This window comes from Helianthus annuus, chromosome 15, assembly GCF_002127325.2.
Source record: "Helianthus annuus cultivar XRQ/B chromosome 15, HanXRQr2.0-SUNRISE, whole genome shotgun sequence".
Lineage (NCBI taxonomy): Eukaryota > Viridiplantae > Streptophyta > Magnoliopsida > Asterales > Asteraceae > Helianthus > Helianthus annuus.
The window spans coordinates 45,470,764-45,542,852 of record NC_035447.2 but is presented as its reverse complement, the minus strand read 5'-3'; the positions used below and the strand labels follow the sequence as shown (position 1 = coordinate 45,542,852).

Here is a 72,089-nt window from a genome sequence, read left to right as displayed (position 1 = left end):
ATTTTGGTAAAACTCTCTGGAATTTTTGTTGTTTGAGTCTATACTTAGCCGATTCATTTGCATGTTTCCGATTATACTTAAAAGTTGACTATTTTGCCCTCTTTGATATAAAACGTGATTTTTGGAAAAGTGAAAGAGTAGAAATCTTTATTGCTAATATATAAACTTGCACCGAAAATTTCGGATCAGTTGGTGGTCCAGATTTTGAGTTATGGCCATTAGCGTAAAACTATGTTCTTAAGTTACATAAACGGCCCTTTTCGCATATAACCCATTTCTGGCCACGTTTTGATACAAAACTTTTTACCCACTGATGTTATATATTATTTTGGGATTTTTGATGATTTTTATTTAATTTTTGGCTGGTCGTATCTTAGATCGCTTAGTTATTTCGGTTTATGTCGGTTTTGACCGTTTAGGCCATAAAATGAGTTTTATGCATTCTTTTGACCCGAAACCTTTTCCTACTGATTTTATATGTTAAATAAATTATTTTAAGTATTCTAGAAATATAAAAATCCTAGATTTATTTTGAAAACCCGGAAACGGCGTTAAATCGCATTTTAAGCATTTTTAGCGCATAGTAAGCGTTATACTCATTTTTAACCTATAAGACTTATACCTACTGATGTAATTAGTATATTTTCATATAATAACAGTAAGTATAAGTATATGAACTCAGGTTTCCAGTTTTGGCAGTTTTAGCCCTTGTGAAATTACTAAAATACCCCTACGGTGCATAGTTTGATTTTAAATGTTAAGTTTGGTATATGGGTCATACCCTACTGTTATAATATGTTAAATGAAGTATATTTACTGTACAAACCAGACCCGAAATTCAGATTTCTAATTTGACTCTTTTATACTCTTTTAAATGACCAAAATGCCCTTATAAGGCATAAATTGAGTTTAAAACCATTCCGGGCAATATAGGACATAACTTACTGATATTATATCATATTTAAAGCATATTATCTCAGGGAACTTGCATTTGACTCTTTTGGCTACCCGTAACGCCCTTTTTGCGTTCGGTTCGGTTTACGTAACTAGTTTGCGTAAATTGACCGAAACGGGTCAAACGTTATCATTTTTATCTCAAAATCCAGAATGTATTTAGTATACCCATATTATACAAGTATTTAAACTTGTCGGGTCTAAATCACATTCTATCCGGTCTTTCGCTTAATCGTGCGCTTGTACCGTATCGTCCTTAAAACTAACTGGTCAAAGCTTAGGCTTAAATAAAAGACCCGTTAGAAATCTAATAGGTTATTATAAACCTTTGTTCCAGATTAGGAGGCCCAGTAAAAGCTACCAACACTTATCATTTGTGACTTATACTTGCTCAGGTAAATACATTTTGACTTATTTTCCCTATACGGGCTTGGGTACGGTATTTAAAATACCGCTTGATCGGGCGCACAAGTCCTGCACCTTATGGGTGTACAGTCTTGAATAGCTTGTGCGACTCGTTTAAACAGTCTTGTCTTACTTTAGGCTTTGGGGGGTTATTGACCGTGTCCCGGATATCCTTGGCATTATCTTACGAGATGGCCACGACCAGAGCACGGGGTGTAGGCGTACACTCGGCGTGTATAACTCTTTAATGTGGTGTGTCATTTAATCTTTAGCCCGGACAGTAGATCCCGGGCCACCAAAGATACGAGTGCATGTAATTTGTTCACAAGTTTATATTGCATAATTATCCCAAGTTAATAAAAATATTTATGCCTTGTGCATTTAAATCAATTTTCAATCATTTTCAAAATGAGTCAGTCGATTTGTATTTACCAGTGTAAACTGACGTATTTTTCCCAAAAGGTTAAGTGCAGGTACTATACGAACTAGGCTGGCTGTTTCCTAAGAGCGTCCACTATAGTCTCGCAAGCTCGGACGACAAATAAACTGTTGAACAAATTTTATCTTATTTTTATTTGATCCGCCTGTGGATCCGTTTCAACTACTGTGATATTTATTATTGCACTTTATTTAAAAGTTGAAATGTATCTATTCTGCTTCCGCTGTGCATTATTATATTGTGTTGATTGTCTATGACGTTGCCAACTACGTCACTGTACCCCACACCGGGCCCACCGGTGACACGTGGAAATAGGGGTGTGACACATTTCCGCTGCAAAATTAATAAACACCGATACCACCCGCTCTACGTAATCTCCGCGGCCGCCCGCTCACGTGGCAGGGTTCGGGTGCTACGACAAAGGAGAAGCCATAGTAAATAGCATCAATGATTACATATGAAACATTCTTATGAGTATGTAAGCCGCTTAGACTAAAGAGCTTGTAGTTTAGTGATATTAAATAATGCAGTAAGGTGTTGCCCCCAAGTAGTGTAAATTCTAGTCTCATAGTGGTTTGTCGTATGTAGATGTAATAGTTAGGACTAGATTTAGTGGATGTGCAATTTAAGAGTAGATTTAGTGAGCGTATGTAAGTTTGTTGTTCTAAAAATATATGTAAGCCCCTCGGGTTTGGAGACTCGATACTCTCTCAACTACCTTCGCTATCTCGAGTCTCGTACTCTCTTTGACCTTTCCCAAGGAAAAAATATTTTCTCATTCTAGCGTCAGAGTTTGGTAAAAAAAATTTACGGCTCTCACTATAATGAGTTATTTCTTTAGCATGTCTGGTCAAGCCATCATAGATGGAGAAGTTTTCATATTCAGGTCCTAGATAGAGAACTTTTCGATCCTGGTCCTGGACTGCTCTTTTGAAATAAGATAGTGTTAACTTTTGGTAATTAACTGATTTTAGTTTTGGTTTTTTATAGAAATCACTTGTGATGCATTTAATATATGCTTTCAACCATGGATCCATTATTAATCTTTCTTTAGGGATCAATGCCTGATGAAATAGTGGTTAACTGAGAGGTTAGTCTACGTGTCTCGTCGAGTAGGATTAATCCCTTCTTTCCTCGATTGATGGTCGAGTCGTCCTCTAATTCGTCTCCTGCACAATGAAAACACACTGTGACTCGTAACAAGGAGGATGGGGTGGCGGTTTCTCCTTGTTACCACTCTCCAGCGTGAGAATAAGTATTTGCCTGGGAGCAAGATAAGTATTTAAGTAGTATTTGTGAGAGAGCAGAATAGCGTTACCTCAAACCTGGTTCGGGATGGGTATTTATAGCCGAAGAGTGAAGGAGATGGGCATAGGCCTTACTGATAACGCGTAACCTTTTGTAGGTGTGTCAGGAGCGCAGGTCATGGGAGTGTGCGGTAATCTTAGCATAAACTAAACATTCCTATTGCCAGTATGCGCGTGTCTGCACATGACCGCAACCTGAAAATGTGTTTGACAGAAAATGAATGGTAGTAGCCACTATCATTCTTGGTAGAGGTTACCGCAGCCCTAGTATGTTGACGAAAACGTCCATTTTCATACACAAGGTGGTCTTCTCATCTTTCCATGCAGTGGGAAAGCAAACCGGGTTCGCGCGTGCCCGCACAAACGCAGGTGAGTCCTTGTCGATAGGGGTAACGAGCTGGGTGATGGTCACTCGCGCCCCTTCAATGTCGATATCGTTCAGTTTATTCATTTGCATGGCCTAATTGCGCAATTTATTGACTTTTGGATTTTGTGACCAAATATTACATAATTTATTTTATATTTACTAGGTTTAACTAGATGAACAAACTAAATCATTTTAGTCACTAAGGTTTGATCAAAATTGTTACTTTAGTACAAATAGTTTTTTTTTTTGCCATTTTAGTCCAAATAGTTTTGTTTTCTGCCGTTTTAGTCCCTGACTTTTGTCATTTTTGCCATTTTCATCGACCACCACCACCACCTCCCACCCCATCACAACCTTCTATCATCGCCACCACTTGCCTGTACCGTCACCACCCACCCACCCCACCCCACCACCCACCATTTCCACCACCAGTGGCCACTTTTCCGCCACCCACGTCATCAACCAACACCACCGCCATCAATCGTAAAAACCAACAACCACCATCTTCACTGTAAACCGGCACAACGCCATCCCTATACCATCACACCTGCAAAAAAAAGAAAGAAAAATGTGGTTTGACCAAAATTCACCTAAGTTAACTAAATTTTTTGAATGGACTTAGTGGGTTGGATGAAAATGGCAAAAATGACAAAAGTTAAGGACTAAAATGACAGAAAAAAATGACAAAACTATTTGGACTAAAATGAAAAGAAAAAAAATTATTTGGATTAAAGTGACAATTTTAGTAAAACCTCAGGGACTAAAATAGCAATTTACTCTAAAAGAAATAAAGTACAAAAAGAATATTTATGTGAGTTTCTAACGGTTAAGAAAGACGTATTCTAGCTTGTAAATTTTAAAAGAACTTAAACCATAAAATTAACGTTGTGAACTTAAATTATTGGTCAAAAGTATCTCTTAACCACTTGTTAATAAACTAAGGTTTATAACTTTTGGCCATATTTAATTCGTCTGAATCGTAACCCAATGACAAACATCCAAACCAATTAGGTGTGGTTCAGTTGCCATGTTCGGTTTTGGAGCGAGTTATAACCGAACTGTAATTTTTGAATAAAAAACAAAATCGAGCTGATGGTTATCAGTTTGGGTTGAGTATTTCGCTAATGTTATGATGGCTTCGATTTGGCTAATCGGTTTTTTACTCACCCCTATTATCTTATGGATGTCACTTTTCTGTTCAAGAAAAAACACTTTATTTTAAACATCTTGCGTTAATGTCATTTCTAAAATATCGTTTTAACTAGTTTCTTTTCCTTGATTCATTTACCTTTCTGGTACTTCCCGAACCGATCACATGATTTACATGATTATTGATACACTATTGTGTAGGGCTTATTATTTTCTTTGCTTCAATAATAATAAAAGGTTAAGACATGTTTTGTAGTATTATTACATAGCTTTTTGAATATACACACACGTGGGTATTTATTTACTTATTTAGGGTGGAAGGAGACAAGGAGTGCTCCCCAAATGGGGAGTGGTAAAAAATTTTTTAACTAATAATATCATGTCATGTCAACTTCCCCAATCATTTTCAAATTTGCACTCCAGTCGTAGGGGTGCTCAAACACATGAAGATTGGTAAACATTTAAAAAAATTGTGATTGTTTGAAAAAGGGTAGGGCCCACCATTAATCATCTATCTCTCCTCTATCTCTTCTCTTCTCTTTTCGATGAGTATTCACCGTTTTGGGTAATCACCAAACACCGAATGGGGGCTGGCGGCCCATTGCCGCACGGTAAGGTGGGGTTACCGAAGGGGTCACCGAAGTTGCCAATTCCACCCTTTATGTATTCATGTTTTTATATGTATGTATTTTATATATGTGAATCTGTGAGTATGTACAATTGTACATGATGCCATAGGCCATAGCCCCATATAATCCCAAAAGGTTAAAAGGAGAATGAAGACACATGTCCGAGGCCGGACATGATCCCAGAGACGAACCGGACTACACTCGGGCGGGCATCCAAAGCATGTCCACCCCACGCCAGAAAACTCCGAGGATGAGCCCCCGTTCAAGTGCGTCCAAACGGATGACGTCATCTCAGATGACTACTATAAATACCCCCTCAAGTACAAATCCAAGTACGATTTCTCTGAACCTTCGTCCCTATTTTCTCTCTCTATTTTCTCTCTCTACCAATACTTATCCTCACGCCGGAGGGTGGTCGCAGAGTGGCCCTCCCATCTCTGCGGCGAGCCTAACGGTTTTCTGTTTTGCAGGAAACTCTTCCAACCTTTAACAAGATCCAGATCTTCATTTACAGGCTTCGGCCTGAACTTGACTTCCTGGTTCTTCAATTGGCGCCATCCGATCTTAAAGCTCTTAGTCCTTCACTTTAGTGAACTTCTTGAGCAAAGAACTGACAAATGGCGGCCCCAGGTTCTTTGAATTTGGGATCCACGGCTGTTAGCACGCAAGTTACTACACCAGCAAGTATTGTCTCTTCGACCTCAGCCACTTTAAGCTCAGGTCCGGGGACAACCTTGCCTTTCATCTTACTCCCTACTTCGCAAACATCAGAGTTCGATGCAGAATTTCTCGCCAAAAACGCAAGTCTTCTACGAAGATTAAAAGCACAACAGGCCAGAGATGAACAGATCCTCGGTTTGCGAACCAGGCTCTTTCATGACGAAGCACCAACGGGGACTATGGGCCCGACAATGATCACTCCTACATTTTCCACAATCGTCACTTCGGAAACATATACTGGATATGTACAAGGTTCCTCCGGACCTTCACCAGTAATGACCACGCGAAATGAAACACAGATGGATGTAATTAGCGATCCGGAACTCACCAAGCCATACCATCCAGTTTCTATGACAGCCAAGTCGAAGTTTAGTGCTCGTATAACACATGCCAAACTTCCTCCAAAGCTCAAAATGCCAACTACGGTGAAAAAGTACGACGGCACAACTGATCCGGATGATCATATGTTCGATTTTGACGGAGCTGCACGAGTTGAACAATGGCCGATGCCAGCATGGTGCTTTATGTTCGCACAAACTCTAACTGGAGCCGCACGAGTATGGTTCGATGCGTTGAATGAAGGTGAGATCAACGACTTTGAGGAGTTCCGAAGGTTATTCCTCCAAAATTTCAGCCAACAAAGGCATTACTCTAAGGAAATTACCGAAGTCCACAACATCCGAAGAAAGGACGGAGAGTCTTTAGACAGTTTCATTGACCGGTTTAACCGGGAAAACATGCAGATCAGTGGGGTAGTTGATCAACTGCGGATCTCCGGATTTTGTCACGGCGTTCGAAATAATCAGTTAGTTGAAAAATTGCACGAAAATCTCCCGAAGACGATGGAGGTACTAATGGAACGGGCTAGAGCTTTCGCTCGAGGCAAGAATGCATGTAATCCTACTCCAGAATCAGATCACAAGATGTCTTCATGGAAGAAAAATGGTGGATCGGTGTTTGACAAGACTCCACCGGGGAGCAGGGGACGATCACACCCTTACAGTAGAAACGACAGACCTCCGCGAGGGAAAAGCTCCGGATCACGATTTTACAATTTATCGGATCTCTCCAAAACTCCCAGTGAAATTCTCAGTGCGGAGGGGATGAATTTCCCCGCCCCACCAAAACTTCGAAACCCAGGAGACAAAAATTCTAAGAAATATTGTGACTACCATCATGCTCGGGGTCACAACACAGATGACTGTTGGTCTTTGAAGCAAGAAATAGAAAAGGCAGTACGGTCCGGGAAGCTATCGCACCTAGTCAAAGAAGTAAAGGAAGGAAAATCTTCTGGAAATTCGGGAGACAATCCGAATAATCAGCCGGCAATTTGCATGATCCGCAGGGCAAACAACCAAGGCATCAAGCGGACCAGTCAGCATTTGGCCGCCTGGATGCAGCAACCCATTGGTTTCCCACCTGTCAGCTTGGAAGATATCAAGGACGGACCGGTCATAGTGTCCGCAATCATTGCAGGACACAAGGTTCGGAGAGTATACGTCGACAGTGGAAGCGCCACCGAGATTATGTACAAGCAGTGCTTTCAACAGTTAGCCCCACAGACAAAGGCGAAATTGCTCCAACTGTCAATGCCTCTGGTCAGTTTCTCCGGAGAAGTGGTTCAGCCTTTGGGCCAAATCACTCTCCCAACAACGATGGGGGAAGGGAGTTTGGTTCGAACTGTCAACTTGACGTATCTAGTGGTTGAAGCACGATCCGTCCACAATGTCATACTCGGAAGACCTGGTATGTGCGCCTTCGGAATGATCAGTTCAACTATACATGGAGCGTTAAAATTCCCCACTGAAGCCGGAATAGCAACACTATACTCCGAATCAACAATCGGTGTCGCTGAAATACGACAAAGCGAGGGTAATGCCGAACCTCCTAATACTCTCACAGAAGAATGGGCTATACACCCACATTTTCCAGAACAAAAAATTGCAATCGGGGCTCAACTTCCCAAGCAAACTAAGAAGAAGCTGTGGAAACTACTGTCCAATTCACTTGATGTGTTCGCCTGGCAAACCTCCGATATGGTTGGAATTCCCCGGTGTTTGGCCGAACATAAGTTAAAAGTGTCACACTCAATAAAACCAGTAGCCCAGAGAAAAAGAAACATGGCTCCGGCTCGTAACAAGGCCATCTCCGAAGACGTACGAAAGTTGTTGAGCGCCGGTATTATAAGAGAGGTGCGTTACCAAACCTGGGTCTCCAATCCAGTAATGGTAACCAAGAAGGATAAAACCTGGAGGATGTGCGTTGATTTTTCAGATCTAAACAATGCGTGCCCAAAGGATTGCTATCCTTTGCCGGAGATTGATTTAAAGATAGACTCCCTCTCAAGTTTCCGTCTCAAGTGCTTCTTGGATGCGTATAAGGGTTATCATCAAATCCAAATGGCTTCGGAAGACGAAGATAAGACCGCGTTCGTAACAAACGAGGGACTGTTCTGTTATACTAAAATGCCATTCGGTTTAAAAAACGCCAGAGCCACATACCAGAGATTGATGGATAAAGCGTTCAAAGATCAGATCGGAAGAAACTTGGAGATCTATGTCGATGACTTGGTCATAAAAAGCCGGGCGGAAGACGACATGATAGATGACATACTCGAAACCTTTACAAGGCTTCGGAGTATCAACCTCAAACTCAATCCCAAAAAATGCTCTTTTGGCTTGGAAGAGGGAAAATTCCTCGGGGTATGGGTTACACGATCCGGAATCCAGGCGCACCCGGATAAAATCAAGGCAGTGGTCTCCATGCAGCCTCCTAAAACCATCAAAGAGATCCAATCCCTAAATGGAAAACTCATCGCTCTTCATCGTTTTGTTTCAAAAGCGGCAGACCGCTCCATCCCTTTCATGAATGTATTAAAAAAGCGAACAGCAAAAGGCCAAATAGAGTGGACGCCAGAAGCAGACTCGGCATTTCAGGAGTTAAAGGTATGCCTCGGGTCCCTGCCCACTTTGACCGCACCCTCTACCGGAGAAACTGTCACGGTATATTTATCTGCGTCCCACTTTGCGATAAGTACAGTACTCGTAGTACACCGGAACCAGGCGCAAATCCCGGTCTATTATGTAAGCCGTATCCTGAAAGACTATGAAACTCGGTACCCAATGATCGAAAAATTGGCACTCGCCTTGGTGCATGCTTCCAGACGCCTCCGAAGGTACTTCCAAGCTTTTAATATTGAAGTACAGACTGATCTCCAGATCCAGCAAATCCTCAGGAAGCCAGAGGTCTCCGGACGTCTCACCAAATGGGCAATAGAGCTCAGTGCCTTTGATATCACCTATCGTACCAGAGGTCCAGTAAAAGGGCAGGCAGTAGCTGATTTCCTCACAGAAGTCCCGACCGGAGAAAGCGTCAAAGGAAAACCCATCTTACCGAAGGTATGGAACCTGTATACGGACGGGGCTTCCAGTAAAGAAGGGTCGGGAGCAGGGTTAATTCTAATAGATCCGGAGGGAATAGAGTACACTTACGCATTGCGTTTCGAATTCAAGACGTCAAATAATGAAGCAGAGTATGAGGCTCTCCTTGCAGGCTTGCAAACCGCAGCCAAAGCAGGTGCAACCTCCGTGTTAGCTCATGTCGATTCACTGTTGGTAGCCAATCAAGTCAGTGGCGAATACGAGGCACGAGAGGATAATATGGTTCGGTATCTACAGCAGGTCAACAGTTTAATCTCCTCTTTCGATTCCTGCAAAATAGTGCACATACCGAGGAGCAAAAACAAAAAAGCCGATGCTTTGAGCAAACTGGCATCCGTAGCATTCTGCCATTTATCAAAAGAGGTTCTAGTCGAGACCCTGCAGATTCCGGCCATCCAACAGACAAGGCCAGTCATGTCAGTTTCCGTGTCCGAAAAGTCTTGGATGACTCCGATCGTAGATTACTTGAAAAATGGGACGCTTCCAGAAGACAAGGCTCAGGCACGGAAGTTAAAAGTGAAAGCGCTGCAATATCAGATGCACGATGGTCAGCTCTACAGGAAAACCTTTTTAGGTCCGCTCCTAAAATGCCTAACCCCAGAGGAAGCAAGTTACGTTATAAGGGAGATACATTGGGGAATATGCGGCATCCACGCGGGGCCAAGGATGGTTATTGCAAAAGTCATGAACGCCGGGTATTTCTGGCCAGGAATGCATCAAAGCGCAGTAAACGAGCTCCAGTCATGCGAAGATTGCCAACGCCACGCTCCTGTAAGTCATCGTGCCAAAAACAATCTCGTACCTGTAACCTCGGCTTAGCCATTCCAGAAATGGGGAATTGACATCGTAGGTCCTTTCCCCGTCTCCACCGGAGGAGTAAGATTCCTGCTGGTTGCCATCGACTACTTCACTAAATGGGTTGAAGCTAAACCCCTCCGGACGATCACAGGAGACCAAGTGCTGAGGTTCGCATGGGAAAACATAGTGTGCAGGTTCGGAATGCCTCTTTGCATAGTGAGCGACAATGGTAAACAGTTTGCGGAGAAGCCGTTTAAAACATGGTGCCAAAGAATGAACATCGAACAGAGCTTCGCTTCGGTGGCCCATCCCCAGGCCAACGGGCAGGTGGAAAGAACCAACCGGAGTATCGTGGAAGGAATTAAAAAACGGTTGGGGAAGGAAGGCGTTTCATGGGCAGACGAGCTTCCGCATGTCCTATGGGCACACCGAACCATGCCTAAAACAAGCAACAAAGAAACTCCTTTCAGCTTGACATACGGCACCGAAGCTGTCATACCCGCAGAGGTAGGGATCCCCACGCCCCGCATACAATTAAGCCAGCAAGAGAATGAAAGAGAACTCCGTTTAAACCTCGATTTAATCGAAGAGAGGAGAGAACTTGCGGCAATCCGGGAAGCCAAGTATAAAAAAGAGTTGGAAAAACACTACAACTCCAAAGTTAAAGAAACCCGGTTCAAAATCGGAGAATATGTTATGCGGAACAATGAAGCAAGCTTAGCTGAAGGAACGGGGAAGTTAGCCCCCAAGTGGGAAGGACCCTATCAGATCAAAACAGCAGGAAAAGACGGCGCGTATACTTTAAGCAAGATGGATGGAACCTCCGTTCCGCGTACCTGGAACGGAGTGCACCTAAAAAAGTGTTATCTTTAGAAGGTTTTTAAACAAATAATTGTTAAACGGAAGCTATGAGCTCCGTCATATTTTAATTTTCCTGTAAAGCGGATGTTTTTTCCCGCACCAGTTAAATTACAAGAACCGCGGAGGGTAGTACCCGCGGATTGATTAAAAATGTTTTTTACTTTGCATCTATCGGAGAAATTCAAACTCCGAACCTGATAAATAAAATGTTAAAAAGTTGCAACTCACAAATACTCATCGGCCGAATCCAGGGATCCAACCCTAAAAGGAAAAGACGAACTGGCATTGTTCGTATGTCCTTCAAGTTATCCTTAATAAGACAAAATCGGATCCGCATTTAACAAAAGAACGTTCTAGAAAAATTCAAAATGTACACCATTAACATGGACGCATGTGAAAAGTAGTTACATCAGATATAAACCGGACATAAACAACCGGAATAAGTTTTAATACCATTCACAAAAGGATAACAAACAAACAAAAGTAAAAACATCATTACAAGTCCAAAAAAGCAGGACATCTGTCAAAGTACCGAACGAGCTTTACATTCACCTGGACTAACTAAAAAATACCTAAGGTGCATACCCCAAAAAGCCGGGCATGTCCACCTCATTCATCCGACGAATCATCGCTAGCAAAGCGAAGGGCCTTCTTAATTTCAGGAAGGGGCGCGTCGCTGAGCTTCGGAAGATCTTCTATTACTGGGAACTTGAGAGTATCAAAACAAGCGACCGCCACCTTCAGCTCCTCCGTAGCATTACGATTCAACAGTGGAATCTCCTTGAAAGGAGTCTTTTTCTGCAAAGCATGAACGTAGCCGGAGTGCAGGCCCGAGTTAATGCCAACCGCGCTCATCGCATTATTGACCCCAGCCACGGCAGCAGTCATCTCCTTGCCCTTGTGAATATTCTTCGCTAGAAGCTGGGCACCTTCCGTAAGCATCCAAACTTTCGTCTCGCGGAGATCAGTCACTTCCGTTTTCAGAGAAGCATTCTCCCCCTCCATCTCCTCCAGACGACCCTTCAAATCAGCTTCCCCTGTTTTAAGCGCATCACGCTCTGGGAAAAAAGTTAGAGAAAATAGAAGAAGTAAGAATTTAATAAAACGGAAATATGAGCGTACCAGCCATCATACTCTCATACGCAAGACGGGCACCGCTGAGGGATTCCTCCATTTTCGCCAAAACCGCCTTGTGCTCTTCGTCCTTCTGTTTCATAGACTCAGAAAATACCTTGAATTCCGAAGAGATCTTATCCCTGTCCTCAGCAGCGGCCGCGGCAGCCGCCTGCGATGATTGATTCAGAGCCATCAAAGATGTGACCTTTTCTTGCTGAGTCCGAAGGTCTTGAGTCAGCTGGGCTACCTTCTTTTCCACCTCCGGGCTCTTAAGAATTTTACGTTTCAAGGAACGAACTTCCTTCTCCAAACTCTCCCGTACAGACTCCGCTTCCACCCACCTACGATAAAGTTCCGTCACGAATATGTTAGATTGAGCTTGATTAGTCAAAACCGCAGCCCCTAGATCCGGGTTTTTCATCTTCCGACTCCGAACATGGTCCATCGGAGTATTTATATTGAAAAGCATCATCTTAGCGGTCAAAACATCCAGGACCGTATCTTTGTTCCGAATGTCCCAGTCGGGAATAAACTTCTCCTCAGCGGTGGATGGGTCAATCTCCATATCTTCCGAGAACAGATCTGCATATCGAAAAAAGGACATCAACTCAGGTCCGAACCAAGACGAGGGAAGCGAAGACACTTGATCTTCCTCATCATCCATAAAATAGTCCGGACCCAGAGAAGAGCCCAAGTGCGTACCTGAAAAAGTGACCACCTTCGGCTCACTATGGGCCTTACCCTTATCCACGCCCACCGGATTCTCCATCTCCATGCTCTCCACCTCGCTATCAGGGACAAAACCACCCGAATAAGCTGGAGTCGGTTTACTGCGGGCTAAGGCCGCTTCTTCCCTTGAACTCTTACCCCCAGAAAGATGTTCGTCAAGCTCCTCCATCACAGTGCCTTCAGAATAAGAACTCCCCTTCGTCTTCTTCAATCTTGGCATGGGGAGAGAGTCGAAAGAGCGTATCTGAGCCGATTCACCCTTCCTCTTGCGGGAACGAATTACCAGATCAGTGTCCGCTCCAACGCTTTTACTCTTCAAAGATGAAGGCTGATTCAGAAGTGCCTCGTCCACACTGCGTATCTCCGGATCATCATCCACGTCGTCAAGAATGGACTTTTGCCCAGCATGAGATCCGGACGAACCTCCCGCCTCCTTAGAAGATGCCGGCACATGGGAAACCGCTTCAGCAGTGGCTTGTTCAGAAGAGTCCTTCGGAACGGAAGAGGTCGTTTCAGCAGCAGACGATACGGGTATGTTCGTATCCGCCTGACCACGAACGGGATGAGCAGAGGGTGCTACCTGCTTCATGAACGGAACGTCCTCTTGCTGCTCGAAATCAAAGTCAAAGGAGTCCATGCTCGGAACCTTTAAGGCATCAAGAAGCGACATCGCAGCACCTACATTTCCAAAATAAATAAAGAGTTAGCAAAACTATCAAATAAAAGAGCCGAAGGGGGTATAAAAAACCGGAACTTACGATCACTCTTCCGGCGTATAATCGGCCAATCCTTATCCCCCCGGGCCCACGAAAAACTGACTCGACCTAACCAAAGGAAATGCTCGGGAAGAGGACGAATAGGGGACTGATGCTCAATCAAAGCACGGACTAAGCTTTCGCTAAAAACAAAGTTTTCGTCAAGATCGAACGACATAGACTGGTCCTTAAAACGCCACCTCATGTCCTCCGGAAGGCAACGGTCGTCTAACCAAAAGAAGTTATCTTTCCAGTTTTTTAAACTAGACCGTTCGTTGGAAGACGGAGAAGGGACATTCTTCCGGTGTGCAAAAGTGTACCAGTCTCCGGCCGAGATAAACTCATAAAAATACCGGAAAACGTTCAAATCCGGTTTCTTATCGAGGGCTCGACAAGAAATCTCAAAATGGTTAACACGGCTAAGGCCGAATGGGTTAACCTGACAAACGTGAACTCTAAAAAACTGCAAAACCCTAATCAGAAAACGCGAAAAAGGAACCCTATAATTGGCGAAGTTACAGACGCGAGTGTAAAAGGGGAATTTCCCTTGACGAAAGGGGTATATGGCTTCCGTACTGGAAGAGAGGACCGGATGTAGATCTAAGGGAATCCTATATTCTCTAATAAACTTATCCAACTGACGTTGGGTAAGCACGCTCACACTCTCCGAAAGGTTCTCCTTACCCGGAGCCATAACTGTAAAAAGTAAAAAGGAACAAAGACGCACCTTTTTTCTTTGGAGAAGAAGAAGATACTAGAGAGGGTAACAGCAGAGGAGAATGAAAAAGAGAGAAAAAACGGTAAAAATGAAGTGGTGAAAAATTGAATTTATAGAAAAATATAAGTCGGTTGGGGCCAGTCACATCAACCGTCGCTTCCCACGATTCCCAACAAGGGTTCCGTTACCGTCACATGTAGGTGACCGACGGTCCAAATAGTGAAGGTCACCCACACCATACAAAACACGCCACGTAATTAATTTAAAACTACTCCTACAGTGACACGTCATCTGAACGGGATAAAAAAGCTTGGAATAATAGTTTGTCAAAGTCTTCATAAAAAGACTTCCCAAACTAGGGGACTTGAAGACACATGTCCGAGGCCGGACATGATCCCAGAGACGAACCGGACTACACTCGGGCGGGCATCCAAAGCATGTCCACCCCACGCCAGAAAACTCCGAGGACGAGCCCCCGTTCAAGTGCGTCCAAACGGATGACGTCATCTCAGTTGACTACTATAAATACCCCCTCAAGTACAAATCCAAGTACGATTTCTCTGAACCTTCGTCCCTATTTTCTCTCTCTATTTTCTCTCTCTACCAATACTTATCCTCACGCCGGAGGGTGGTCGCAGAGTGGCCCTCCCATCTCTGCGGCGAGCCTAACGGTTTTCTGTTTTGCAGGAAACTCTTCCAACCTTTAACAAGATCCAGATCTTCATTTACAGGCTTCGGCCTGAACTTGACTTCCTGGTTCTTCAGAGAATATTCCAGTTGGCAACTTGCACAGTTCCACCCTTATCCAGTTGATTAAATATACACATTTAACATTTAACAAGAATATAAATAGACGTTTTATATTTTATTTTTCTGTTTCATATGCTATCAAGAATCAACCATTTAAAAAAATAATTATTAGCCATCATTCTAAAATATTGTTCAAGTTGACTCACGAATAGCAGTCGTTGTAATGTATGCGAAAGAAGACATGAAGTAGCTCCCCACAACAATGCAACTTGCACGCCAAATTGCGTCTCTCTAACCTATCCACCCGTACCTTCACTAACATACGCCGTACGCCACGTCATCCATCCTATTTATATATACATGTAAACCTAACCCAATGATATTCACACTCACACACACCTCCATTTTCATAGTATCCAATCCACCAAAATGGGAATTCTTCAACATCACCACCGGTGGTCAACCGATCAAGAAATCTTACCGGAATTTCCACCAGAATCCGACTCATCATCTTCCGAAAACAGTTTAGCTTCGGTTACATCGTTAACGACATCCAAACAACCATCAACCACCCAAAAACACCACTACCTCACCACCTTTAAAGCCCATACATCATCCATAACCTCTCTTACTCTCGCCGGAAAACACCTCCTCTCCGGATCCTCCGACAACCAAGTTCGGGTCTGGCCTCGGGACGCTTTACCAACGGTCCAGAATTTGATGGCGTATGGCGAGAGTACGGTGAAGTCGATGGTGGTTTGCGGTGATAAGTTGTTTACCGGTCACCAGGATCATAAAATTCGTGTTTGGAAAATTGAACACGACGATGACGAGGTTAATAAGAGGAAAACGGTAACGTCGACATACCTGGCGACGTTACCTACGATCAATGATCGTGTTACAAAGATGTTTTTAGCGAAGAATTATATAAAGATACCACGGAATAAGAAGTGTACATGGGTAAATTTATTTATTGTATTTGTTATTATTTGATTTCATTTATTTTTAACTTTTTTTATTAATGAGTTATTATTTTATTTTTGTTTGAATATTAGGCCACACGGGGCGGTCCCGTGATGGCATTGTACAACGCGTGAAATGGTCACGCTACACCGCCGCCGGTGGTTTCATCACGCGTGGAAGAGTTAACGCGTTGTGGTGGTCATGCGTTGAAGTTTGGAACTTTGTGTATGGTGGGTTGTACTCTAGTGCTGAGGAGTTGTACACTGATGGAATAAATAAAAAAGGTTGTGATACCATCACTAGTGATACCACCCCCCTACATTTCTATCACTAGTGATAGAATATTGATTGTACACATGGCATAACTTGATTGGATAATGAGAGTGATAGTTTCTATCACTAGTGAACCACCCCTCCTCCCCTTAGTATAGTTGTTAGAGATATTTTATTATTAGTAGTAGTAGTGTTTTTTAATCATACTTGTTGACATATGTTATTATTTTTTTTATCTTAAAGAACAAATAATATATTAAACTTGATAAGAAATTATATTGAAACAGAAGATAAACGTACAATAAGTTGCGTTACTGCTTTTTTTTAAATAACAAAACCAAGTCTTTTAAAAACGAGCAGTGGGTTAGGATTTTAGTGATTCAATACACAGAAAATATCATTATGTTTGTTTAAATCGCTCTTTAAATTCTTTCAGGTAAATCACATAGACGCGGTTGCTGCTTTGGCCTTGTCACACGACGGCTCTCTTCTCTACTCGGCATCATGGGACAGGACGTTTAAGGTGTGGCGGACATCGGATTTCAAGTGTTTGGAATCCGTTTCTGACGCACACGATGATGCAATCAACGCCATAGTGGTGTCACATGACGGATACATCTACACCGGGTCCGCTGACCGAAAAATCAAGGTATGGAGAAAATACCCCGGAGAGAAAAAACATACACTGGTAGACACATTAGAAAAACACAAATCCGCGGTGAACGCATTGGCTTTAAGCCCGGATGGGTCCGTTTTATATTCCGGTGCTTGCGATCGGTCGATACTCGTGTGGGAAAAGGGGAACGGCGGAGAGAGTGGCGGCGATTGGCGGCATATGGTGGTGGCTGGTGCTCTTAGGGGGCATGGTATGGCAGTATTGTGTATTGTGGTGGTGGGGGATTTGGTTATTAGTGGGTCAGCTGATAAAACAGTTAGAATTTGGAGGGGTATTGGTGGAAAAAAATATAGTCGTGTGTGTGTGTTGGAGGGGCATAATGGTCCAATCAAGTGTTTGGCTGCTACTGTTGATAGTTGTATTTCTGCTGAATCTAGTGGTACCTCTTATCTTGTGTATAGTGGGAGTTTGGATTGTGATGTAAAAGCTTGGAAGATATGGTTACCCTTTCTTTGATTTGATTTGATTTGATTTGTTAGTTTGGAATAATCGATGTAATTATATAAATGTTGTTTTGTTGTGTAATAATAGATATTTTTCTTGAGTTACACATGATTGTAAGATTGATATTTTTTATAACTTGTGTATTCATATTTAAAAAAATTAGAGAAACTCACAAGCCTAAAAACCAAAATGCCCTCTAAAATTATAATACGAATAAGTCATCTCTCTCCCTTTTAAAAGGTTCTGTAACACCAAAAAAACCCTAAAGATCATGTTGGCGTTCTTTCTTCCTCTGGTTCGTCAATTGGTAATAGCAATGGAATCCACAAGCCTTGGAAGAGTGAAAAAGGGCATTTACCTCTTGCAAACTTGAGTGTAAATGACCTAGTTCACGAGAATCCGAACATCAACCTAAAGGGGAAGATTTCGACTCCAATTACCCATCATTCTCCACCCCCTGCTTCTTTTGATGCCCCCATGGATGTTGAAGAAGCTATTTCGGTACAATCTCCTGCTGTGGGAAGTCCAAACTCGTTTGATGAGGCGGTGAACACCACCAATCAAGGTAATTTCTCGTCTGATACTTGTTCTACACCCTCTAAATCCCCATGTACAACAAACCTGGTGTCCTCTAATGTTTCGACCCCAGCTAAGGTCTTGGATTTTGTTGCGGCTGATAATAGGGAGGAGAGGGGTTGGATAACTGAAGGAGAGGAAGAAATTTCAGAGCAGGATCCCTTCTGCTGATTGAAAACGCTGGTAATGTGGAAAGCCAGCCTATCTTGTTCCCTGTTGTGTAGAACAATGTTATAGGTCGACCTAGTTTAGCCCCAGTATTAGGGGTCAATACTGCTGTTAATTTAGAAGGTGGTGAAGCTGTGATTGGGAATACCAAGGCGTGACAAGGAAATATCTTCGAGAATATTAGCAGAGTTGGGTTGTCCATCGCTAATAGAATCTTAAATTAGAAAAGAAGCGGCCAAAGTTAAAATTGATTGAATTAGAATTAGCAAAGAAGTGGCCAGGGTAGAGAACGGTGTGTGGAGGATGATGAGTATACAGTTGTAAGCAGAAAACAAAAGGGTAAAGTTGGGAATTTAGTGAACAAGCAAAAAGTACAAAGTTAGGGTTTGATTTTGGAGAAGATGGAATGGGAGGAGTGAATGGTTGAATACAGGGTTTTGAAGAGGATGAAATCTGTCATTGTGGGTTATAAACAATGAAATGACCAAAATGCCCTTCGAATTATAAGTAAGAAGACAGTTATACACCGGTCAACTAACAGTTGATTAACGGATAATGTAAAGAGGGACTTGATTGATTCCAATTGCCAACCAAAAGGACCCGAGTGTTCGGCTTCTTTAAATGAGGGCTGAAAGTGTGATTGGGTGTAAACCCTAGGGACTGAAATTGTAATTTACTCTTTTTATGAGCTAAAAGTATATGCTAACTTTGTTAATCTTTTACCTTAAATTGCCTATTCTGTTGATTTGACCCAAGAAATTAAGATAGTTATTGATGTATTGTTGTTATCTCTACATTCAAATCATTAATGGCAATATTAGCAGAAAAAGTTGGGGTGGTAAATTCTTGAACAATGATCCAACTTAGTAAACGAGACTGATGAGAAAAACACATAGGGAAAAATCGCCCTTTTAATGGCAATATTAGCAGAAAATGGTGGAATCTTACAAATATATAATAGAAATCGCCAATATGAAAGGCTTTTGTGCAAAAATCGCCATTTTGAATGGCAATATTAGCAGACACTGTGGAATCTTGTAAGAACTTTAAAAGAAATCGCCATTGTTAATGGCTTTTATTGTAGATTTCGCCATTTGGAATGACTTTTGTAAGAACTTTTGCAGATTTCGCCATTTGTAATGGCTTTTTTTTGTACTTTGTATGCAGATTTCACCATTTGTAATGGCTTTTTATAAGAACTTTTCAGCTTTTATGCAGATTTCGGGACTTTATTGGGCTTTTGGATAGAATTCGCCATTATGAATGACAATATAACCAGACAATGCTGGAATCTTGTAAAGTACCTTTTTCAGCTTTAACAGAATTTGCCATTGTAAATGGCATGTTGTAAGAACTTTTCAGATTTCGTCATTTATAATGGCTTTTGGGCAGATTTCGCCATTAACAATGGCATAAGATGCATAAGTCGCCATTCAGAATGGCTTCTGTACCTTCACCATCGATTAATCCCTTACAAATTCCCTGATTATGATTATGATTGACAAAGACTACAACCTATACAAATTAGTCATTCACAATGAAGTTTGCATTACTTCTGAAATATTTTTTAGAGTAACATTTTTTGTGATCAACTTTTTCAACATCACAGAATTTCAGTAAAAAAGTAAGATTACATTGGTTCACTAGATTTCCCAAATCCAAATATAGATATCAAAGTGGCTGTTGACCATGTCATCTGATACGTGGACTTATTTTACTAATTTTGATCTAATAAAAATGAATATATAAGTCATACATCATATAAAAGGACATGGTACTTTGAATATTAATTTTATATCAAGGGCCAATTTATATACAGTATTTTTATTTATTAAATGAGTCTATGAATGATATGGCCCTCTATGATTACATTAAAGAAAACGTTTTATTTCCGTTTCACTACCGGCCAATTTAAATTATTTGATATGGGGTTAATTAAGCGGCAACGCCTATTATCGTGTCCCTTACTCTTTATGAAAAGGTTTGTAACATTTTTAAAATGTATATTTTGAGTATGGGATTTTGTATGTTTAAAATGTATGTCGGTCACTATATCCAAACCGACCCGTATGGAATATATCGTGTTAGTGATGTATTTTAAACACTAATATGTTGTCACCATGTATTTAGTAATGCGAAGTTGTATATTGCATTTGTTTCACAATTTGTTGTTGTCTTTGTTTCATCATTTGTCATTCAAATATTCCATTATATGTTTGAACTTATTTGTTATTATTTGTTTTATTTTCTTACAATTTCGGATTATACACAACAAAGCAAAGATGTTAAATTGTGCTACCGACTTTTGTGTTTACTCATCTCGTCCCAGTTGTATAAGACGTTACCAAAATCTTTAATGTAGACATAGTTTGAATGCAATAAGTTTTAGGAACCGTTTCGAGTGAACGGGTATAATAGTAGTTTTGATTATTATTAACTTTACCCTCTTCTTGGATTTTTATAAGGTATCCTAACTCAAGATAACTATTAATTAATTAAGTACATATTAAAAAGTGTAAGTTTATCACTAGCAAGTTTAACTTTTTAATTAAGTATATATTAATTACTAGTAAGTTTAACTTTTTAATTAAGTATATATTAAAAGGTGTAAGTTTATGATTAGTAACTTTAACATCTTAATTTTTAAGATTGTGGGGTATGGGGTTTGGGTTGGAGCGTGGGTTGGCTGAAAACACCCAAGCCACCACCCTGGGTGGGCTTGGGTTGGGGCGTGGCCCAAGGGGCGGCAGTTTAAAGCCAGGCGTGGGGCGGGTCTATGAGCATGACATGGCGGGTTCTCGTTGGCTAAACCAAACTAGCCGTTGGGCTAGCCGTTGGCCAACGGCTATGTTAAAAAAATAAAAAAATTTATTTTTTCACTATAAAACTCACATATCTATTCCTTTTTTTACCACATTCAACCACAATACACTCTACATCTTCTATAATCATCTCCATTCTCATTCTACAAAACGAAAAATGCATCCTCATAATCGTTGTTATGACCCGAACAACCCGTGGGCATTCCAAGAAAATCCTAGCCCACCACCCAATCGTCCAATGCCTCGTCCATTTTTAATACACTCATCTATGCCCGATATGGCGAGTTATGCATCGTATCTCGGGAATCATTTGTTTACTAACTTCCCACACACGGACGATTCTATACCTAGCCCGATTCCACAAATGCCCATCAACCTTTCACCAACCTCCATCAACCTTTCCCAAAACGAAACCGTCCCCGAAACTCAACCACCCAACGATGGTCCTTCCGCATCCCAACCCATAAAAAAGAGAAGTCATAAGAAAAAAACCGAGGCGTAGAAAGCACTTGAAACCGCCAAACGAAAACAACAAAGATGGGTCGTTAATGAAGAACTTGCATTGGCGAGGACTTGACTTCAACAATCTCAACATCCAACTTTAGGTATTTTTAAATATTTTGTGGCCCTTATTTTAATATTTATGGTTATTTTTTATATAACTTTGTAATATATTAAATTTTGTTTTTATTAAAATAGAAAATTCCAACATCGAAGCCATTTGTGGGAAGCGATTAGTAAAGCATTCCATGAAGAAATGGGAAGGGTGACTTATCATGAAAACGATAGCTTATCCTCGAAATGTAGCGAGATAAGCGACCAACTTACAAAATTTAGTGCTTTTTTTAAATAAAGCAAAGCAAAACCCAAAAAGTGGTGAAACCCAAGCCGACATTGTGACAAATGCATTGGTTGCATTCAAAACAAATGTGGGGAGCGACTTCCGTTTCATGCATTGTTGGGAGATTTGTAAGTTCCATCCAAATCCCCAGTGGTAGTGAAACTAAGACGTCTTCCAAAAGGTCAAGGGCCTTGTCCCAAGCCCAATCTGATGCACAAGATCAAGAGTTGGAGGACTTTTTGGATGATTCGCCAAACCGGCCTGAATATAGAAGAGATGCCGCAAAAAAAGCGCTCAAAAATCAAGATCGGGAACGGTTTCACCTTCAGTTGGGAGTTCGGGGTCGCGTAGGGGAGTATACAACGATCAGTTGGATGATATTGCATGCAAGTTAGATACATTCAACGTATTCCAACAACAAAGGTGTCACACCCCGATATTTACACGCTTCACCGGTGGGCCCGGTGGGGGATTATCGTGACGTAGTTGGTAACATTACAGTCAAACAACACAATATATAAACGCACAGCGGAAGCAAAAGATAGATATATTTCAACCGAATATATTGTAATATCAAGTATCACAAGCAGTTGAAAGTAATCTACAGGGGATCAAAAATAAATAGGAAACATTGTTCAACAGTTTTTGACATCCAAGCTTGCGAGACTTATTGTGGACGCTAGGAGAAAGCCAGCCTAGTTCGCATAGTACCTGCACTTAACTTTTTGGGAAAATACGTCAGTTTACACTGGTAAATACATTCAACCGACTCATTTTGAAAAGTTTAATAAAATTGATTTGAATGCACGAGGCACAAACTTTTATAACTTGGGATAATTATTTAAATATAATACTTGTAAACGAATTACATGTTTCTTATGCGTTCAGTAGCCCGATCTTATAATACTCTGTCCGTCCGTCTGAGGATGGTAAGCCGTACTGAAATTTAAGCGCGTGCCCAAAGATTGTTGGAAACTTTTCCAAAAATGTGACGTGTATCTAGTATCTCTGTCAGATATAATAGACACAGGCACGCCATGTAGAGACACAATCTTATCTACGTATAATTGGGCTAGCATGTCGGAGCTGTAAGTCTCCTTAATGGGTAGGAAATGTGCTGACTTAGTCAATCTATCAACTCACCCATATCGTATCATTTCCTTTCCTTGTCTTTGGCAATTTGGTGATGAAATCCATGGTCACCATTTCCCACTTCCACTCGGGAAGTTCAGGCTGTTGCAGCAACCCTGACGGCTTCTGATGTTCAGCTTTGACTTGCGCACATGTCAAACATTTAGCTACATAGGTAGCTATAGACTTATTCAAGCCTATCCACCAAAAGTTTGCCTTCAAATCCTGGTACATCTTGTCAGCTCCAGGATGAACGGAGTATTTGGAACTGTGGGCTTCCTGGAGGATAACATCTCGAAGTCCTCCATAAATTGGAACCCATATTCGTCCATTTAACCTTAAAATTCCGTCTTGCCACAGGATAACTGTTCTTCAGTTACTCCTAGCTTTTCATTAGGGTAGTTAGCTTCCAGCACAGCTTCCTTCTGTGCAGCTAACAACCTTTCATTTAAACTATTCTTTATCTCAATGCTCTTGGCATTGATTCTTATAGGCTTTACCCTTTCCTTTCGACTTAAGGCATCGGCGACTACATTCGCCTTGCCAGGATGGTATCTTATCTCACAATCGTAATCATTTAAAGTCTCCATCCATCGTCGTTGCCTCATGTTCAAATCCTTTTGGTTGAACAGATGTTGCAGGCTCTTGTGATCAGAATAGATCACACACTTGATGCCATATAAATAGTGCCTCCATAGCTTCAGTGCGAATACAACGGCACCCAACTCCAAGTCATGGGTGGTGTAATTCTTTTCATGCACTTTTAACTGTCGAGAAGCATAGGCAATAACTTTGCCTTTCTGCATAAGCACACAACCCATCCCGGTGTGTGATGCATCACAATATACCACAAACTCTTCTATTCCATCAGGCAATGTCAACACAGGCACATTGCTTAGTTTCTGCTTAAGGGTATCAAAGGCTTCTTATTGCTTGGGACCCCAGTTAAACTTAACATTCTTTCTAGTTAGAGAAGTTAGGGGTGCAGCAATCCTTGAAAAGTTTTCAATAAAACACCTGTAATATCCTGCCAATCCCAAGAAGCTGCGAATTTCCGTGGGTGCCTTAGGCTCTTGCCAATTCATGACAGCTTCCACCTTAGCGGGGTCCACTTGGATACCACGCTCACTAACCATATGTCCAAGAAATTGGACTTCTCGAAGCCAGAATTCACATTTAGAGAATTTGGCGTAAAGCTTCTCCTGTTGAAGTAGCGAAAGAATACATCGAAGATGCTTTTCATGATCAGCTTGGTTCTTTGAGTAAATCAGAATGTCGTCTATGAAGACGATAACAAATTTGTCCAAGTATGGTTTGCAGACACGGTTCATGAGATCCATGAATGCTGCTGGTGCATTAGTGAGCCCAAAAGGCATCACTAGGAACTCGTAGTGACCATAACGAGTTCTAAACGCAGTCTTGTGTACGTCTTCATCTCTAACCTTTAGTTGGTGATAGCCTGACCGCAAATCGATCTTAGAGAAGTAGCTTGCCCCTTGAAGTTGATCGAACAGATCGTTGATCCTGGGTAATGGATACCTATTCTTGATAGTGACCTTGTTAAGCTCACGGTAATCGATGCACAGACGCATCGATCCATCCTTCTTCTTGACAAATAAGATTGGTGCTCCCCAAGGAGACAAACTAGGTCTAATGAAACCTTTGGCTAGCAATTCATCAAGTTGTGTCCTTAATTCCTTCATCTCCGTTGGTGCCAATCTGTAGGGTGCTCTTGCAACAGGTGTTGCCCCAGGAATAATGTCAATTCTGAATTCTACTTGTCTATCTGGTGGTAGACCAGGTAGTTCTTCTGGGAAAACTTCAGGGTATTCAGAAATGATGGGGATATCCTCAATCTTGGGTTTCGGCTCATCAATAGTCACTTGTGCCATGTAGATGACACAACCCTTCTTCAAACACCTAGAGGCCTTGAGCATTTTCACATGCTCAGGTAGTCCATACTGGGTATCTCCCTGAATGGTAAGTGATTCACCAGACGGAGTCTTGATCACCACTTGCTTCTTATTGCAGACAATCTGGGCCCGGTTATGAGATAACCAGTCCATACCTAAAACTATGTCGAAACCGGCCAACTTCAAAGGAAGTAGGGACAACGGAAAGGAGTGGTTCTTAATGGATATGAAACATCCATCTAATATGGTTGAGGCGGTTTCTAATGTGCCATCTGCTAATTCCACCTCATACTTCACACATAAGGTTTTAACAGGTAAATTCAGCAATTTGCAAAACTTATTATCTACAAATGATTTATCAGCTCCTGAATCAAATAGCACTCTCGCATAAACATCATTTATAAGAAAGGTACTTGTGATCACGTTATCGTCCTGCACAGCTTCCTTTGCATCCATTCTGAAGACCATAGCATTGGTCTTCTTTCCTTCATCAGCTTTCTTTGCATATTTTGGGCAATTTGTCTTAATGTGCCCCTTTTCGTTACAACTGTAGCACGTTGCGTCTTTCAGTTTCTTGCACTCCAGGGTCTTATGTTCCGTGGATTTGCAAATCCCATAAGGTCTCGACTGAGATTGGGATTTTGAGTCAAGTCTGCACCTCCCAAAGTGGTATTTCTGACAAGTCTTACACTTGGGCTTATCTCCCAATTGATGCCCATCCTTCTTTGAACCAGACCCCTTCTTGTGGTCATTGTTTCCTCTGTGCTTCTTATTTGATCGACGTGAATTGTCATCATCATGCTTTCTTTTCTCGGTATCCGTGTTCCTCAGCGATCTCTGCCTGACCGCGTCCAGTGTGAGGGACAAGGATATATCAACTACAGACCTGAAAATAGCTGGTCGAGAGGCTTTTACACTTGCCTTTATCTCTGGGGCTAAACCCCCGATGAAACGAGCTATCCTTTTGGGTTCCGGGGTCACTAGATAAGGAACCAACCTTGACATTATATTAAAGCTCGTAAGGTAAGCTTGGCAATACAGATTCTTCATAACCAAAGACAAAAAATCCGGCTCAATCTTCTCTACCTCATGCTGAGGGCAGTAGTTCTCTCGGATGAGGGCAACAAATTGTTCCCATGACATACTGTACAGTGGAATCTTTCCCGTAGCTTGAATCAATGATCTCCACCAGGCTAAGGCCTCACCCTTGAATGATTAAGACACAAACTTTACTATATCCTTTTCAAGGCACCCGCTGATATCAACCACTGTGTCCATCTCATCCAACCAAGTCATGCAGTCTATTGCTCCTTTCTCCCCCGTAAAATCCCGGGGCTTGCATGAAACAAAGTATTTGTAGGAGCAACCCTTATTACGGGGTCTTGATTCAGCACGATACCTTGAGATGGGACACTATGATAGTTTGAAGAGTGACGATCGTCATCATCTTTCTTTGGTCCTTCCTTCTTGGAGGGAGGCTTGCTGTGTGCCTCAGAATGAGTCTTGGGTTTAGAATGCGGTGCGGATAGGGTCCTACTCCGAGTACCGCTCGATTCGCTATACTGCCTTTCCAAGGCTTTTGCAACAGCATTGTCAATTAACGCTTGCAGTTCAGCACCCGCTATATTAATCCGAGCATCATTCTGGTTCTCCATTGGGTGACTATTTATTTCATCCGAATCAGCCATTGTATCTTGAACTGTTACATAAGATATCGGCAAAGTTTTATTTGGGAGTTTATTATGGAATTGCCTTTTTGGGCAATTCATTAACCATGGTAAACATAGACCATATTTGGTTAATTTGTTACTCATATTTATTTAGGATTTTTATAATTATCCTAACTACAAAACAATAATAGTATTATTAGCACAAAAGGCCTAGTCACAGGGACATTTCAATTCATAAGCCATGATTTCAGAGAACCAAAGCATTAAGGTTTGAGCATAGTTCTTTACCTTTTCTGACAGGGAGTCATAGACTACTACTGTCTTTTGTCTTATATGACAATGAGTATGGCCTGTAGGCACTATACTACCAACATATGATCATCTAAACTGATGATTTAAACCCCTGATTTATAGATCATTAAGTGAGGTTTTGGAATCTTTTGAAGAATCCTTATATAAGAATGACGTGTGTGATTTTAACGAATCACGTCTGCCAGGAGTGTTAACATATTTTAGTGGTTAACAGGGATTCGAATCTTTTAAACAGGTCTTACCATTTTGGCCAAGTCTTATAGAGACATGTAAGCTAGGTTATACCTTTGAGATTCTTATTTAATATATGATAGGCATATTATTTTTAAAAAGGAATGATTCCGAATTATCTATTTCATATTTAATGTACATAGTGACAAAAATGAATTTCATAAACTTAGCATTCCATTAAACATTAAAAAGGATTACACATTGCCCTAAACGGGACTTTTAATAGACGAATTACCTACACAAAGGTTAAACTAGGAAACAAGTCCACACAGGGACCAATACTAGGATAGATGTCCACACAGGGACTGAAAGACAAGTCCACGCAGGGACTAAAAGACAAGTCCACGCAGGGACTAGATACACATACAAATGTCCACGCAGGGACTTGATTGAAATAGGAAATACAATAATACATATAGAGATTAATGATCTCGCTTCTTCATTCCTTTTAACAGGTTTGCCAGGCCTTTGAGGAATCCACGGTTGTTCTTACGTTCTTCTTCAAAATCTCGTTCCACCCTGTTTAAATGGTGGAGGATTTCTTCCTGCTCTGGTGGGGAAAAACGTGGCGGCTGCGATAGGTGCTGAGTCGGAGGTCTAGCAGGTACTGGATACCCATGAGTTAAGTATCCCATTCCCCAAGGACTTCCATAAGGTCCTTCGGGATGAAGGGCGTTGTAGTTTGCCGTCGCTTCTAGGTATGGGTCGACATCAATATAGTTATAGTGAGTGTGAGCTGGCTGCTCAAATGGGTTATATGCCGTGGAACTGGCGTATGTAGGTATCGGGTTATCATAACCAAACGGTGGCGGTGGTGGTGCAACTGGTGCAGAATTCGCCTCTTGAACTGGGTTTGAGGGCCCACCCATTTGCGGGTCTTCATGTAGTGGCGGATAATGACTGCCACTGGAGTGTCGAGGGGTGCTAAAGTGAAAATCCCCTCTTCGTGCGAATATCCGCGCGCCTAATCTCCTACGCCTTGGAGGATCTGGAGGTGCTTGATGAACTGACGGTCTGCCACGTAACGCGAATCCTCGGAGGGATCCTGCTGCTGCTGTTGTTGCTGCTCATGAGGCGATAAATGGTGAGAGGGTGTAAAGTACCATTCATACTGGTTGAACCTTGCTTGGTAACTGTCTGGACCCTAATAGGGTGTTCCATGGAAGGATGATCCATCAGAGATCTCGATGGGATGGTTGGGGGTACCTCTTGCAGGTTCGACGGGATCCGTGTCCTCGTCCATGTCCATTGCATTATCTTCTGAGAAATGGTCCTCCGGTCCCAATGGGTTAAAGCCCACTGGTTCTTGGACAAAGTTTCCCGGGTTAAACCGGCCCTGAAAGACAGGAGTAGGGTCGCCGAAGGAACGGTGCGAAACGGAACGCTGGAGAGGTATGAATGAAGGTTGAGGGTTATCGGGCTCATTTTCCGAGTGCGGCCCAAAAGAGTGACGGTAAGAAGGGGTTGAACTGTGCGAGATAGACCGTCTAGCGGGCTCAAAAAGGTTCCTCCTGTTTCTCTGAGGTTCGGCACTCATCGTAGTGGAAGGAGTTCGCAGGTGAGAAGGCCCGGCCTCGTGATCGTTGTGGGTAGTGATTGGCCCTTTGCCTCTTCCTCCTCTTCCGATTCTCGGTGGCATATTTCCTGATTAAACAATTAAAATAAATAACAAGCAATAAAGGACAACTAAAGCAACAATTTGAATTCGTCCTAAGTTCTTGTCTAGACTCGAGTATGTGCAATTGTGTCATTGAGATTAAACACATAAGGCTAGTGTTTAATTCACTCAACGTTGGCTCTGATACAAAGGTGTCACACCCCGATATTTACACGCTTCACCGGTGGGCCCGGTGGGGGATTGTCATGACATAGTTGGTAACACTACAGTCAAACAACACAATATATAAATGCGCAGCGGAAGCAAAAGATAGATATATTTCAACCGAATATAATTGTAATATCAAGTATCACAAGCAGATGAAAGTAATCTACAAGGGATCAAAAATAAATAGGAAACATTGTTCAACAGTTTTTGACATCCAAGCTTGCGAGAGTTATTGTGGACGCTAGGAGAAAGCCAGCCTAGTTCGCATAGTACCTGCACTTAACCTTTTGGGAAAATACGTCAGTTTACACTGGTAAATACATTCAACCGACTCATTTTGAAAAGTTTAATAAAATTCATTTGAATGCACGAGGCACAAACTTTTATAACTTGGGATAATTATTTAAATATAATACTTGTAAACGAATTACATGTTTCTTATGTGTTCAGTAGCCCGATCCGTAGACCGGGTAAAAGATCAATAGACACACCACATTATTTATTCATTTATGCACTGACGGGTGTACGCCTACACCCCGTGCTCAGGTCGTGGCCATCTCGTAAGATGATGCCAAGGATATCCGGGACATGGTCATTAACCCCCCAAAGGCTTTAAGCAAACAAAACATTTCAAAACGAAGCATATCAATGATTTAACCTCTAATCGATTAAGATTCAATGCTGGACCATGCGGTATTTTATATACCGTACCCCAAGCCCGTATAAGGGAAATTAAGTTAAAAGTATTTACCTTTGCAAGTATCAGTCTCAAATAGCAAGTGCGGGTAGCTTTTACCGGGTCTCCTATTCTGGAACGAAGGTTTATAATAACCTATTAGAATCCTAACGGGTCTTTTATTAAGCCTAAACTTAGACCGGTTAGTTTTGACGAAAGATACGGTTCGAACGCACGATTAGGCGAAGACCGGAATAGAATGCGTTTTAGTCCCGACAAGTTTAAAGACTTGTATAATATGGGTAAACTAAACACCTTCTGGAATTTGAGATAAAAACGATAAGGTTTGACCCGTTTCGGCTAATTTATGTGAACTAGTTACATAAACCGAACCGTACGCGTACGAAGCGTAACGGGTAACCATGAGAGTCATTTACAGGTTTCCTAAGTTAATATGTCCTAAATATGTTGTGATATCAGTAGGATACCTTCCATTATGCCCAAAACGAGTTTAATCTCAATATAAGCCCCGTAGGGGTATTTTGGTCATTTTAAAGATTATAAAAGGGATTATTTATAATTCTGATGTTCGGGTCTGAAGTGATCAGTAAAACCACTTACTTTAACAAGTTACATCAGTAGGTAATAAGTCTTTATACGACAAAATGGTTTCAAAGCTATACTAGGCGTTTAATACGCGTAAAAAGCCATTTTAAACGATTTCCAGGTTAAACAGGAAATATGAGTTTTCTGATCAGGTTACATAGTTCAAAATACTTTATTTATTATATAAAATCAGTAGCAATTGGATTTGTGTCAAAATACTATGTAGAACTCATTTTATGCCCGAAAAGGGTATAGTCGGTATTTACTGAATCAATGCCATAACCTTAGGTTATGAGCAGGTTAAAAATAATTAAAAATCTTTAAAAATCTCAAAATATTATATTACATCAGTGTGTAAAAGGTTTGGTGTCGAAATGGGGTTTTAGATAGGCTTTATGCTAAGTGCGCCGTTTAATTAACAAAAGTTTCTTAATTACGCTATTTAGCATAACTCCTATTCTGGACCTCGAACCGTTATGAAACTTTAGGGATATGTTTATAAATCAGTAACAAAGATTTTTGCTCTCTCACATTTCCAAAATTCTCGTTTTATGGTCAAAAGGGCATTATGGTCAACTTTGAGCATTTAACGGAAACGTGCATATGGAATGGACAAACAATGAACCAATCACAGAGGGTTATACCATCATGTAACCTGGTAAGGAAGTCCTAAGGCATATCTAAGTCATACTAAATCGGGTCAGAACTGAAGTCAAAGCAAAAGTCAAAGTTTTGCGACTTTCGGTTCCGAAGCGGGTCTAATCAGAAATTTGTCGGATCAAACAAGCTTAGACCAGTTCTTATACTTATTACCAAGTTATATGAGTGATAAAATAGGTTACATGCCTTCTACATTGCTAATTACATGTTAATTCGAAAATTAAGCTTTTGTTGACTTTTTCTAAACAACTTTGACCCGACATTTGGTCTAGTTAGAGTGGGAACCAGGGGGTGCCCTTTTAAGGGTTTAATGCCCACATGATTACCAACTTATAACTACCTTTGATTCGATTAATCACTGGACTATTAAAGATTAATCGTTAAGTCAACCGTTAATTACGACGGTTTGACTTCTAAGCTAAAACTAAGTAAAAACTCAACTAAGAAAGGTTAAGCATACTTACCAAAGTCTAATGCACGACTAGGAATGGCTTGGGTCTGCTCTTATGCTCCAGGAAGCTCCAAGAAAGCAGAAGGAATGAATGAACACAATGTTGCAACTCAAGGCCCTTTTATAGTGTTCTTGATTGCTTAAGATCATGACAAGCAAGGCTAGCATGGATCCCAGATCATCACAAGTGTTTCCTAGTGCCTAGGAACAGTTAGGGGTCGCCCATAAGAGTGAAAATATCGTTTTAAGTCGGTTAAAACGTTTATAACAGCCAACAGCCAACCTGCTGTCGCTGGGCACTCCTTACGGACCGTAAGGCAGGACCTTTACGGTCCGTAAGCCTTTGCCAGAAGGCAAAAAAATTAACCTTTCAAGCTTTGAATAAGCAACTTGCATAGTATGATTTTGAGCCTGAATTTGTCAGTATGAGGCCTTTTTAACCCATGCTTGATCAGTTGTGTCTACCTATCTTGTAGAATTATTGGTTTGAACATTACTAGAAATCATACACGAAAGTTTATCTAGCATTATTTCATAGGATCCATTCTTGCAATTTGGAATCCATCATTATTAGTAATCACCGGATTTAAAGGTATACTAGATGTTTGTTAATCATGTTAGGGTCTTGGGATTTATAATGAAGTCGTTCAGAGGTATAACTTAACATGTCGACATGTTCAAAAATCCTGCCATACATCTTTAACTAAATCCGGGTTTATAATACTTTTGTCGTACATGACACGTGTCGTTATTTTATTTGACGGAAAAATTTCGAGGTGTTACAAAAGGGCCGAAATTCGAAAGAGCAAAGAAGCTAGAGATGCTCTGAAACAAAAACGAGATGATATGAAATTTCTAGCCCAGCTCATTGATCACCTAGAGGGTGAGGAGTTGGAACTAATCTTGAGATGAGAGAAGAGATAAAGAAAAAATATAAAAATATATAAGCGTTAGGAATTTTTTTTATGTAATTTTCTTTATTTAAAAATATTAAAAAATTAAATTTGTTGTTTTAAAAAATATTCAAATAGCGGTTTGGGCTGGCCACGCCCCAAACCCCCGCCCCACCATACCGTCTTCAATGCGGGTCAGCCCAACGAAGCCCCTCCAAGCCACGTGTCAGCCCATACCCCAAACTCCCGCCCCACCATACCCCACGGACTAATATTGACATTTATATCTTCTTAATTTTTTAAAAACTTTCTAATATACCATTTTGATTTCTGTTGAGTTCTTAAAGTTTTAAGTTTACCCCCATCTTGTTCTGTACTTTCATTTCCTAACTTTAAAAAACACTCATTTTTAAATACTTATTTTTATGTACGTGTCGAATAAATTTGAGTTGGTTTATGTTTTGACATAATTTTTTTCAGAAACGAATCGGATCAAATATGATACGTTTTCATACATATTTTTATATACGTTTTCATTTGTTCTAGTTTTGACGTACATTTTGTCCGGAAACAAGTCTACTCAAATATAATACGTATTCATTCGACGATATAAATTCATGTTATTCTACGTTTCAACATGCGATGGGTAAAAATACTAGTTAATTTTGAAAAACGTAAGTGCACGTTTGTAAATTTTTATTTGGGATATCATCATCTCTTAAAGAGAATCTTTAAAACTTTTGAAAATTTAATGCTTAAAAACAATTTTATTATTAATGATTTAGATATCAGTAAACAAAACTCTTGAAAAGATGACCAAGTATATAAGTCTAAGGTGTCAATCTTGGTGTACAAGCATTGTATGTATCTATTAGGTATTATACATCCATGCTCAGTAGCGAAGCTTGAAAATTTTCACCGGGGGGTCGGAAGTCACCGAACCTAAAAATTATATATAAGTAAACTTTTTTTATAAAACCGGGGGTCGCAAATGTATATACCTAAAAAATTATATACTAAACGTACATACATAACACTACAAAGCGAAAAGTTCGGGAGGCCGGACTTCCCCCCCCCCCCCCCCCGCCGGGCCCCTTGAAAGTTACGCCCCTTTCCATGCTTGAATGGATAATGAGTTATCGTGTTATGTTAAAGACTCCAATGAACCTGACGAATGCGGGTGGTCCCGAGGGGGTGACATAGTCTAATGGTGGGTATAGATAGGGTCAAATTATAGATGTGAAACTAGCTATGGGTACGAATAACATGAATAGAAACAAATTACAATTTGTAGGGATGTAATACGAATATGATGGCAAACTCTCTATGAACTTTTCGAATCAAACAAAACGTTACTTACACTTCAATCTTTTCTAAATGTTACTTTATACCCTTTAAAGTTAACTCCTTTACATCTTAGGGTCTATTGTGGATCTAAAACTATCATGATAAAAGATAAAACAATTTCTTTTAAAGCCCTAATCCAACTAAATTAACTTTTGAAATAAACTTTACGTGTAAAATATAAAATGAAATTAACTTTTGAAATACTTTAGGCGTAAAATATAAAATATAAATGAAATTATTCTTTTTTCTTTTCTTTTAACCCTTTTACTTTTTATTTTTACACTTTTAACCTTTTTAATCTTTCCATAACCCCCATTGTTTTCATTTACACTTTTAACCCTATACTTTGAACCTGGGGGCCTCCGTTTAAGAGGTATATGTCTCTACTAAGCAGGCTACCCCACATTGACAGTTTCTAGTTTCAAATTTGCTTGTACACGAAGATATCTCAATCAAGGTTGAGATGATAGACATACGTGTCGTTAATAATCACGAGGACAAGAGCCAAATCTAAACATTTATCAATGTCAATGATACATTCTTCTTGTTTTTATTTTTAAACCTTTGCTTTGGTTTTACTTTTAGGGACTGTGGTAAGCAAATGATGTGATTCGGGCCACTAGACATGCAAAGCACGTTCATATGTTTTTTTTTCTTTTCACATCAATCCAATCTACTCTTAATTATATATCATCGTTTACTACATGAAACTCGAACTCTTGATCTTATGGGGAGAAACATCATGTTACACACTTTGGTATCGCTCACTAGGCCTAAGGTCCTTTGGTAACCTGTATAATATTAAATTCTAATATTATTTATCAAATTAACTTTGAAAATTAACTTGGACAAGAAAACCAATATAGTAATTAGATAACAGATAATCGAATTTTATAAATTAGTTAACTAAAATAATTTTTATATTAAATAATTGCTAATTTGTGAATTTTATATATATATGAAGTTTGGATGGTAGATGGTAAAGTTACTTTTAGATTAATTTGAATACTCTGGTAGGAAAAGAATGATGTTGGCGAAGCTTGAAAAAAAAGTTTGGGGGGTCGGAAAGTAACAGACCTAAAAAAAAAAATTTCTATCGTGTAGTTTCGAGGTGTATGTTCGGGTCGGACATCGGTGATTCGATTCGGGTCGGGTCGGGTCAAACATTAATATCAAATATAAAACGTTCTCAAACATTAAAAAAGAAGTTATCATTTTATTCTTCCACATAGCATAATCTAATAACAAAACAAGTTAACAAATCACCCTAAATTTCCAACTCTAACATCTATCTAAATCAAATCACAATAAGATTAAAGTATTAAACAAATAAAATTAGACATAGTTACAGAAAGATTCAACAAGTTTAGGGCAAAAATTCGGACCATTTTCACCCCTAATTTCAACCTAAATCACATAAATTGCAGCCCTAAATTAAACCTAAAGATAAAAAACACATACATTTAACCTTCTGAAGATTGAATAAGTCGAACAAGAGTACAAGACCACAACAACGAGCAGTGTTTTGGCTTCTGTTCTCGAACAAGAAGCTGAAGTCGAATAGTTCTGGAACCTGCGTTCCCCCCTTCTGCAGTTCTGGCTTGTGGCTTCTGTTCTTCTGGTTGATGTCCCAAAGTAAACGAAATCTGGGTTTTTTTGGATAGGGTGGGCTTTTAAGTTGGGCTATATAATGATTTGATTTGGGTTATATAATATACATTCTAGTATTCTACCAAATATAATGATTTGGGTTATAATATTTGGACTAATTAAATATTTTATTTGGGCTATATAAATAAAAAAAATTAAAACCGGGGGGTCGAAAACATATATACCTAAATTTTTTCTATAAAACCGGGGGGTCGAAAACGTATATACCTACAAAATCATATACGAAACGTACATATGTAACACTACTGACCGAAAAGTTCGGGGGGCGAGCGCCCCTCCCCGCCCCTTAAATCCTTCGCCCATGTAGATCTTGTGTGACAAAGCTTTACATATGTAATTTAGGGTCTTATAATCAAATTCATTGACCTCAATAGCTTGATTAAGGGTATAGTTGGGAATGAAGAGAACTTTCTAATTTCGTTGGATGGGGCTTCTCTAGACTCTAGTGTTCAGAAGAAAAGGCATTAATATTATGACGGTTTTCATGATCACAGCTTGACACATGGAGAGGAAGAAACATGTTCAACAATTAGAGGATTACAATTGCTAAAATGGGTGAAGAAATCAAATCTATCGGTTTCAAGTACGTTGAGCAAAATCACATTTTAGATCAGGAATTTCAATATGTTGCCCGACTACCTGCCATTGTTTTGTAAAAAAAAATGTAAAGTTGTGGTTGGTGTTTGTTTTCTTTTTCTTTGTATGTTTTTTGCAACAACAATATCCACTTTTCTTTTCATCATGTGTTGTAAGCAATCTCCAAGAGTACAATATCCAAACGAAATTAAACAAACAGGAACATTGGACTAAACAATAAAAAGAAAACGTAGAAACCAACTAGCAGTTGCACTCCACTCTACCCACTTATGTTTTCCCAGGGTTGAATGGGCCAAACCCATATTCACAAATCATTCGGCCCAGGCCCAATTGGTTTATTATTACTAGTGCAACATCATAATTACACATCAATGCAAATGCACATAATCGTCCATAACTGCCATCTATAACTCACATAATATATAGTGGTTGGTTGTCTATACATACCAGATGAACAACAACTGAAAGATGCGCTAAAATTAATCAAAGATTGTACTGGGCTAACACTTAAATTACTATAGGGCTGTAAATGAACCGTTCGGTGAGAAGTTCGGCTGTGTTCATTCGTTTAAAAATGAACAAGAAATCTCATTCGTTTAGTTTAGTTAAATGAATTTACATAAACAGAGATCGTGTTCCTTAAGTTCGTTTATGTTGGTAAACGTTCGGTAACGTATTCGCTTATGTTCGTTTGGGCTCGATAGTTCATTGAGGTTTTCATTTTTTATATTTTGTATTTAAATATTTCAAAACTCCCACTAATAAAATATTTAATGAATATTAGTGTATTGTATTGTATTTGAGTTATTTAATAAAATATTAAGATTAGTATGTCATGGGTGGATCTACCTAATATTGTGATAAAAGATATCCGATTTTATTCAAAATATAATACATGTTCCTTTGTGTTCATTTGTATTTCGTTTGTTTGTATTTATGAATGTTCGTTTGTGTCCGTTACCTAAAGTTAACGAACGAACACAAACAAACACTTCTTTAATGAACGAACACGAACAGAAAATCTTGTTTGGTAAATGTTCATGAAAAGTTCGTGAAGACACAAATTCCTTAACTTGTTCGTTTCATTTGGCTAAACCGAATGAACCAAGTTTTTATTATTGATTATCAAAAATTCTTAAAACTTATAACTTACGGATATAGGGGAAGGTTCATTGGTGAACACTAAAAAAGTGGGGAACAGCGGGGAACCGACTCAAACGAACTCCAATTGGACTCATTCCAGCGGCGTTGGAACCGGCTCGTCGAACCCTAACTAAGATCTCTTAACCTTAAACCCTAAATCCTAACTCCTAAACTCTAAACCCTAAAGCTAAAAAATAAGGTTAAAACCTAAGCTGAACCGTAAAATCTAAACTATAAACCCTAAAAGCTAAACCCTAAAGGCTAAGCCTAAAGCTAAACCCTAAATCCTAAATCATAAAGCTAAACCCTAAAAGCCAAACCCTACTATATTTAGGGTTTAGGGGTTATAATTTAGGGTTTAGGGTTAAGAGATCCTAGTTAGGGTTCGACGAGCCGGTTCCAACGCCGCTGGAATGAGTCCAATCGGAGTTCGTTTGAGCCAGTTCCCCACTATTCCCCACTTTTTTAGTGTTCCCCAATGAACCTCACACTACGGATATATATTGTATATATCTGTAAGTATACATGAAGTTGTATGACTAAGCAACGTTGGGTAAGAACATGTTATGTGAAAGACTCCAATGGATGAGACAAGAGCGGTTGGTCCTGTTGTGGAGACTCGGTCTTTGATTATGTCGTTAATGGTGGATGATATAAATAGTGTCCATCAATTAGAGATGTGAAACAAACACAACGGTACAAATAACAATTTATAGGAGTATAATATGAATTTTGGCTTCTTTTTTTTATCAAATAACCCGTTACACTTAACTCTTTTTCCATTTATTCTATTATATACTTCAAAGTTCAGCAAGAATTTACATACAACCAGTGTTGTAAGAATCGATAGACGTTAGTCGGTCGGTGAAGTACTGACTATCGATTAATCGGGATTAATCGGATTGGGATTTTTATGTAATTTTTAGTTTTATGTATACACACACATTTTTATATGTAGTTTTTGTAAGTAGCTAGACATGTTTCAACCTCTCGTTGACCCATTTTTTTAAGTAATTGGAGGGAATTTATAAGGTTTTCGAACTGTAACAATAGGTATCTTGATGGGGCATGATCATTTGTTTGTAATACCTTCCAATCTTGATCTGATCGAAAAAGAAGCATCAACAAGAATAGTCACGCGAAGATACCTAATATGGCGACTTTTTTTGGGACATCGCTTATTCGCTTGGTGCATTTGTGTTATGTCAAACAAATGATCAATGAAGTTCACGTCTACTGTTTATCATAAGAAACGTAGGAAGAAACATGATAAAGTACATTTATGTTTTACCTTTGGAAGGGCAATTGCACAGAGGAGCTCAAGAGGGGTATTAGGTGGATGTATCTAAATTTTACAATTATACAATGTATTAAACGCAATTACAAACATTATATCGTAAATAAACATATTGTTTTTAAACAAAGTGACGTCATAATTAAATGAGTTGGTTTGGATTATAATTAAAAATAACTCATTTTGACTCAAACCAATTCTGACACGTTATCACACTCAGTCTGACTCGCCCAATTTACCAGGTAAAAATTCGTATGCCTGGGGTTACGTAACAAGTTAAACACATCAATGATCAGTGAACGATGTCGTATATGATATTGAGATCATTTGGTTACCTGTTCTAAACAATTAAAAAACCAATGTTTTTAAACCTAAAAGAGAAAACTAAATTGTTTAATTAGAAGATGTGGTGCATCTAATTTTGACTATTTCATCTTCCTTCTGACTTATTAAAAATGTATAGCACAGCCATCTTCATACTTTATTATCGCTAACATTACCTAACATTATATTAATAATTAATTTGATCATGCCTAATTGATAGTTTGTTGCTGTACTAGTTCAACCCTTCAACCATAAATTAACTTACATTTGAATTAGTCAAAATTACTAAAATGCCCTTATTATGATTTTTTCCTATTATTCTTGTTTGAAAAAGGCAACATGCTATCCATCTCGATAAAATTAAGGGCATTTTAGTCATTTTCAAATAAAACGATTCAGCTAAGTTAAATCACACGTTTACTTGCAAACCCGGTAAACATAAAGTTGAAAATACAAGAATATTTTAACCCGAGATTTCGGATGGAGGTTGAAATTTTCAAAGGGGGTTTTTGGTAGAAGAGTTAAAAATGTAAAAGGGTAATCGATTAGTCTTGACAAAACCAACATTTTAGCTCAACTAATTTGCAACTAAAGGTGTAAAGAGTCAAGCTCGAGGTAATCGAGCTAATCGTTTACACCTCTACGTAAAAAAAACCCATCAATTTTTGGTAGAAGACTTAAAAAGGTAGTTTTTGATAGAAGAGTTAAAAATGTAAAAAAGTAATTGATTCATCTTTACAAAACCAACATTTTACAACTAAAGGTGTAAAAAACTAATCTTACACCTCTATTCACAACTGACCTTGTCTCTCTTAGGGTGCCCGGGGCACAATCGGTGACCCATGCGGGGACCGATTTCACCGAGCGGTGAGGTGCCGCCGGTGCAGCGGGGAGCCAAAAACGGGGAGCCAAAGCGGTGAGGAGGCACCGAAGAGAGGGGAGGAGAGAGAAGGTGGGCCCCATTCAATCAACCAATGAATTTTTTTTTTTTAATAAAAAACCAAGTCACCTAAGAGGGGAGTGCCGCCATCAATTTAGGGTGTGAGGGGAGTTTAAGAGGGGAGTTGACGTGGCACACGAGGATTGGTTATGCGTAAGAGAGGGGACTCCCCTCTTAGGGGAGTGCCCCTTACACCCTTAACCCAGAAGATAAGAATGTAAAATCAGCTAAGGGTATTTAACACATTACCTTGTATATTAAAAATCCAATTGAATGAATATTATAACCTATAAATTAGCAACTTACTTATGCTTACATGTGTTGTACTTCTAGCTTTGGGAGTTTTTTTTAAAAAAAAATAGAATTTTCCTTTTTAACCCTAAAGTATCAATGTTTGACAATTTAAGTTTAAAGTTTTAATCTTTGGTAATTTAACCCCTTTGATTAATTTGATTTTTCATCTACTTTATCCTGTTTGACAGACCCGTCACAACGCGTCTATTTTTCTCCGTTTGATAGGTCTGTCGCAATGCGCGTGTCATAGATCGGCTCAGTTATTCTTTTCTATGTTTTACACACGGGTTCGCGGTCATGTAAGAAACATTTGTCTTTCATCTAATATGATATATAACTAACGAATCTCCGCCGCATTGCGGCGGGTGGTAATTCTAGTTAACATCTATATATTAAAAAATAGAACCTATAAATTTACTAAACCAGGTGCATTTTCGGTACCGATTCGGCACCGGTATTCATCGGTTTTTACCCTCAAATACCAGTGTCGTACCAGTATCGACCGGTACCAACCGTACCGTACCAGGTATATTCGGTACCGGTACCCACTTTTGGGGATTTCGGTAACGGAGGTATATTCGGTATTGGTACCCACTTTTGGGGATTTCGGTAACGGTATTTTCGGTGCCGGTTGGTACCGAGATCATCAAATCCTGTAGCAACGTAACAATGCAAGTAATTGCACCGTTTAGATTACTTTTCATACACACAGTAAGTAAACTGTATTTCGTTTGAATGAGGTTTTATATACACAACAACTTATTTTGCTTTCCTTTTTGTCTTTTTCTGTAATGAATGAATTGTAGCATGTAAAATTAACTTGGATATTTAGATTATTGATGAGCAAATCGTTTCAAATCCTGTAATCAAACTGGTATCGTATCGGTACCAAATTTACTATACCAAATCATTCTCAGTACCAATTTGGTACCCACCTTTTGGCGTTTTCAAAATCGTTACTTTCGGTTCGACACCGGTCTAGCATTATACATGTATTTATTGATATTTACCTTCAAATACCATACCGTATTGTACCGAGCATTTTCGGTGCCGGTACCTAATTTCGATGATTTTCCGGATCGGTACTTTCGGTGCCGTTACCGGTATCGAGCTCATCCATATTTTAACGTGATAGCACGGTAATAACTGAACTGAAAACAATCGAATTTCCAACGTGTAGGACGTGTGGCTCCTATTATTATATATTAGGTTATTTAAAATCGTTTTTTAGGACGGAGTGAGTATCCTTACCACGTCATTTTTATTTATGTTTTGATATTCGATATCTGCTTGCCGTTGCTGACACGCGTTTTGCAGTCGTTGGGTCCCTGCCGTAACGCGCGGGCGGAAAATCAACTAGTTCCAATAAAAAATAAGTATGGTAAGAGGTCACGCCACCAACTAGAGATAAAAATTTGAAAACTTACAAGGGTATTTCAGTCATTTCCTTAAACCACCCGGTAACGGATCACCCAACCAATTGAAGTAAAATAAAATAGAATGCATTTGAAATAATCCAACTAGTTTATTTGAAAGCGTCAGCATATACTCAAGCCTGCAATATACTCTTAACCCAAACCTAAAACCAAAACACTAATCAACAAACACATCTTCTTCAACATCTTCATCCTAAAACACTCTCTGGATTTCAATGTCTACCAAGATCCATTTCCGGCAGTTTTTATTTTATTTTTTCGTCGTGTTTTCGTCTTCTTTCTTATCGATTTCTTCTTCTCAACTCTCCCCTCAAAACATTCAAGTTTTTTACCCATTTCACCTTCCACCACCACAACGGCCACCACCGACACCTTCAACCGACACCACTACACCCCCTCCTACCCCTAATCCTGTGACTACAACAAGCCCACCATCAAATTCATCAAATAAAAAGGTTGCAACAGCGGTTGGTGCAACGGCTGCAAGTACTTTGGTTTTATCAGGATTAATATTCTTTGTGCTTGTTAGGTATAAACGACACGTTAAAGAGAAAGAAAATCCATATGCACCAGATGGAAACGAAGCTGGAAACACGCGTAATCCGCTTGTGGTGTTGAATAATAATCAGTTTACTAGACTTGAAGGGATCAAAGGGGTGATTGTTGATGAACAAGGATTGGATGTTCTTTATTGGAAGAATCTTGATAATGATGACAATGGGAATAAAAAACAAAGTTTTAAGAAAAAACATCCGAATTTCGACCAGAAAGAAGGGCGAAAATCGAAGAAATTTGATGTTCAAATTCAAGAAGTTCCTTTGCTTAGAGGAGAGTCTTCAAATTCTCATGTATGGCCATCAGGAGAAGATGTTAAAAGTCAAAATGAGTCTCATTTGGTTGTGAATCAACAAAGTTTGATGAAAAGTCAACGGTCATCAAGATCGCCGCCACCAGCACCACCATCCCCACCGCCGTTGCCACCGCCGCCACCACCTCCACAGGTTGTGGTAGAGAGGAAGAGTTTTCTGCCGCCGCCGCCACCACCGGTACAGCCTAAAACTGGTGGTTTGACTTTGTCATCAAAACCACAATCACCACCCAAGGTCCAACTTAAGCCATTGCATTGGGACAAAGTCAACGCTAATGTGGGCCATCCCACAGCATGGGACAAAATGGATAATGGTTCTTTCAGGTATTTTTTCTGTCTTTTTAAATGTCTGTGCATCATATACACTCTCCGGTTTTTTCGATGTGGGTTGTCAAAATTCTTAGTTTCAATCCATTTTTTTGCCTAAGAGAGAGAGACTTTGGTTTCATTTATTTATTTATTTATTTATTTATTTTGCCATTTTGTCTAACTCTCAAACCTACTAGTAATTTTATGTTAATTGTCTGTAAATTGACCAAAATAAAGGGAAACTTTTAATATGTAATTGTGATTACATTTATTTTTCTATTATTAATTAAAATAAAAGGGCATTTTGGTATCTCAAAAACAAATCCAAGTGGAAAAATTGTCGGTGTTAAACAAGGACGAAAATAGTAAATTACTCCAAATTCTATAAACCCTTCAAATCAATCAAAACCAGGTCAATCTATTTGCATTTTTGTTTTTCTTATATAACTTAATATATATGTGTTATAGAAAAAGCGAATATGGTTTATTTGTATATATATATCCCGATATAGATTTTATAAAATTTTATATATGATACAGATCCGATTTTAAATATAGATAAAAATAAACACATCGCAACATTAGATGTTTTCTAAAACATTATACATTAAAAACATTAAAAGTTGTATTTGAAAAACTTGGTGCAACAATAAAAAAACCATGGATGTTTACAGAATCATGCATTTAGACCTCAAACACAGTTCTCATTCTCCCATATGATTCAGGTTTGATGGTGATCTCATGGAAGCAATGTTCGGGACCGTAGCCACGAACAAAAAATCACCACTCGCCTCACCAACTGCGAAAACGCAACAGAAATCAGGTCCACCATCTAAAATCTTCATCCTTGACATGCGTAAATCGCAAAATATCGCGATAATCCTTCGGTCATTAGTCGTATCCAGACAAGAAATCACTGACTGCCTTCTTGAAGGCAAAGGTTTAGACATAGACACCCTCGAAAAGCTCACGAAAATCCGCCCAACAAACGAAGAACAACAACTCATCCTCAACTATGATCAAGACATCACAAGGCTTGCAGACGCCGAATCATTTCTTTACCACATTCTTCTAGCCGTCCCCTCGGCTTTTACAAGGTTTAATGCAATGTTTTTTACATTAAGTTACACTTCAGAAGTTAATGAACTCAAGAAGACTTTACAAACACTTGAAATGGCCTGCAAAGAGCTTAGAACTCGCGGGCTCTTTGTTAAGCTACTAGAAGCGGTTTTAAAAGCAGGAAACCGAATGAATGTTGGGACTTCAAGAGGAAATGCGCAAGCGTTTAATATGAATTCGCTTTTGAAGCTGTCCGATGTTAAAAGCAGCGACAGGAAGACAACTCTGCTGCATTTTGTAGTTGAAGAAGTTGTTCGGTTGGAGGGGAAAAAATGCATGATCAATCGAAATCCCAGCTTTAGAAACAATACGATTAGCTTAACACGCGATACATCGGCTAATAAAGATTACATAAGGCTTGGATTGCCTACTGTAGGAGGAGTAAGTTCCGAGTTTACTAATGTTAAAAAGGCTGCTGAATATGACTATGATGCCCTTTTGAAATCGTGTTCGGGGTTAAGTGTTCGCTTGGGTGAGATTGCGAAAACTGTGGAGGAATGTGGTGGTGATGGGGACGGACGAGGTTTCGTGAAGGAGATAGAGAAGTTTGTTGAAAAGGCGGAACGGGAAATTCAAGTGTTGAGGGAAGATCAAGAGCGGGTTATCGCGCTAGTGAAGAAAACGAATGAGTATTATCATGCCGGGGCGTCGAAAGATAAAGGGATGAAGCAGTTTCAACTGTTTGTGATAGTGAAGGGTTTTCTTGAAATGGTTGATAAGGCTTGTGTTGATATTGCTGTGAAGCTGCAGAAGAGGGGAAATGTGAGTGGTGAGGACGCGGTAAATGTGGTGGCGAATAGACCGACGATGAAGTTTCCGGTGTTACCACCGGATTTCATGAGTAACAGCAGTTGTAGTGATTCAGATGATAATGACAACGACGATGAAGATTTGTGATTAAGCAAGGAAGAGGTACAGAAACATTAGCACTTGAAATGAGGAGATCAAGTGTATTGATAATTTGATATAAAGTTCATTTTTTAGTTTTTTACAAGCACTGTATGTAATTTTGGTTTTGATTGTACAAATAGTAAAACATAGAGTATAAAAATGATAACAGGTTTAAATTATATGAAATCATGCCTGCTAAAAAAAATCCTTGAGAGCAAAAGTTTACAAATTAAATCATGGGTAAATTACAGGTTTCGTCCATGTGGTTTGAGCCGCTAAATTACATAATTAGTCACTTGTGGGCAAAAAGACTAAAATACCCTTACTTTTAACAGAAATAACAAACGAAGTTAGACAGAACAAACTGATACATACGGGCAAAAACATTAAGAAATATGATAAAAGTGGCAATTCTAGTCAAACCACACAAACAAAAACCGTAATTTACTCTTGAATTAATTATTCAAACTATATATGAAATTTGATCATCTCATCCAAAAGAAGAAAATCTTAAACCCTAAAACCTTGCGTAATGAGCAAGCATTATAGAGGCGTGAAGGGATTTGATAACGCCCCCAACACCAGTCCGCCCCTCTCACCCTCGGCGTTATAGGGATATGAAGAGGGAGGGGTGGGTCTAGTATAACGCCAAATGAGGAGAAAATATTTTGGAAAGCAATGATTGAAAGGGCACTAAGAGGTTTTAACCATTACACATTTTCTGAACAAGCGTGATTGAAGATACATATCCGAGGACGGACCTTCCCCACGAAGGACGGACGGGATCGTAACTAGACGAACATCCTAGAGACCTTCGTCCCTCAAACTCCCGTCGACAAACCACTAATAAGTGTGTCCTGCTGAATGACGTCATCTCAGTTGACTAATATAAATACCCTATAAAGTACAAGCCAAGTAAGATTTTCCTGAACCTTCGTCCTACTTTCTCTCTCTACTTTCTCTCTCTAACAAATACTTATCCTCACGCCGAAGGGTGGTCGCAGAGGGGCCCTCACATCTCTGCGGCGAGCCTAACGGTTTATTCTTTTGCAGGTTCAGGTCCACGATCCTCCACCAAGATTCAACTCAAATCTTAGGTCCACGATACTAATGTGACGAAAAATGTGGGCGTTAACCATTATGGATGGCCTAACTGCATAACTAAACTAATGAATGTTGATTATATCATAAGAACATGGGTAAAACATAAACCCTAATTAAATAAATTCAATCATTAATAATAAAACATGTGTACCTGGTTAGCCAGTAACCGAATCAGAGAATGAAGTAGACGTCATGTTCGTCAGATTGGTCGAGTTCCTCCTTAGGGTGCAATCTAATGATGGTGATGAAGAAACCGATAAAGGGGAATCGGTTGAGGAGAGAGGGCGATTTCATAATGATGTTATTGTGATTAGAGTCTAACCTTTTAACCCTCTAGTATCTCCTTATATATGCACCCAAGAGGAAACCCTAATTAGTTAATAATGGTAATAAGGCTCATCAACAATTACCAACTAATTATTTAATAGGTTGTTATATATTTTGATCTCTTATTATATAAATGATTATAATGGCCATATATAAATAAATATATTATTTATTTATTCTTACATTCTCCCACTTGGCCGTGTAATCATTTATTATGAGTATTAGATAAGCCTGATCAGAAGTTAACACTCATTTTAGCCTTAAACAAGAACTATAGCAGAGAAATACAGCGGTTGAATCATCATGCGACTCAGGACCCCCATTAGTCATACTATAGCTGATGTGTGTAAAATGCAACATATAAAATACATCAAATAAGACATAAAACTAACCCTTTTTAAGCACTAATGTTGGAAAAAGAGTGCTTTTGTCTTCCATTTGTATTTTCAGGATTAAATGAGCTCAAATTCACAAAAGAAGCAAAAAGACAGCTAAATCTAACATAAATACAAGAAAAGGAACACAAGTGGATTGCCCGACCCCTCAACGGCATCCTCCCAAGCAAAATAGAGAAGACAGAAGACTGAACACGCCCCGTACTCAGCCAGCACGGGGCCGTGCCCAAGAAGCAGCAGAAAAGACAAACCTATAGAAGCTTCTATTGCTCACCACGGGGCCGTGTCCAGCGGACACGGGGGCGTGGCGAAAGTACAGCAGGCGCATTAATTGTAATTGCGAATTACAATTAATGAAGAGAGAGAGTATCAGACAGGCACGGGGGCGTGTCCAGCGGACACGGGGCCGTGCCCAGCCTTCTGTTCAGCCTATAAATAGGAGTGCTTGGTTTCATTGCAACTCATCCCTTGGCACACCACCTCTCTCACACTTCATCCACCACCCACCACCGCCATAACACCATCATCCATTGTCCATCATAGAGTGTGTGAGTTGTCTCGGGATCCAAGATTGATCGTAAGAGTTCTTGACAATCAAGGCCATGTTTGCCTAAGTCTCTTACATCACTTGGTGAAGACAAGTGTTTAGTATAATACTTTTTATTTTTAATCTTTTGCACTTTTTATTTGGTTTTGTATTAATGACTTTAATAACTAGTTGCTTATGTTGAAGGTGATCTTTCCTTATCGTTTGTCCGTGGTGTCTTGGCATTATTTTACTGTCTATATAAAATAAAAGATTTTCACCATTCATATCTCCACGGTCTATATGGAGGTATGTTGGCTACCTGGTCGGGGGTTAAGGGGACGGTTTGGTAAGGGTCTTGCCCTTGTTCAGCGTTTAGAGGTCCTGCAAGGGACCTGGGTCAAATTTCGTAGGATCTCCTTCAATGCCCATAGGTATTGGATGGCGGGGATCCAAACTCTTTGACCCCCTCATAAGTTAACTACTATTAATACTATAACCCGGCTATTTAGGACTGTATCACTGCTGACTCAGACTACTTAGTCGAGGGTAACGTCACCGCCAAAAGCGGGCCCTACCATAATTTGCATTAATAACTTAATTCATTATCTTCCAATAATCCAACCCTTTAGGATTGTATCCTTGCTGACTCAAACTACTGGGTTGAGGGTAACGTCGCCTTCAAAAGAGGGGCCTACTACAATAACTAAGATAATCTCTTAAACAAGTGCAAAAGTGCAAAAATAATCAAAGGTTATACTAATACACGAGTCGGATCCAAGTGATTCATCTTGTCTATCTGTTTTTATTTTTATTTTATTTTTCAGCATTTAGTTAGTTTTTATTTTCTTAGTTTAAAAACCTTTTCTAACTTTTTGATTTGATTAGACGTTGAGGATAAACCGGTACTAAAAGCTCTTGTGTCCTTGGACGACCTCGGTATCTTACCAACACTATACTACGTCCACGATGGGTGCACTTGCCCATATGTGTGTTTAGTGTTAGTAAATATCATGTTTTATAAATTTAAAACTTGGCTAAAAATGTAAAAAGGGCTTAAAATATACATCAAAAATATATTACACTACACACGCATCAAGTTTTTGGCGTCGTTGCCGGGGACACAAGGATTTTAAGAAAGCTTAAAATCGACGGCCTAATCAGTTTTTCAAAACCTTTTTAAAACGCGCGCACATTTTTCTGCATTTTAGTTTAGTTTGCATTTACAGTAGCCTGAACACGGGGCCGTGCTCACTGAACACACCCCCGTGCTGCATTTTTTTAGTTACATACCCAGATACAGAATCTGAACACGGGGTCGTGCTCACTGAACACGCCCCCGTGCTCAACGTGACCAGTAACTTTAATTAAAACGCCCAGATACAGATCCTGAACACGGGGCCGTGTTCACCCAACACGGGGCCGTGTCCAGCCTTCTGTTTCCGTCTTTGTTTTTGTTTTCTGGTCCTGAGACTCAGTTGTGGTCTGCTGAGTGATTCTTATGGATCAATACTCAGGAGGTTACAACTACACCTATGAGGAGGATGATTATATGAGAGACTATTGCACTAATTGTGGAAACCCGCACTCGGTACAATATTGTAACTTGTTTCAACCATCCACTTCATACAACCATTATGAGGAGCCCAGGTACGAGCCATCAACTTCATACACATCCTATGAAGACCCAAGGTATGAACCTTCTCCCTCATACTCATATTTTGATGAACCAAGGTATGAGCCTTCGTACTCATACTTTGAGGAGTCAAGATATGAACCACCACCTTCATACACTTATTATGAGGAACCATGGCGTGAACAACCCACCTCATATGAGTACTATGAAGAACAAAGTTTCGACCCTTATCCATCATATACTTACAATGAAGAACAATGGTGTGAACCATCTACTTCATATGGGTACTATGAGGAGCCAAGGATCGAATAACCGGATTCAAGCTTTGAGGATCGTAATTCTTTCTCTCTCACCGAAGTGACCAATAGGATATTAGAACACATTAAAACTATCGAACGTTGCATAAAAGAATCTCGCGCAAGGGAAGAAGAGTCCCGCGCAAGAGAAGAATTAAATTTTAATAATAACGTAGAGATAGTTGAAAATGTAAAAATGGAAGAACAAGAAAGTGAAAAACTGACACATGAGTTAAGCAACGAAAAAGGTGAGGCCGATAATGTTAAATTTCAAGAAGAGTCTAATTTCGAAGAAATTAATCTCTTGTCACCTTCTTTCGAAAATCATTGTTTAGTAACCCCTCATGCCAAGTTTTTAAAAGAGTTAAACACTAGTGCTAAAATTGAAGAAATGGTAAGTGTTAAGTTAACAAATAATCAAACCTCGCTAATAAAAGAAGATCCTTTTGAAATTAACATTACATCGGTTCCATGTTTCTTTCAAAATTCCTTTATTAGTAATATCACCATTGATAAAGATCTTTGTGTTAACATAATGCCTAACTATATTTTTGAAAAATTAAGTATTAGTGATTTTTCTCCACTTCAAATACCCATTTTTCTATCCGATCGAAAGGTAATAAAATCAATCGGTATGGTTGAGAATGTCTTGGTTCAAACAAATCAAATGGTTATTCCAACCGACTTTGTCATCCTCGATGACGCTCCTCTAGTCTTAGGGAAACCTTTTGTGAAAACTCATGAAGCTTTGAAAAACCGGAAATTTAACAACCTACCTCTTCAATTAGGGGCATTCAAAAGGAGCATAGATCTTGAGCGTTCAATGAAATATCCTTTTGGCAATAATGACCCCCTAATTGAAGATGAAGATGAGCCACCCGATACAACTGAAGAAGATGACCACTTTGTTGAAGAAGAGGTCGCCATAGAACAAACCTTTAAGGTTCTTGATCTAGATGAGCCACAAAATAAGGTGTCTCCTAAAGACCCACCCATTGAGCTCAAAGAACTTCCTAAAGGTTTGGAATATGCTTTTCTAGACAAAGATGGTAATTTGCCTGTAATTATTTCATCTAAATTAAGTAGCGTAGAAAAAGAGAAATTAGTTAATCTTCTAAAAAAACACAAAAATGCGATCGCTTGGAAGCTTGTAGATATTAAAGGAATAAGTCCTTCCATGTGCACGCACAAAATTCTAATGAATGATGACTACAAAACAGTAATTCAACCACAACGAAGAGTAAATCCCAATGTACAAGAAGTGGTTAAAAATGAAGTCATCAAGCTACTTGACGTCGGACTAATCTATCCTATCTCTGATAGCCCATGGGTGAGTCCTGTCCAAGTAGTCCCAAAGAAAGGAGGTATGATGGTAATAACTAATGAAAAAAAGAATTAATACCAACAAGAACCGTCACAGGATGGAGAGTTTGTATGGACTATAGACGATTAAATGAAGCAACAAGGAAAGACCACTTTCCTTTGCCCTTCATTGATCAAATGTTAGAACGACTATCCGATCATAAATTTTATTGTTTCTTGGATGGTTTTTCAGGTTACTTTCAAATACCGATAGCACCTGAAGACCAAGAGAAAACAACTTTCACATGCCCCTACGAAAAGACAATGGAAGTCTTCATGGACGACTTTTCTATCTTTGGAGACTCATATGACCAATGCCTCGATAACCTTGAACGAATGATATCCCGATGTGAGGAAACTAACCTCGCCCTTAACTGGGAAAAAGGCCATTTCATGGTAACAGAGGGAATAGTACTCGGTCACAAAATCTCAAGCGAAGGTATGGAAGTTGATCGAGCAAAAATAGAAACTATTTCTCGATTGCCTCCACCATCCTCCGTTAGAGCAATCAGAAGTTTCTTAGGGCATGCCGGATTTTATAGAAGGTTTATCAAGGACTTTTCAAAAATTTCAAGACCTCTAACAAAGTTACTTGAAAAAGATGCACCTTTCATCTTTGACAAGGAATGCAATCAAGCATTTCTAACCCTCAAGGAAATGCTAGTCAATGCACCTATCATGATAGCTCCCGATTGGAAATTTCCTTTCGAAATCATGTGTGATGCAAGTGACTTTGCTGTTGGAGCAGTCTTGGGACAACGAAAAGAGAAGCATTTCCACCCAATTTATTATGCTAGTAAAACGCTTAACGATGTACAAGAAAATTACACAACTACAGAAAAAGAATTACTAGCTGTGGTGTTTGCTTTTGATAAATTCCGTTCTTACCTTGTTCTTTCTAAAACTGTAGTCTATACAGATCATGCAGCTATCAGATACCTCTTCAAGAAACAAGACGCAAAACCCCGTTTGATCAGATGGATTCTACTCCTCCAAGAGTTCGACATTGAAATCAAAGACAAAAGAGGAGCAGAAAACACTGCTGCAGATCATCTTTCATGCCTAGAAGACCCAGCTTTGGAGGCAACCAGGGACGAGCAGATAAACGAAAAATTTCCCACAGAGTCCTTGGAGATGATGGAGAGTAGACAAGAACCATGGTATGCCGACTATGCTAATTATTTAGCTAGCGGTGTAGTCACCAAAGGATGGCCGCATCACCAAAGAAAGAAATTCTTTGCTGATGTAAGGCATTACTTTTGGGAAGACCCTTATCTTTTCAAAATGTGTGCCGACCAACTCATCCGAAGGTGCGTCCATGGTAATGAAGCACGAAGAATTCTCCGTCATTGTCATGAAGGTCCATATGGAGGACATCATGGTGCCGCTAGTACCGCACGAAAGGTATTTGATTCAGGATTTTATTGGCCAACCATTTACAAAGATGCACAAGATCTTGTAAAGACATGTGATGCTTGCCAAAGATCAGGTAATATTTCTTCCAAAAACGAAATGCCTCAAAACGGCATTCTCGTTTGTGAAATTTTTGATGTGTGGGGACTCGATTTCATGGGACCCTTCCCACCGTCAAAAGGAAACAAATATATATACTTGTGGCAGTAGATTACTTGTCTAAATGGGCAGAGGCCGAAGCTCTTCCAGCAAACGATGGAAGAGTGGTGGTAAAATTTCTGAAAAATTTATTCTCTCGTTTTGGAACACCAAAAGCTTTGATAAGTGATAGAGGTACCCATTTTTGTAATCATCAACTCGAAAAAAAATATTAACAAGGTATGTGGTCTATCACCGGGTCTCAACAGCATATCACCCTCAAACAAATGGGCAAGCCGAAGTGACTAACCGAGGTTTAGAATGAATACTTGAAAAAACCGTAGGGTTAAATAAAAAGAAATGGGCTGATAACTTAGATGATGCTTTATGGGCTTTTCGAACTGCTTATAAAACCACTATAGGCACAACCCCATACAAGCTTGTCTATGGAAAAAACTGTCACTTACCAGTAGAAATAGCTCACAGGGCCTACTGGGCAATAAAAAGCGTAAACTTAGACTTAGAAACTGCAGGTAAAAATCGATTCTGTCAAATGAATGAATTAGACGAATTAAGGAATTATGCGTACTCTAACTCCGAAATTTATAAGGAAAAAATGAAAAATTTACACGATAAATATATTAAGTCTAATGAATTTCGAGTAGGGGACCAAGTTCTTTTGTTTAATTCACGACTTCGATTATTTCCTGGTAAACTAAAATCTAGGTGGTCAGGACCTTTTTCCATCACCCATGTTTTTCCTCACGGTGCAGTAGAAATTAAAGCTCGAAATGGCATTCCATTTAAAGTCAATGGCCAACGGCTAAAACTCTACCGAGGATCCATTGAGGATGAAGAAGAGGAGATCTCGCTTCAAACGGTTAACGAATGAGAAGCATCCACATCATACCCGAAATGTTGCAAACAAACGAGTATACATCCAAACCGGTAAGTCTTCTAACCATGTTTTCGGAAAAATGGGCACTCACACGAGCACACCTTAAAAAAAAAATTCAAAATTTTTGCTCGGCACGAGGCCGTGTCCGCTGGACACGGGGCCGTGTCGATGCAACTGACGGGATAAAACCCCCATTTCATAACAGTTACCTCATTCTACACGCCCCGTTTTGCCGAAAACGCTCTGGTTCAAGGCGATTTTCCGCAGATTTCCGACGTTACTTCCACGTTTAACAACATCAAGGTATGATTCTATCATCATTAGTAGTTAGATTAGTTATTTGCATGTAGTAGAAACATCAAAATTTGGGGAAAAATCTAGGGTTCTTCAAGTTCATCCGGATCGAACTTCAAATTTTTGATGTAATCTGTTAGTATTAATCTAGATTAGTATAATGGGAAGTAAATACACTTGTATTGTTGATAGATTTGTCCGATTTCTCACAAAAACCTCAAACCCTTGTTTTTTAACCGAAAAAGATGAAATTGGAAGGGTAAATGGGTTATTTTGGGAAAAACGGCACTTGGGGTTTCATTTTCGGGGGAAACCGCACCTACTTGGCCAAAAATTTTCAGATTTTCGGGACCGGGACGAAAAATGAAATTTTTGGGTTACAGACGTCTGGACACGGGGCCGTGCCCGCTGAACACGGGGCCGTGTCCAGCCCACTGTTTGCAGTTTCTTTAAAAATCTCATTGTTTCGTGCTAATTTTTGGTGTATTCTTTCAGATGGCAAAGTTCACAAGGTTCAATGCAAGTGAACTCGATGCTAGGGCAAGATACGAGCTACTTCAAACAAGGCCCGAGGAGTACCCCAGACGAGCATGCACGGACCTATTAACCTTGGTAAACCAGTTGGACCGATTCAACAACATCGTTACGGGACCACTAAGGGTTGCATTAACCACTCGGCTTAGGTCGGTGCATCAATGCACCTTGGAGTTCTATAGCACTTTTACCTTCACTTCAAGGTGTGACCCATTTGACAATGAAGGGGTTGCATTTCGGTGTGGGGGGACAAGGTACTCGATCTCTATGGCACAATTTGGAGCAATTGTGGGACTGTACGGGGAAGAGGAATCAGGAAATGAGGAAAATACCGGGGGATTAAGAGATTTGGATGAAAATGAACGTCAAGCTGCATGGGCTCAAATCGGTGAAGGAATCTACAACCCTAGCAGCACCAAGAGTACTAAGCTGAGGGACCCACTCTATCGCTACATTCACAGGCTCCTCACCTACTCTCTTAGCCAACGACACGACAGTAGTGGCGTTGTAGGGTTGAAAGATTTGGTTGTCCTTCACTGTATCCACAACCGGAAGCCTCTAGATGTTCCATATCTCCTGCTACGAAACATGCATCTCAACCGCCTTGCTCGTGCTCCAACACCTATCTTCTTTGGAGGGTGGGTGTACCGTCTCTTCAAGCACTTCACACATATCCCAAGGTCCTTTGAAAGAAGCCCATGGTCGGGGTGAGTTGACTATCACATTTGCCGAGCCATGAACTTACTTTATGAGGCGGAGGACGGGACAGTGAGTTTCCAAAGGACGCAAGGCTATGCATGGAACCCGCAGGAGGCCCTAGTTCTTCACGCACCACCTCCACACTACCAATATCAACCCCATGGTGATCCGGGTCAATCCTCCTCACAAGGAGGCGGTTTTCCTAACTTTCAAAGCTTACATGATCTTTTGCAGGAAAACCTCATGTGTACCAGGAACGCCTACAACCTTGCCAATAATACATACCACTGGGTCGGCGCTATCGAACGAAACATCAACGATATACAAGACGATATTGGTAGCATCCGGGAGTACATGGCGGGTCAGGGGGATGGAGGTGATGATAGCGATGAGGACATGGAGTAGGGGGTTTGAAGGAGCAGAAGCGGGTTGATGGCGAGCCCACAGGTTTAAGTCCCTTTTATCTATCGAACAGTTTGTGGCCTGCGTGCCAAGTGTTGAACAATTTACTTTCCGTGACTACTTTTATTTTTCGTTTTATTTTTCTTTTACTTTATGCTTGGAACAATTAACTATGGTAATGTAGGATGTTTGTGTTGCTTGGTGTGGTATTAAGTGATGAAACAGGTACAAACCGAGGCTTAGAGTGCTAAGCCTTAGCACTCATAAGGCCAGGATGGAAAAACCGGAGAAAGGAACCTGTTTTTCAGGCTTACAGACTGTCCACACGGGGACGTGTCCAGCCGACACGCCCCCGTGCTCACCTCCCAGGACTGTTGTTTGGTTACTTTCCTGCAAGTTTTTGTTAGACACGGGGCCGTGCCTAACCAACACGCCCCCGTGTTCGCCTTCTGTAAGTTTCGTTACTGGCAGTCCACCACGGGGTCGTGTCCAGCGGACACGGGGCCGTGTCCAGACTGCCAGTAACATAAAATCTTTGTTTTTACACCATATTACACATCTAATCAACCTAAAAATTTATTTTTGGGACACATTGAGGACAATGTGTAATTTAAGTGTGGGGGGGATGCTAAAACCTTGAAATTTTGCAAGTCCTAAAAACAAGCCTTACACAAAACTCTATTGGAACCGCTAATCACCCCAAAAAAAATTTTTTTTTCAAAATTTTCAATTTTTCTTTACTTGTCTAAAGTTTAAGTTGGAATTCTAAGATTAATAAGGTTATATTTTTACAAGTTTACAACCAATAGCATCGTGATAAAAAGAACCAACATACGAAAATTACGAAACGGCATGACAAGCTTAAGTTAAAATTTGATTATATATACTTGATCACATAGAAAAACCCATTCCCACAAAAAGTGAGTTTTTGAGCCTTTATTGAGCATACAAATACACATCTTTAGACTAAATGCTCATTTTTCGTTTCTTGTGTGAATAGCCGCTTGGTTCTTACGACTCTAGAACTTGCCACGACGATTCATTCCCGGTCCTTACCAACTTAAACCCAAGTAAGTAAATGATGGAGGCATTAGGACTAACCCTTTTTCTTTCAAAACCATTATTTTCATTTTTCTTTTCACCCACCTAAAAACTCCCCCTAGTTAACCCCTTTGAGCCTAAACCTTTCATTTCTTTACCCTAAAAACCCTTTTACCCACCAAAACCCTTTTTATTTTTACCCTTTATTTTAGTAACAAGCTCGGTTTTCGTGTGACTAAAAAAAATGATGAAGTTTGAAATAAACAAACAAAGCTCTTAAAACAAAAAGCTTGTTTGAAGAAATACTTCACTAAAAATAAAAAGTCACTAAAACAAAATGTTTTACGAAAACCGACGCTTTTTACACTTTTCGCCCTTTTCTACTAACCACTAACCCATTCACCCACCTTTAGCCCAAGCCTTTACCCAAAAAAGTCCTCTTGATATTTACAAAGGTAACAAGTTAAAAAGGAGGAGGATTGATTGCTTGGCAAGCTTATGGTAGGAATAAGTTCCATGCCTCTCTCGAGTGATTCACTAAAAATACACCTTCGGCCGAGTGTGGGTGATTTCTCCCGTGAGGTATGTAAACTTGTATATAAATGGAATTTTAAAAAAAAGCATGTTATGCCCAAATAAGTAATTTATCCTATGAAACGTTCTAAATAAATCATAACGAATAGGATTGTAAATAAATAAAAATAAAACCCAAAAAGATCTTGGATTCCCGACACTCTATGACAAGCCAAAACCTTCTCTTCTACCCATTCCATTTGGGAGTGTAAGCCACATATTAAAGAGTTTTGCTTGAGGACAAGCAAAAGTTCAAGTGTGGGGGTATTTGATGTGTACAAAATGCAACATATAAAATACATCAAATAAGGCATAAAACTAACCCTTTTTAAGTACTAATGTTGGAAAAAGAGTGCTTTTGTCTTCCTTTTGTATTTTCAGGATTAAATGAGCTCAAATTCACAAAAGAAGCAAAAAGATAACTAAATCTAACATAAATACAAGAAAAGGAACACAAGTGGATTGCCCGACCCCTCAACGGCATCCTCCCAAGCAAAATAAAGAAGACAGAAGACTGAACACGCCCCGTGCTCAGCCAGCACGGGGCCGTGCCCAAGAAGCAGCAGAAAAGACAAACGTATAGAAGCTTCTATTGCCCACCACGGGGGCGTGGCGAAAGTACAGCAGGCGCATTAATTGTAATTGCGAATTACAATTAATGAAGAGAGAGAGTATTAGACAGGCACGGGGGCGTGTCCAGCGGACACGGGGCCGTGCCCAGCCTTCTATTCAGCCTATAAATAGGAGTGCTTGGTTTCATTGCAACTCATCCCTTGGCACACCACCTCTCTCACACTTCATCCACCACCCACCACCACCATAACACCATCATCCACCACCATCATCCATTGTCCATCATAGAGTGTGTGAGTCGTCTCGGGATCCAAGATTGATCGTAAGAGTTCTTGACAATCAAGGCCATGTTTGCCTAAGTCTCTTACATCACTTGGTGAAGACAAGTGTTTAGTATAATACTTTTTATTTTTAATCTTTTGCACTTTTTATTTGGTTTTGTATTAATGACTTTAATAACTAGTTACTTATGTTGAAGGTGATCTTTCCTTATCGTTTGTCCGTGGTGTCTTGGCATTATTTTACTGTCTATATAAAATAAAAGATTTTCACCATTCATATCTCCACGGTCTATATGGAGGTATGTTGGCTACCTGGTCGGGGGTTAAGGGAACGGTTTGGTAAGGGTCTTGCCCTTGTTCAGCGTTTAGAGGTCCTGCAAGGGACCTGGGTCAAATTTAGTAGGATCTCCTTCAATGCCCATAGGTATTGGATGGCGGGGATCCAAACTCTTTGACCCCCTCATAAGTTAACAACTATTAATACTATAACCCGGCTATTTAGGACTGTATCCCTGCTGACTCAAACTACTTAGTCGAGGGTAACGTCACCGCCAAAAGCGGGGCCTACCATAATTTGCATTAATAACTTAATTCATTATCTTCCAATAATCCAACCCTTTAGGATTGTATCCTTGCTGACTCAAACTACTGGGTTGAGGGTAACGTCGCCTTCAAAAGAGGGGCTGATGCGTGTCGGTGTGTATATGTTTTAGATATATATTTAAGCCCCTTTTTACACTTTTAGCCAAGTTTTAAATTTATAAAACACGATATTTACTAACACTAAACACACATATGGGCAAGTGCACCCATCGTGGACGTAGTATAGTGTTGGTAAGATACCGAGGTCGTCCAAGGACACAAGAGCTTTTAGTACCGGTTTATCCTCAACGTCTAATCAAATCAAAAAGTGGGAAAAATATTTTAAACTAAGAAAAATAAAAACTAACTAAATGTTGAAAAATAAAATAAAATAAAAAACAGATAGACAAGATGAATCACTTGGATCCGACACGTGTATTAGTATAACCTTTGATTATTTTCGCACTTTTGCACTTGTTTAAGAGATTATCTTAGTTATTGTAGTAGGCCCCTCTTTTGAAGGCGACGTTACCCTCAACCCAGTAGTTTGAGTCAGCAAGGATACAATCCTAAAGGGTCGGATTATTGAAAGATAATGAATTAAGTTATTAATGCAAATTGTGGTAGGCCCCGCTTTCGGCGGTGACGCTACCCTCGGCTAAGTAGTCTGAGTCAGCAGGGATACAGTCCTAAATAGCCGGGTTATAGTATTAATAGTAGTTAACTTATGAGGGGGTCAAAGAGTTTGGATCCCCGCCATCCAATACCTATGGGCATTGAAGGAGATCCTACTAAATTTGACCCAGGTCCCAAGCAGGACCTCTAAACGCTGAACAAGGGCAAGACCCTTACCAAACCGTTCCCTTAACCCCCGACCAGGTAGCCAACATACCTCCATATAGACCGTGGAGATATGAATGGTGAAAATCTTTTATTTTATATAGACAGTACAATAATGCCAAGACACCACAGACAAACGATAAGGAAAGATCACCTTCAACATAAGTAACTAGTTATTAAAGTCATTAATACAAAACCAAATAAAAAGTGCAAAAGATTAAAAAGAAAAAGTATTATACTAAACACTTGTCTTCACCAAGTGATGTAAGAGACTTAGGCAAACATGGCCTTGATTGTCAAGAACTCTTACTATCAATCTTGGATCCCGAGACGACTCACACACTCTACGATGGACAATGGATGATGGTGGTGGATGATGGTGTTATGGTGGTGGTGGGTGGTGGATGAAGTGTGAGAGAGGTGGTGTGCCAAGGGATGAGTTGAAATGGCTCCAAGCACTCCTATTTATAGGCTGAACAGAAGCCTGGGCACGGCCCCGTGTCCGCTAGACACGGCCCCGTGCCCGTCTGACACTCTCTATCTTCATTAATTGTAATTCGCAATTACAATAAATGCACCTGCAGCACTCTGACCACGCCCCCGTGTCCGCTGGGCACGGCCCCGTGGTGGGCAATAGAAGCTTCTACCACTTTGTCTTTTGTGCCAGGGCTGACCATCCTGGACACTGCCCCGTGCTCGCTGAGCACGGCCCCGTGTTGAGCTGGACACGCCCCGTGTTCGCTGGACACAGCCCCGTGTTCAGCTGGGCACAGCCCCATGCTCAGCTGGGCACAACCCCATGCTCAGCTTTCTTCTTGTTTTTGCTTTGGGAGATGCTGTCGAGGAGTCGGGCATGCCACGTTTCTTCCTTTTCTTTGTATTTATGTTGGATTTAGCTGCATTTTTGCTTCTTTTGTTCATTTAAGCTCTTTTAACCCTGAAAATACAAAAGGAAGACAAAAGCACACTTTTTCCAACATTAGTACTTAAAAAGGGTTAGTTTTATGCCTCATTTGATGTAATTTATATGTTGCATTTTACTCACATCAAATACCCCCACACTTGAATCTTTGCTTGTCCTCAAGCAAAACTCTTTAATATGTGGCTTACACTCCCAAATGGAATGGTTAGAAGAGAAGGTTTTGGGCTTGTCTTGAGTGTCGGGAATCCAAGATCTTTATTGGGTTTTATTTTTATACTATTTACAATCCTATTCGTTATGATTTATTTAGAACGTTTCATAAGATAAATTACTTATTTGGGCATAGCATGCCTTTTTAAAATTCCATTTATATACAAGTTCACATACCTCACGGGAGACATCACTCACACTCGGCCGAAGGTGTATTTTTTTAGTGAATCACTCGAGAGCTGCATGGAACTTATTCCTACCATAAGCTTGCCAAGCAATCAATCCTCCTCCTTTTTAACTTTATACCTTTGTAAATATCAAGAGGACTTTTTGGGTGAAGGGTTAGGCTTGGGCTAAAGGTGGGTGGTTGGGTTAGTGGTTAGTAAAAGGGCGAAAAGCGTAAAAAGCGTCGGTTTTCGTAAAACACTTTGTTTTTTTTTTCTTCTTTTTTTTTCTTCACTTTTTTTTTATTCTAATGAAGCATTTTTCAAACAAGGTTTCTTTTGATGAGCTTGTTTGTTTATTGCTAACTTCATCTCTTTTTTTTTCTCTTTTTTTTTTTTGTGTCACAAGAAAACCGAGCTTTGTTACTAAAATAAAGGGTTTAAAATGAAAAAGGTTTTGGTGGGTAAAGGGTGTTTGTTTTGGGGAAAGAAACGAAAAGGTTTAGGCTCAAAGGGGTTAACTAGGGGGATTTTTGGGTAGGTGGTAAAAAAGAAAATTAATGGTGTAGAAATAAAAAGGGGTTAGTCCTAATGCCTCCATCATTTACTTACTCGGGTTTAAGTTGGTAAGGATCGAGAATGTATCGTCGTGGCAAGTTCTAGAGTCGTAAGAAACCAAGCGGCTATTCACACAAGAAACGAAAAATGAGCATTTAGTTTAAAGATGTATATTTGTATGCTCAATAAAGGCTCAAAACTCACTTTTGTGGGAATGAGTTTTTATGTGATCGAGTATATATAATCAAATTTTAACTAAGTTTGTCATGCCGTTTCATAATCTTCTTATTTGGTTCTTTTTATCATGACGCTATCGGTTGTAAATTTATAAAAATATAACTTTTTTAGAACTTGTTATTCCAAAATTAAACCAAGACAAGTAAAAAAAAATGAAAAAAAATGAAAAGTTTTTGAAAAAATTTGGGGTGATTAGCGGCTCCAATAGAGTTTTGTGTAAGGCTTGTTATTAGGACTTGCAAAATTCAAGGTTTTAGCATCCCCCCACACTTAAATTACACATTGTCCTCAATGTGTTCCAAAAATAAGTTTTTCGGTTGATTAAAATGTGTAAAAGTGGGTTAAAAACAAGATTTTATATTACTGGGTAGCTGAACACGGGGTGGTGTTGGCTGAGCACGGCCCTGTGTCCAGACTGCCAGTACCAAAAGTAAACAGAAGGCTGGGCACGGGGGCGTGTTCAGTGAGCACGGCCCCGTGTCCAGGTACCTGAACTGGGCATTTCTGCAGATTTTTGGGCACGGGGGCGTGTTGGGTGAGCACGACCCCGTGCTGAACTTGCAGTAATGAAGAAAAATTGTCGAGAGGCTCTGTTTTTGTGCATGGGGTGTTGGTTCAAGCTTCCATTAGTATCCTTCACCATCCCGAGTGTGTTTTATTCCTGAAAATTAAAACTAAACTAGAAATCATAAAAGTTAAACTAATCTAAAACTAAGGATAGTTCCGCGGAATGCCTCCGTGGTGCGCCACGTTTATAAGGGTCCTTGGCTAGACCCTCCTTATCGGGTGGTTCTGGCTCATCTTCAATTAGGGGGTCATTATTGCCAAAAGGATATTTCATTGAGCGCTCAAGATCTATGCTCCTTTTGAATACCCCTAATTGAAGAGGTAGATTGTTGTACTTCCGGTTTTTCAAAGCTTCATGAGTTTTTACAAAAGGTCGTCCCAACACTAGAGGAGCATCATCAAGGATGACAAAGTCGGTTGGGATTACCATTTGATTTGTTTGAACCAAGATATCCTCAACTACACCGATTGATTTTATTATTTTCCGATTAGATAGAAAAATGGGTATTTGAAGTGGAGCAAAATCACTAATACTTAATTTTTCGAAAATGTAGTTAGGCATTATGTTAACACAAAGATCTTTATCGATTGTGATATTACTAATAAAGGAATTTTGAAAGAAACATGGAACCGGTGTAATGCTAATTTCAAAAGGATCTTCTTTTATTAGTGAGGTTTGATCATTAGTTAACTTAACACTTACCATGTCTTCACTTTTAGTATTAGTGTTTAACTCTTTTAAAAACTTGGCATGAGGGGTTACTAAACAATGATTTTCGAAAGTAGGTGACAAGAGATTAATTTCTTCAAAATTAGACTCTTCTTGAATTTTAACATTATCGGACTCACCTTTTTCGTTGTTTAACTCATGTGTCGGTTTTTCACTTCCTTGTTCTTCCATTTTTACATTTTCAACTATCTCTACGTTATTATTACAATTTAATTCTTCTCTTGCGCGGGATTCCTCTTCCCTTGCGCGAGATTCTTTCATGTAACGTTCGATAGTTTTAATGTGTTCTAATATCCTATTAGTTACTTCGGTGAGAGAAAAAGAATTTGGATCCTCAAAGCTTGAATCCGGTTGTTCGATCATTGGCTCCTCATAATTCGCATATGAAGTAGATGGTTCACACCATTGTTCTTCATTATAAGTATATGATGGATAAGGGTCGAAACTTTGTTCTTCATAGTACCCATATGAGGTGGGTTGTTCACGCCATGGTTCCTCATAATAAGTATATGAAGGTGGTGGCTCATACCTTGAATCTTCAAAGTATGAGTATGAAGGCTCATACCTTGGTTCATCAAAATATGAGTATGAGGGAGGAGGTTCATACCTTTGGTCTTCATAGGATGTGTATGAAGTTGATGGCTCGTACCTGGGCTCCTCATAGTAGTTGTATGAATTGGATGGTTGATATGAAGTATTATATTGAACCGAGCGTGCGTTACGACAATTAGTGCAATAATTACCCCTATAATCATCCTCATCATAGGTGTAGTTGTAACCTTCTGAGTATTGATCCATAAGAATCACTCAACAGACCACAACTGAGTCTCGGGACCAGAAAACAAAAATAAGACGGAAACAGAAGCTGGACACGGCCCCGTGTTGGGTGAACACGGCCCCGTGGTCAGGGTCTGTATCTGGGCGTTTTAATTAAAGTTACTGGTCATGTTGAGCACGGCCTCGTGTTGAGTGAACACGGCCCCGTGGTCAGTCTCTGTATCTGGGTATTTAACTAAAAATATGCAGCACAGGGGCGTGTTCAGCGAGCACGGCCCCGTGTTCAGGCTACTGTAAATGCAAACTAAACTAAAATGCAGAAAAATGTGCGCGCGTTTTGGAAAGGTTTTGAAAAACTGATTAGGCCGTCGATTTTAAGCTTTCTTAAAATCCTTGTGTCCCCGGCAACGGCGCCAAAAACTTGATGCGTGTCGGTGTGTATATGTTTTAGATATATATTTAAGCCCCCTTTTTACACTTTTAGCCAAGTTTTAAATTTATAAAACACGATATTTACTAACACTAAACACACATATGGGCAAGTGCACCCATCGTGGACGTAGTATAGTGTTGGTATGATACCGAGGTCGTCCAAGGACACAAGAGCTTTTAGTACCGGTTTATCCTCAACGTCTAATCAAATCAAAAAGTGGGAAAAATATTTTAAACTAAGAAAAATAAAAACTAACTAAATGCTGAAAAATAAAATAAAATAAAAAACAGATAGACAAGATGAATCACTTGGATCCGACACGTGTATTAGTATAACCTTTGATTATTTTCGCACTTTTGCACTTGTTTAAGAGATTATCTTAGTTATTGTAGTAGGCCCCTCTTTTGAAGGCGACGTTACCCTCAACCCAGTAGTTTGAGTCAGCAAGGATACAATCCTAAAGGGTCGGATTATTGAAAGATAATGAATTAAGTTATTAATGCAAATTGTGGTAGGCCCCGCTTTCGGCGGTGATGCTACCCTCGGCTAAGTAGTCTGAGTCAGCAGGGATACAGTCCTAAATAGCCGGGTTATAGTATTAATAGTAGTTAACTTATGAGGGGGTCAAAGAGTTTGGATCCCCGCCATCCAATACCTATGGGCATTGAAGGAGATCCTACTAAATTTGACCCAGGTCCCAAGCAGGACCTCTAAACGCTGAACAAGGGCAAGACCCTTACCAAACCGTTCCCTTAACCCCCGACCAGGTAGCCAACATACCTCCATATAGACCGTGGAGATATGAATGGTGAAAATCTTTCATTTTATATAGACAGTAAAATAATGCCAAGACACCACGGACAAACGATAAGGAAAGATCACCTTCAACATAAGTAACTACTTATTAAAGTCATTAATACAAAACCAAATAAAAAGTGCAAAAGATTAAAAATAAAAAGTATTATACTAAACACTTGTCTTCACCAAGTGATGTAAGAGACTTAGGCAAACATGGCCTTGATTGTCAAGAACTCTTACTATCAATCTTGGATCCCGAGACGACTCACACACTCTACGATGGACAATGGATGATGGTGGTGGATGATGGTGTTATGGTGGTGGTGGGTGGTGGATGAAGTGTGAGAGAGGTGGTGTGCCAAGGGATGAGTTGAAATGGCTCCAAGCACTCCTATTTATAGGCTGAACAGAAGCCTGGGCACGGCCCCGTGTCCGCTGGACACGGCCCCGTGCCCGTCTGACACTCTCTCTCTTCATTAATTGTAATTCGCAATTACAATAAATGCACCTGCAGCACTCTGACCACGCCCCCGTGTCCGCTGGGCACGGCCCCGTGGTGGGCAATAGAAGCTTCTACCACTTTGTCTTTTGTGCCAGGGCTGACCATCCTGGACACTGCCCCGTGCTCGCTGAGCACGGCCCCGTGTTGAGCTGGACACGCCCCGTGTTCGCTGGACACAGCCCCGTGTTCAGCTGGGCACAGCCCCATGCTCAGCTGGGCACAGCCCCATGCTCAGCTTTCTTCTTGTTTTTGCTTTGGGAGATGCTGTCGAGGAGTCGGGCATGCCACGTTTCTTCCTTTTCTTTGTATTTATGTTGGATTTAGCTGAATTTTTGCTTCTTTTGTTCATTTAAGCTCTTTTAACCCTGAAATACAAAAGGAAGACAAAAGCACACTTTTTCCAACATTAGTACTTAAAAAGGGTTAGTTTTATGCCTCATTTGATGTAATTTATATGTTGCATTTTACTCAAATCAAATACCCCCACACTTGAATCTTTGCTTGTCCTCAAGCAAAACTCTTTAATATGTGGCTTACACTCCCAAATGGAATGGGTAGAAGAGAAGGTTTTGGGCTTGTCTTGAGTGTCGGGAATCCAAGATCTTTATTGGGTTTTATTTTTATACTATTTACAATCCTATTCGTTATGATTTATTTAGAACGTTTCATAAGATAAATTACTTATTTGGGCATAGCATGCCTTTTTAAAATTCCATTTATATACAAGTTCACATACCTCACGGGAGACATCACTCACACTCGGCCGAAGGTGTATTTTTTTAGTGAATCACTCGAGAGCTGCATGGAACTTATTCCTACCATAAGCTTGCCAAGCAATCAATCCTCTTCCTTTTTAACTTTATACCTTTGTAAATATCAAGAGGACTTTTTGGGTGAAGGGTTAGGCTTGGGCTAAAGGTGGGTGGTTGGGTTAGTGGTTAGTAAAAGGGCGAAAAGCGTAAAAAGTGTCGGTTTTCGTAAAACACTTTGTTTTTTTTTCTTCTTTTTTTTTTTCTTCACTTTTTTTTTATTCTAATGAAGCATTTTTCAAACAAGGTTTCTTTTGATGAGCTTGTTTGTTTATTGCTAACTTCATCTCTTTTTTTTTTTTCTCTTTTTTTTTGTGTCACAAGAAAACCGAGCTTTGTTACTAAAATAAAGGGTTTAAAATGAAAAAGGTTTTGGTGGGTAAAGGATGTTTGTTTTGGGGAAAGAAACGAAAAGGTTTAGGCTCAAAGGGGTTAACTAGGGGGATTTTTGGGTAGGTGGTAAAAAAGAAAATTAATGGTGTAGAAATAAAAAGGGGTTAGTCCTAATGCCTCCATCATTTACTTACTCGGGTTTAAGTTGGTAAGGACCGGGAGTGTATCGTCGTGGCAAGTTCTAGAGTCGTAAGAAACCAAGCGGCTATTCACACAAGAAACGAAAAATGAGCATTTAGTTTAAAGATGTATATTTGTATGCTCAATAAAGGCTCAAAACTCACTTTTGTGGGAATGGGTTTTTATGTGATCGAGTATATATAATCAAATTTTAACTAAGCTTGTCATGCCGTTTCATAATCTTCTTATTTGGTTCTTTTTATCACGACGCTATCGGTTGTAAATTTATAAAAATATAACCTTTTTAGAACTTGTTATTCCCAAATTAAACCAAGACAAGTAAAAAAAAAATGAAAAAAAAATGAAAAGTTTTTGGAAAAATTTGGGGTGATTAGCGGCTCCAATAGAGTTTTGTGTAAGGCTTGTTATTAGGACTTGCAAAATTCAAGGTTTTAGCATCCCCCCACACTTAAATTACACATTGTCCTCAATGTGTTCCAAAAATAAGTTTTTCGGTTGATTAAAATGTGTAAAAGTGGGTTAAAAACAAGATTTTATATTACTGGGTAGCTGAACACGGGGTGGTGTTGGCTGAGCACGGCCCTGTGTCCAGACTGCCAGTACCAAAAGTAAACAGAAGGCTGGGCACGGGGGCGTGTTCAGTGAGCACGGCCCCATGTCCAGGTACCTGAACTGGGCATTTCTGCAGATTTTTGGGCACGGGGGCGTGTTCGGTGAGCACGACCCCATGCTGAACTTGCAGTAATGAAGAAAAATTGTCGAGAGGCTCTGTTTTTGTGCATGGGGTGTTGGTTCAAGCTTCCCTTAGTATCCTTCACCATCCCGAGTGTGTTTTATTCCTGAAAATTAAAACTAAACTAGAAATCATAAAAGTTAAACTAATCTAAAACTAAGGATAGTTCCGGGGAATGCCTCCGTGGTGCGCCACGTTTATAAGGGTCCTTGGCTAGACCCTCCTTATCGGGTGGTTCTGGCTCATCTTCAATTAGGGGGTCATTATTGCCAAAAGGATATTTCATTGAGCGCTCAAGATCTATGCTCCTTTTGAATACCCCTAATTGAAGAGGTAGATTGTTGTACTTCCGGTTTTTCAAAGCTTCATGAGTTTTTACAAAAGGTCGTCCCAACACTAGAGGAGCATCATCAAGGATGACAAAGTCGGTTGGGATTACCATTTGATTTGTTTGAACCAAGATATCCTCAACTACACCGATTGATTTTATTATTTTCCGATTAGATAGAAAAATGGGTATTTGAAGTGGAGCAAAATCACTAATACTTAATTTTTCGAAAATGTAGTTAGGCATTATGTTAACACAAAGATCTTTATCGATTGTGATATTACTAATAAAGGAATTTTGAAAGAAACATGGAACCGGTGTAATGCTAATTTCAAAAGGATCTTCTTTTATTAGTGAGGTTTGATCATTAGTTAACTTAACACTTACCATGTCTTCAGTTTTAGTATTAGTGTTTAACTCTTTTAAAAACTTGGCATGAGGGGTTACTAAACAATGATTTTCGAAAGTAGGTGACAAGAGATTAATTTCTTCAAAATTAGACTCTTCTTGAATTTTAACATTATCGGACTCACCTTTTTCGTTGTTTAACTCATGTGTCGGTTTTTCACTTCCTTGTTCTTCCATTTTTACATTTTCAACTATCTCTACGTTATTATTACAATTTAATTCTTCTCTTGCGCGGGATTCCTCTTCCCTTGCGCGAGATTCTTTCATGTAACGTTCGATAGTTTTAATGTGTTCTAATATCCTATTAGTTACTTCGGTGAGAGAAAAAGAATTTGGATCCTCAAAGCTTGAATCCGGTTGTTCTATCCTTGGCTCCTCATAATTCGCATATGAAGTAGATGGTTCACACCATTGTTCTTCATTATAAGTATATGATGGATAAGGGTCGAAACTTTGTTCTTCATAGTACCCATATGAGGTGGGTTGTTCACGCCATGGTTCCTCATAATAAGTATATGAAGGTGGTGGCTCATACCTTGAATCTTCAAAGTATGAGTATGAAGGCTCATACCTTGGTTCATCAAAATATGAGTATGAGGGAGGAGGTTCATACCTTTGGTCTTCATAGGATGTGTATGAAGTTGATGGCTCGTACCTGGGCTCCTCATAGTAGTTGTATGAATTGGATGGTTGATATGAAGTATTATATTGAACCGAGCGTGCGTTACGACAATTAGTGCAATAATTACCCCTATAATCATCCTCATCATAGGTGTAGTTGTAACCTCCTGAGTATTGATCCATAAGAATCACTCAACAGACCACAACTGAGTCTCGGGACCAGAAAACAAAAATAAGACGGAAACAGAAGCTGGACACGGCCCCGTGTTGGGTGAACACGGCCCCGTGGTCAGGGTCTGTATCTGGGCGTTTTAATTAAAGTTACTGGTCACGTTGAGCCCGGCCCCGTGTTGAGTGAACACGGCCCCGTGGTCAGTCTCTGTATCTGGGTATTTAACTAAAAATATGCAGCACAGGGGCGTGTTCAGCGAGCACGACCCCGTGTTCAGGCTACTGTAAATGCAAACTAAACTAAAATGCAGAAAAATGTGCGCGCGTTTTGAAAAGGTTTTGAAAAACTGATTAGGCCGTCGATTTTAAGCTTTCTTAAAATCCTTGTGTCCCCGGCAACGGCGCCAAAAACTTGATGCGTGTCGGTGTGTATATGTTTTAGATATATATTTAAGCCCCCTTTTTACACTTTTAGCCAAGTTTTAAATTTATAAAACACGATATTTACTAACACTAAACACACATATGGGCAAGTGCACCCATCGTGGACGTAGTATAGTGTTGGTAAGATACCGAGGTCGTCCAAGGACACAAGAGCTTTTAGTACCGGTTTATCCTCAACGTCTAATCAAATCAAAAAGTGGGAAAAATATTTTAAACTAAGAAAAATAAAAACTAACTAAATGCTGAAAAATAAAATAAAATAAAAAACAGATAGACAAGATGAATCACTTGGATCCGACACGTGTATTAGTATAACCTTTGATTATTTTCGCACTTTTGCACTTGTTTAAGAGATTATCTTAGTTATTGTAGTAGGCCCCTCTTTTGAAGGCGACGTTACCCTCAACCCAGTAGTTTGAGTCAGCAAGGATACAATCCTAAAGGGTCGGATTATTGAAAGATAATGAATTAAGTTATTAATGCAAATTGTGGTAGGCCCCGCTTTCGGCGGTGACGCTACCCTCGGCTAAGTAGTCTGAGTCAGCAGGGATACAGTCCTAAATAGCCGGGTTATAGTATTAATAGTAGTTAACTTATGAGGGGGTCAAAGAGTTTAGATCCCCGCCATCCAATACCTATGGGCATTGAAGGAGATCCTACTAAATTTGACCCAGGTCCCAAGCAGGACCTCTAAACGCTGAACAAGGGCAAGACCCTTACCAAACCGTTCCCTTAACCCCCGACCAGGTAGCCAACATACCTCCATATAGACCGTGGAGATATGAATGGTGAAAATCTTTCATTTTATATAGACAGTAAAATAATGCCAAGACACCACGGACAAACGATAAGGAAAGATCACCTTCAACATAAGTAACTACTTATTAAAGTCATTAATACAAAACCAAATAAAAAGTGCAAAAGATTAAAAATAAAAAGTATTATACTAAACACTTGTCTTCACCAAGTGATGTAAGAGACTTAGGCAAACATGGCCTTGATTGTCAAGAACTCTTACTATCAATCTTGGATCCCGAGACGACTCACACACTCTACGATGGACAATGGATGATGGTGGTGGATGATGGTGTTATGGTGGTGGTGGGTGGTGGATGACGTGTGAGAGAGGTGGTGTGCCAAGGGATGAGTTGAAATGGCTCCAAGCACTCCTATTTATAGGCTGAACAGAAGCCTGGGCACGGCCCCGTGTCCGCTGGACACGGCCCCGTGCCCGTCTGACACTCTCTCTCTTCATTAATTGTAATTCGCAATTACAATAAATGCACCTGCAGCACTCTGACCACGCCCCCGTGTCCGCTGGGCACGGCCCCGTGGTGGGCAATAGAAGCTTCTACCACTTTGTCTTTTGTGCCAGGGCTGACCATCCTGGACACTGCCCCGTGCTCGCTGAGCACGGCCCCGTGTTGAGCTGGACACGCCCCGTGTTCAGCTGGGCACAGCCCCGTGTTCAGCTGGGCACAGCCCCATGCTCAGCTGGGCACAGCCCCATGCTCAGCTTTCTTCTTGTTTTTGCTTTGGGAGATGCTGTCGAGGAGTCGGGCATGCCACGTTTCTTCCTTTTCTTTGTATTTATGTTGGATTTAGCTGCATTTTTGCTTCTTTTGTTCATTTAAGCTCTTTTAACCCTGAAAATACAAAAGGAAGACAAAAGCACACTTTTTCCAACATTAGTACTTAAAAAGGGTTAGTTTTATGCCTCATTTGATGTAATTTATATGTTGCATTTTACTCACATCAGGGGCCTACTACAATAACTAAGATAATCTCTTAAACAAGTGCAAAAGTGCGAAAATAATCAAAGGCTATACTAATACACGAGTCGGATCCAAGTGATTCATCTTGTCTATCTGTTTTTATTTTTATTTTATTTTTCAGCATTTAGTTAGTTTTTATTTTCTTAGTTTAAAAACCTTTTCTAACTTTTTCATTTGATTAGACGTTGAGGATAAACCGGTACTAAAAGCTCTTGTGTCCTTGGACGACCTCGGTATCTTACCAACACTATACTACGTCCACGATGGGTGCACTTGCCCATATGTGTGTTTAGTGTTAGTAAATATCGTGTTTTATAAATTTAAAACTTGGCTAAAAGTGTAAAAAGGGCTTAAAATATACATCAAAAATATATTACACTACACACGCATCAATAGCCTTAATTTAAAACCTAATCGTTATGATCAAAATACGCTTAAGCCCTTTGTTTGATTTGTAACTTTATTTGTCTATATGCCATTATGCCGGCTTGACATATTCTTAGAGACATACAAAATCAAACTGATGAGGAAAGTTAACTAATACTTAGTCATTCATAGTATGATATGCAGTTGCGCACGACCATCAATTAATACCCGTCTATGAGCTCTCTTAATAAGACTTATGGGTAATAGCCCTTCAGTTATAGGATCCTTAAGCATATCATGAATGTATTATATACAAAACTTAGTTTCCTCAATTCGTTCATAAACGAATAATTAATTGCGTATCGAAATTTAATGCAGCACCTCTTGAACTGTTACTGTTCAAGGAGTCATGGTAGCTGACTTTATCACACTAAGTCTTCAAAACATTAATTATTTGGAGTTAAAAAACTTATGAGTCCACTGATAAATTTCCAACAACATTTAGTGACTATATTATGTCGTTATAACTTAGGTTGTTATCAGTTTATTATGACTCCTCCATGAGATAGGTTTTGTCTGCTAACATAAGGATATAACCGAAATTACATTTTGTCATCTTTGAATATCACAAAGTTAAAGTAATAAACCGGTTTTAATTCTCACTTCTTGTTTAAATTGTAGCCTCTCGTTTCTTTTAAAGATGTTGTAATACTCCATTAGATGCTTCACATTAATCTAGACATATCTAGTGTGTTGCAATATGAGTAATATCTAAATGAGTATAGACTTAAACTTAAATAAGGCTTCTAATTAATGAAGCGTAAATAAATAATCTCATTTATCCTATTATCCTCTAAAGGAAGAGCAGTATTGTTTGTTACATATGTAAGGACCCATTTAATGTTAAACTTATGGAACGGAACTAATATCTCATTATGATATCTATCACGAAAGAGATATCTCTAAGATCTATTATATCAAAGTTTGTGTTAACAATGCTTTGACTTATGTAACATATACTTGTCAAAAGAATATCATCTATATGGACAAGTTTATCCTAGTTGCTCCCACTCATTTTGAGGTAGGTACATTAATCCACTTGATTCTTGATGAAAATAATTGCGTTAAGATTTCATCACATTATGATGTTTGCATCAACCCATACATGGATTTTATTGGCTTATAGACAAACTGTTCTTTAACCTTAAGTTTAGAGCTTTCAGGTTGCTTTATGAACATGTAAATATGTCATCAAATTGTTAGGGGAAATTGTTTTAATGTTCATCTAATGCAGCTCAAAACTATTATAAGCTACTAGAACAGTGATGATCCTCAAAGAAATCTTTGATAATTTATCTCTTCCTAAGTATAACCTTTGACAATCAATCATGTCTCTTCGTGTCTTAACGCTTATTTCAGGATTTGGTTTAGTTATGAACACTCTTAGGTAATTCAGAGGATTGATTGACACTACTGGCTTAATTTGAAGAGATAGGACCAGTAAACTTTTCCAAAATCCATTTCAACTTCAATTAGGGAGGTTATGTAATCATCGAAGTTAGTAGGCTTTTAAACCTAGATAACCTC

General features: G+C 39.7%; 3 protein-coding genes across 3 annotated transcripts; 2 read left to right on the top strand and 1 right to left on the bottom strand.

Moving 5' to 3' along the window:
* Positions 1 to 11,649: 11,649 nt before the first annotated feature.
* On the bottom strand, positions 11,650 to 12,330 carry LOC118487581. The gene is made up of 2 exons (XM_035984545.1): positions 12,192 to 12,330; positions 11,650 to 12,127 (listed from the first exon to the last, which is right to left on the bottom strand). The coding sequence occupies exons 1-2, from the start codon at positions 12,283 to 12,285 to the stop codon at positions 11,679 to 11,681; spliced, it is 543 nt and encodes a 180-aa protein (XP_035840438.1). The 5' UTR covers positions 12,286 to 12,330; the 3' UTR covers positions 11,650 to 11,678.
* A 3,164-nt stretch (positions 12,331 to 15,494) lies between these two features.
* LOC110911347 (protein JINGUBANG) lies at positions 15,495 to 17,599 on the top strand. The gene is made up of 2 exons (XM_022155955.2): positions 15,495 to 16,097; positions 16,810 to 17,599. Exons 1-2 carry the CDS (start codon positions 15,567 to 15,569, stop codon positions 17,503 to 17,505), a joined length of 1,227 nt encoding a protein of 408 aa, XP_022011647.1. The 5' UTR covers positions 15,495 to 15,566; the 3' UTR covers positions 17,506 to 17,599.
* Positions 17,600 to 41,497: 23,898 nt separating this feature from the next.
* Positions 41,498 to 44,687, top strand: LOC110911345 (formin-like protein 4). Its single transcript, XM_022155954.2, has 2 exons — positions 41,498 to 42,506; positions 43,217 to 44,687. Exons 1-2 carry the CDS (start codon positions 41,530 to 41,532, stop codon positions 44,505 to 44,507), a joined length of 2,268 nt encoding a protein of 755 aa, XP_022011646.1. The 5' UTR covers positions 41,498 to 41,529; the 3' UTR covers positions 44,508 to 44,687.
* The last annotated feature ends 27,402 nt before the right edge of the window (positions 44,688 to 72,089 follow it).

Bases quoted from the DNA above. Each gene is read 5' to 3' on its own strand.
- LOC118487581 (XM_035984545.1), bottom strand. From the start codon at position 12,285: ATGAAACAGAAGGACGAAGAGCACAAGGCGGTTTTGGCGAAAATGGAG. The intron at 12,128-12,191 runs GTACGCTCATAT...CTTTTTTCCCAG, and splicing joins GTATGAGAGTATGATGGCTG to AGCGTGATGCGCTTAAAACA.
- LOC110911347 (XM_022155955.2), top strand. From the start codon at position 15,567: ATGGGAATTCTTCAACATCACCACCGGTGGTCAACCGATCAAGAAATC. The intron at 16,098-16,809 runs GTAAATTTATTT...AAATTCTTTCAG, and splicing joins GGAATAAGAAGTGTACATGG to GTAAATCACATAGACGCGGT.
- LOC110911345 (XM_022155954.2), top strand. From the start codon at position 41,530: ATGTCTACCAAGATCCATTTCCGGCAGTTTTTATTTTATTTTTTCGTC. The intron at 42,507-43,216 runs GTATTTTTTCTG...CATATGATTCAG, and splicing joins ATGGATAATGGTTCTTTCAG to GTTTGATGGTGATCTCATGG.